This window comes from Carcharodon carcharias, chromosome 13 (assembly GCF_017639515.1).
Source record: "Carcharodon carcharias isolate sCarCar2 chromosome 13, sCarCar2.pri, whole genome shotgun sequence".
NCBI lineage: Eukaryota > Metazoa > Chordata > Chondrichthyes > Lamniformes > Lamnidae > Carcharodon > Carcharodon carcharias.
Window position 1 is genome coordinate 69,567,980 of NC_054479.1, and position 70,135 is coordinate 69,638,114.

Genomic DNA, 70,135 nt, shown 5'->3' on the forward strand with positions numbered 1-70,135 from the left:
GGGGCAGAGAGACAGAGCGAGTTCGCTGGGGCAGACAGACCGAGCAAGTTTGCTGGGGCAGACAGATGGAGCGAGTTCGTTGGGGCTGACAGACAGAGCGATTTCGCTGGTGCAGACAGACAGAGTGAGTGAGCTGGGGCGGAGATAAAGAGCGAGTTCGCTTGGGCAGACAGACATAGCGCGTTCGCTCGGGCAGACAGACAGATCGAGTTCACTCGGGCAGAGGGACTGAGACAGTTTGCTGGTGCAGACAGACAGAGTGAGTTCGCTGGGGCAGACAGACGGAGCGGGTTCGCTGGGGCAGATAGACAGAGCGAGTTCGCTGGGGCAGACAGACATAGCGCGTTTGCTGGGGCAGACAGACAGATCGGGTTCACTCGGGCAGAGGGGCTGAGACAGTTTGCTGGTGCAGACAGACAGAGTGAGTTCGCTGGGGCAGACAGACAGAGTGAGTGAGCTGGGGCAGAGATAAAGAGCGAGTTCGCTGTGGCAGACAGACAGAGCGTGTTCACTGGGGCAGACAGACAGAGCGAGTTCGCTGAGGCAGACAGACAGAGCGATTTCACTGGGTCAGAATGACTGAGCGAGTTCGCTGGGGCAGAGATAAAGAGCAACTTTTTTGGGGCAGACAGACAGAGCGAGTTCGCTGGGCAGACAGACAGAGCAAATTCGCTGGAGCAGACATACAGAGCGTGTTCGCTGCGGCAGACATACAGAGCGTGTTCGCTGGGGCAGACATAGAGAGCGGGATCGCTGGGGCAGACCGACAGAGCAAGTTCGCTTGGGCAGACAGACATCGAGAGATTGCTGGGGCAGACAGACAGAGCGAGGTCGCTTTGGCAGACAGACAGAGCGAGGTCGCAGGGGAAGACAGACAGAGCGAGTTCGCTGGGGCAGACAGATGGAGCGAGTTCGCTGGGACAGACAGACAGAGCGACTTCGCTGGGCAGACAGACAGAGCGACATCGATGCGGCAGACAGACAGAGCAAGTTCGCTGGGGCAGACAGACAGAGCAAATTCGCAGGGGCAGACAGACAGAGCGTGTTCGCTGTGGCAGACAGACAGAGTGAGTATGCTGGGGCAGACGGACAGAGCGAGTTCGCTGGGGCAGAAGGACAGAGCGAGTTGGCTGGGGCAGACAGAAAGAGTCAGTTCGCTGGGGCAGAGAGACAGAGCGAGTTAACTGGGCCAGACAGACGGAGCAAATTCTCTGGGGCAGACAGATGGTGCGATTTCGCTGGGGCAGACAGAGCGAGCGAGTTCTCTGGGGCCACAGACGGAGCGAGTTCTATGGGGCTACAGACGGAGCGAGTTCGCTGGGGTCGACAGACGGAGCGATAACGCTGTGGCAGACAAAAGGTGCTTGTTCATTTGGGCATTCAGACAGAGCGAGTTCGCTGGTGTAGACAGACAGACCGAGTTCGTTGGGGCAGAGATACAGAACGAGTTCGCTGGGGCAGATAGACAGAGCGAGTTCGCTGGGGCAGACAGACCGAGCAAGTTGCTGGGGCAGACAGATGGAGCGTGTTCGTTGGGGCTGACAGACAGAGCGATTTCGCTGGGGCAGGCAGACATAGCGCGTTCGCTCGGGCAGACAGACAGATCGAGTTCACTCGGGCAGAGGGACTGAGACAGTTTGCTGGTGCAGACAGACAGAGTGAGTTCGCTGGGGCAGATAGACAGAGTGAGTTCACTGGGGCAGACAGACAGAGCTTGTTCGCTGGGGCAGACAGGCAGAGAGAGATCGCTGGGGCAGGCAGACAGAGTGAGTTCGCTGGGGCAGACAGACAGAGCGAGTTCACTGGGGCAGACAGACAGAGCAAGTTCTCTGGGTTAGACAGATGGTCCGATTTCGCTGGGGCAGAGAGAGCGAGCGAGTTCTCTGGGGCTACAGACGGAGCAAGTTCTCTGGGGCTACAGACAGAGCGAGTTTGCTGGGTCAGACAGATGGAGCGAGTTCGGTAGGGCAGACAGATGGAGCGATTTCGCTGGGACAGACAGAAGAGGTGAGTTCACTTGGGCAGACAGATGGTGCAATTTCGCTTGTGCACACAGACGGAGCGAGTTCACTGGGGCAGACAGACAGAGCAAGTTCGCTGGGGCAGACAGACGGAGCGAGTTCGTTGGGGCAGACAGACGGAGAGAGTACGCTGGGGCAGACAGATGGAGTGAGTTCACTGGGGCAGACAGACAGAGTGAGTTCGCTCGGGCAGAAAGACAGAGCGAGTTCGCTGGTGCACACAGACAGAGCTTTTCGCTCGCGCAGGCAGACAGAGCGAGTTCGTTGGGGCAGGCAGACAGAGCGAGTTCGTTAGGGCAGGCAGACAGAGCGAGTTCGTTAGGGCAGGCAGACAGAGCGAGTTCGTTGGGGCAGACAGACAGAGCGAGATCAATGGTGCAGACAGACAGAGCGAATTGGCTTGGGCAGATAGACAGAGTGAGTTCACTGGGGCAGACAGACAGAGCTTGTTCGCTGGGGCAGACAGGCAGAGAGAGATCGCTGGGGCAGGCAGACAGAGTGAGTTCGCTGGGGCAGACAGACAGAGCGAGTTCACTGGGGCAGACAGACGGAGCAAGTTCTCTGGGTTAGACAGATGGTCCGATTTCGCTGGGGCAGACAGAGCGAGCGAGTTCTCTGGGGCTACAGACGGAGCAAGTTCTCTGGGGCTACAGACGGAGCGAGTTCGCTGGGGTCGACAGACGGAGCGAAATCGCTGTGGCAGACAGAAGGAGACAGTTCGCCGGGGTGGACAGACGGAGCGAGTTTGCTGGGGCAGACAGACGGAGCGAGTTCGCTGGTGCAGTCAGACGGAGCGAGTTCGCTGGGGGAGACAGACGGAGCGAGTTTGCTGGGGCAGACAGAGGGAGTGAGTGAGCTGGGGCAGATATACAGAGCGAGTTCGTTGGGGCAGAGATACGGAACGAGTTCGCTGGGTCAGATAAACAGAGCGAGTTCGCTGGGGAACACAGACCGAGCAAGTTCGCTGCGGCAGTCGGATGGAGCGAGTTCATTGGGGCTGACAGACAGAGCGATTTTGCTGGTTCAGTCAGACATAGCGCGTTCGTTCGGGCAGACAGACAGATCGAGTTCGCTCGGGCAGAGGGACTGTGCCAGTTTGCTGGTGCAGACAGACAGAGTGAGTTCGCTGGGGCAGACAGACAGAGCGGGTTCGCTGGGGCAGACAGACAGAGCGAATGACCTGGGGCAGAGATAAAGAGTGATTTCGCTGGGGCAGACAGACAGAGCGAATGACCTGGGGCAGAGATAAAGAGTGATTTCGCTGGGGCAGACAGACAGAGCGAGTTCACTGGGTCAGACTGACTGAGCGAGTTCGCTGGGGCAGAGATAAAGAGCGACTTCGTTGGGGCAGACAGACAGAGCGAGTTCGCTGGGGAAGACATACAGAGCGGGTTCGCTGGAGCAGAGAGACAGAGCGATGTCGCTTTGGCAGACAGACAGAGCGAGGTCTTTGGGGCAGACAGACACAGCAAGTTCACAGGGGCAGACAGACAGATCGAGTTCACTGGGGAAGACAGGCAGAGCGAGTTTGCTGGGTCAGACAGATGGAGCGAGTTCGCTGGGGCAGACAGACAGACGGAGCGAGTTCACTTGGGCAGACAGATGGTGCAATTTCGCTGGGGCACACAGACGGAGCGAGTTCGATGGGGCAGACAGAAAGAGCAAGTTCGATGGGGCAGAGAGACGGAGCAAGATCGCTGGTGCAGACAGACAGAGCGAGTTCGAAGTGGCAGACAGACAGAGCGAGTTGGCAGTGGCAGAGTGACAGAGCCAGTTAATTGGGGCAGAGAGACAGAGGCAGTTCGCTGTGGCAGACAAACAGACAAAGTTCGCTGGGGCAGACAGACAGAGCGAGTTCGCTGGGGCAGACAGATGGAGAGAGTTGGCTGGGGCAGACAGACAGAGCGAGTTCACTGGGGCAGACAGACGGAGCAAGTTCTCTGGGTTAGACAGATGGTCCGATTTCGCTGGGGCAGAGAGAGCGAGCGAGTTCTCTGGGGCTACAGATGGAGCAAGTTCTCTGGGGCTACAGACAGAGCGAGTTTGCTGGGTCAGACAGATGGAGCGAGTTCGGTAGGGCAGACAGATGGAGCGATTTCGCTGGGACAGACAGAAGAGGCGAGTTCACTTGGGCAGACAGATGGTGCAATTTCGCTTGTGCACACAGACGGAGCGAGTTCACTGGGGCAGACAGACAGAGCAAGTTCGCTGGGGCAGACAGACGGAGCGAGTTCGTTGGGGCAGACAGACGGAGAGAGTTCGCTGGGGCAGACAGATGGAGTGAGTTCACTGGGGCAGACAGACAGAGTGAGTTCGCTCAGGCAGAAAGACAGAGCGAGTTCGCTGGTGCACACAGACAGAGCTTTTCGCTCGCGCAGGCAGACAGAGCGAGTTCGTTGGGGCAGGCAGACAGAGCGAGTTCGTTAGGGCAGGCAGACAGAGCGAGTTCGTTGGGGCAGACAGACAGAGCGAGATCATGGGTGCAGACAGACAGAGCGAATTCGCTTGGGCAGATAGACAGAGTGAGTTCACTGGGGCAGACAGACAGAGCTTGTTCGCAGGGGCAGACAGGCAGAGAGAGATCGCTGGGGCAGGCAGACAGAGTGAGTTCGCTGGGGCAGACAGACAGAGCGAGTTCACTGGGGCAGACAGACGGAGCAAGTTCTCTGGGTTAGACAGATGGTCCGATTTCGCTGGGGCAGAGAGAGCGAGCGAGTTCTCTGGGGCTACAGACGGAGCAAGTTCTCTGGGGCTACAGACAGAGCGAGTTTGCTGGGTCAGCCAGATGGAGCGAGTTCGGTAGGGCAGACAGATGGAGCGATTTCGCTGGGACAGACAGAAGAGGCGAGTTCACTTGGGCAGACAGATGGTGCAATTTCGCTTGTGCACACAGACGGAGCGAGTTCACTGGGGCAGACAGACAGAGCAAGTTCGCTGGGGCAGACAGACGGAGCGAGTTCGTTGGGGCAGACAGACGGAGAGAGTACGCTGGGGCAGACAGATGGAGTGAGTTCACTGGGGCAGACAGACAGAGTGAGTTCGCTCGGGCAGAAAGACAGAGCGAGTTCGCTGGTGCACACAGACAGAGCTTTACGCTCGCGCAGGCAGACAGAGCGAGTTCGTTGGGGCAGGCAGACAGAGCGAGTTCGTTAGGGCAGGCAGACAGAGCGAGTTCGTTAGGGCAGGCAGACAGAGCGAGTTCGTTGGGGCAGACAGACAGAGCGAGATCAATGGTGCAGACAGACAGAGCGAATTGGCTTGGGCAGATAGACAGAGTGAGTTCACTGGGGCAGACAGACAGAGCTTGTTCGCTGGGGCAGACAGGCAGAGAGAGATCGCTGGGGCAGGCAGACAGAGTGAGTTCGCTGGGGCAGACAGACAGAGCGAGTTCACTGGGGCAGACAGACGGAGCAAGTTCTCTGGGTTAGACAGATGGTCCAATTTCGCTGGGGCAGACAGAGCGAGCGAGTTCTCTGGGGCTACAGACAGAGCAAGTTCTCTGGGGCTACAGACGGAGCGAAATCGCTGTGTAAGACAGAAGGAGACAGTTCGCTGGGGTGGACAGACGGAGCGAGTTTGCTGGGGCAGACAGACGGAGCGAGTTCGCTGGTGCAGTCAGACGGAGCGAGTTCGCTGGGGGAGACAGACGGAGCGAGTTTGCTGGGGCAGACAGAGGGAGTGAGTGAGCTGGGGCAGATATACAGAGCGAGTTCGTTGGGGCAGAGATACGGAACGAGTTCGCTGGGTCAGATAAACAGAGCGAGTTCGCTGGGGAACACAGACCGAGCAAGTTCGCTGCGGCAGTCGGATGGAGCGAGTTCATTGGGGCTGACAGACAGAGCGATTTTGCTGGTTCAGTCAGACATAGCGCGTTCGTTCGGGCAGACAGACAGATCGAGTTCGCTGGGGCAGAGGGACTGTGCCAGTTTGCTGGTGCAGACAGACAGAGTGAGTTCGCTGGGGCAGACAGACAGAGCGGGTTCGCTGGGGCAGACAGACAGAGCGAATGACCTGGGGCAGAGATAAAGAGTGATTTCGCTGGGGCAGACAGACAGAGCGGGTTCGCTGGGGCAGACAGACAGAGCGAATGACCTGGGGCAGAGATAAAGAGTGATTTCGCTGGGGCAGACAGACAGAGCGAATGACCTGGGGCAGAGATAAAGAGTGATTTCGCTGGGGCAGACAGACAGAGCGAGTTCGCTGGGGAAGACATACAGAGCGGGTTCGCTGGAGCAGAGAGACAGAGCGATGTCGCTTTGGCAGACAGACAGAGCGAGGTCTTTGGGGCAGACAGACACAGCAAGTTCACAGGGGCAGACAGACAGATCGAGTTCACTGGGGAAGACAGGCAGAGCGAGTTTGCTGGGTCAGACAGATGGAGCGAGTTCGCTGGGGCAGACAGACAGACGGAGCGAGTTCACTTGGGCAGACAGATGGTGCAATTTCGCTGGGGCACACAGACGGAGCGAGTTCGATGGGGCAGACAGAAAGAGCAAGTTCGATGGGGCAGAGAGACGGAGCAAGATCGCTGGTGCAGACAGACAGAGCGAGTTCGAAGTGGCAGACAGACAGAGCGAGTTGGCAGTGGCAGAGTGACAGAGCCAGTTAATTGGGGCAGAGAGACAGAGGCAGTTCGCTGTGGCAGACAAACAGACAAAGTTCGCTGGGGCAGACAGACAGAGCGAGTTCGCTGGGGCAGACAGACAGAGCGAGTTCACTGGGGCAGACAGACGGAGCAAGTTCTCTGGGTTAGACAGATGGTCCGATTTCGCTGGGGCAGAGAGAGCGAGCGAGTTCTCTGGGGCTACAGATGGAGCAAGTTCTCTGGGGCTACAGACAGAGCGAGTTTGCTGGGTCAGACAGATGGAGCGAGTTCGGTAGGGCAGACAGATGGAGCGATTTCGCTGGGACAGACAGAAGAGGCGAGTTCACTTGGGCAGACAGATGGTGCAATTTCGCTTGTGCACACAGACGGAGCGAGTTCACTGGGGCAGACAGACAGAGCAAGTTCGCTGGGGCAGACAGACGGAGCGAGTTCGTTGGGGCAGACAGACGGAGAGAGTTCGCTGGGGCAGACAGATGGAGTGAGTTCACTGGGGCAGACAGACAGAGTGAGTTCGCTCGGGCAGAAAGACAGAGCGAGTTCGCTGGTGCACACAGACAGAGCTTTTCGCTCGCGCAGGCAGACAGAGCGAGTTCATTGGGGCAGGCAGACAGAGCGAGTTTGTTAGGGCAGGCAGACAGAGCGAGTTCGTTGGGGCAGACAGACAGAGCGAGATCACTGGTGCAGACAGACAGAGCGAATTCGCTTGGGCAGATAGACAGAGTGAGTTCACTGGGGCAGACAGACAGAGCTTGTTCGCTGGGGCAGACAGGCAGAGAGAGATCGCTGGGGCAGGCAGACAGAGTGAGTTCGCTGGGGCAGACAGACAGAGCGAGTTCACTGGGGCAGACAGACGGAGCAAGTTCTCTGGGTTAGACAGATGGTCCGATTTCGCTGGGGCAGAGAGAGCGAGCGAGTTCTCTGGGGCTACAGACGGAGCAAGTTCTCTGGGGCTACAGACAGAGCGAGTTTGCTGGGTCAGACAGATGGAGCGAGTTCGGTAGGGCAGACAGATGGAGCGATTTCGCTGGGACAGACAGAAGAGGCGAGTTCACTTGGGCAGACAGATGGTGCAATTTCGCTTGTGCACACAGACGGAGCGAGTTCACTGGGGCAGACAGACAGAGCAAGTTCGCTGGGGCAGACAGACGGAGCGAGTTTGTTGGGGCAGACAGACAGAGTGAGTTCGCTCGGGCAGAAAGACAGAGCGAGTTCGCTGGTGCACACAGACAGAGCTTTTCGCTCACGCAGGCAGACAGAGCGAGTTCGTTGGGGCAGGCAGACAGAGCGAGTTCGTTAGGGCAGGCAGACAGAGCGAGTTCGTTAGGGCAGGCAGACAGAGCGAGTTCGTTGGGGCAGACAGACAGAGCGAGATCAATGGTGCAGACAGACAGAGCGAATTGGCTTGGGCAGATAGACAGAGTGAGTTCACTGGGGCAGACAGACAGAGCTTGTTCGCTGGGGCAGACAGGCAGAGAGAGATCGCTGGGGCAGGCAGACAGAGTGAGTTCGCTGGGGCAGACAGACAGAGCGAGTTCACTGGGGCAGACAGACGGAGCAAGTTCTCTGGGTTAGACAGATGGTCCGATTTCGCTGGGGCAGACAGAGCGAGCGAGTTCTCTGGGGCTACAGACGGAGCAAGTTCTCTGGGGCTACAGACGGAGCGAGTTCGCTGGGGTCGACAGACGCAGCGAAATCGCTGTGGCAGACAGAAGGAGACAGTTCGCTGGGGTGGACAGACGGAGCGAGTTTGCTGGGGCAGACAGACGGAGCGAGTTCGCTGGTGCAGTCAGACGGAGCGAGTTCGCTGGGGGAGACAGACGGAGCGAGTTTGCTGTGGCAGACAGAGGGAGTGAGTTCGCTGGGGCAGATATACAGAGCGAGTTCGTTGGGGCAGAGATACGGAACGAGTTCGCTGGGTCAGATAAACAGAGCGAGTTCGCTGGGGAACACAGACCGAGCAAGTTCGCTGCGGCAGTCGGATGGAGCGAGTTCATTGGGGCTGACAGACAGAGCGATTTTGCTGGTTCAGTCAGACATAGCGCGTTCGTTCGGGCAGACAGACAGATCGAGTTCGCTCGGGCAGAGGGACTGTGCCAGTTTGCTGGTGCAGACAGACAGAGTGAGTTCGCTGGGGCAGACAGACAGAGCGGGTTCGCTGGGGCAGACAGACAGAACGAATGACCTGGGGCAGAGATAAAGAGTGATTTCGCTGGGGCAGACAGACAGAGCGAGTTCGCTGGGGCAGACAGACAGAGCGAGTTCGCTGAGGCAGACAGACAGAGTGAGTTCACTGGGTCAGACTGACTGAGCGAGTTCGCTGGGGCAGAGATAAAGAGCGACTTCGTTGGGGCAGACAGACAGAGCGAGTTCGCTGGGGAAGACATACAGAGCGGGTTCGCTGGAGCAGAGAGACAGAGCGATGTCGCTTTGGCAGACAGACAGAGCGAGGTCTTTGGGGCAGACAGACACAGCAAGTTCACAGGGGCAGACAGACAGATCGAGTTCACTGGGGAAGACAGGCAGAGCGAGTTTGCTGGGTCAGACAGATGGAGCGAGTTCGCTGGGGCAGACAGACAGACGGAGCGAGTTCACTTGGGCAGACAGATGGTGCAATTTCGCTGGGGCACACAGACGGAGCGAGTTCGATGGGGCAGACAGAAAGAGCAAGTTCGATGGGGCAGAGAGACGGAGCAAGATCGCTGGTGCAGACAGACAGAGCGAGTTCGAAGTGGCAGACAGACAGAGCGAGTTGGCAGTGGCAGAGTGACAGAGCCAGTTAATTGGGGCAGAGAGACAGAGGCAGTTCGCTGTGGCAGACAAACAGACAAAGTTCGCTGGGGCAGACAGACAGAGCGAGTTCGCTGGGACAGACAGATGGAGAGAGTTGGCTGGGGCAGACAGACAGAGCGAGTTCACTGGGGCAGACAGACGGAGCAAGTTCTCTGGGTTAGACAGATGGTCCGATTTCGCTGGGGCAGAGAGAGCGAGCGAGTTCTCTGGGGCTACAGACAGAGCGAGTTTGCTGGGTCAGACAGATGGAGCGAGTTCGGTAGGGCAGACAGATGGAGCGATTTCGTTGGGACAGACAGAAGAGGCGAGTTCACTTGGGCAGACAGATGGTGCAATTTCGCTTGTGCACACAGACGGAGCGAGTTCACTGGGGCAGACAGACAGAGCAAGTTCGCTGGGGCAGACAGACGGAGCGAGTTCGTTGGGGCAGACAGACGGAGAGAGTACGGTGGGGCAGACAGATGGAGTGAGTTCACTGGGGCAGACAGACAGAGTGAGTTCGCTCGGGCAGAAAGACAGAGCGAGTTCGCTGGTGCACACAGACAGAGCTTTTCGCTCGCGCAGGCAGACAGAGCGAGTTCGTTGGGGCAGGCAGACAGAGCGAGTTCGTTAGGGCAGGCAGACAGAGCGAGTTCGTTGGGGCAGACAGACAGAGCGAGATCACGGGTGCAGACAGACAGAGCGAATTCGCTTGGGCAGATAGACAGAGTGAGTTCACTGGGGCAGACAGACAGAGCTTGTTCGCTGGGGCAGACAGGCAGAGAGAGATCGCTGGGGCAGGCAGACAGAGTGAGTTCGCTGGGGCAGACAGACAGAGCGAGTTCACTGGGGCAGACAGACGGAGCAAGTTCTCTAGGTTAGACAGATGGTCCGATTTCGCTGGGGCAGACAGAGCGAGCGAGTTCTCTGGGGCTACAGACGGAGCAAGTTCTCTGGGGCTACAGACGGAGCGAGTTCGCTGGGGTCGACAGACGGAGCGAAATCGCTGTGGCAGACAGAAGGAGACAGTTCGCTGGGGTGGACAGACGGAGCGAGTTTGCTGGGGCAGACAGACGGAGCGAGTTCGCTGGTGCAGTCAGACGGAGCGAGTTCGCTGGGGGAGACAGACGGAGCGAGTTTGCTGGGGCAGACAGAGGGAGTGAGTTCGCTGGGGCAGATATACAGAGCGAGTTCGTTGGGGCAGAGATACGGAACGAGTTCGCTGGGTCAGATAAACAGAGTGAGTTCGCTGGGGAACACAGACCGAGCAAGTTCGCTGCGGCAGTCGGATGGAGCGAGTTCATTGGGGCTGACAGACAGAGCGATTTTGCTGGTTCAGTCAGACATAGCGCGTTCGTTCGGGCAGACAGACAGATCGAGTTCGCTCGGGCAGAGGGACTGTGCCAGTTTGCTGGTGCAGATAGACAGAGTGAGTTCGCTGGGGCAGACAGACAGAGCGGGTTCGCTGGGGCAGACAGACAGAGCGAATGACCTGGGGCAGAGATAAAGAGTGATTTCGCTGGGGCAGACAGACAGAGCGAGTTCGCTGGGGCAGACAGACAGAGCGAGTTCGCTGAGGCAGACAGACAGAGCGAGTTCACTGGGTCAGACTGACTGAGCGAGTTCGCTGGGGCAGAGATAAAGAGCGACTTCGTTGGGGCAGACAGACAGAGCGAGTTCGCTGGGGAAGACATACAGAGCGGGTTCGCTGGAGCAGAGAGACAGAGCGATGTCGCTTTGGCAGACAGACAGAGCGAGGTCTTTGGGGCAGACAGACACAGCAAGTTCACAGGGGCAGACAGACAGATCGAGTTCACTGGGGAAGACAGGCAGAGCGAGTTTGCTGGGTCAGACAGATGGAGCGAGTTCGCTGGGGCAGACAGACAGACGGAGCGAGTTCACTTGGGCAGACAGATGGTGCAATTTCGCTGGGGCACACAGACGGAGCGAGTTCGATGGGGCAGACAGAAAGAGCAAGTTCGATGGGGCAGAGAGACGGAGCAAGATCGCTGGTGCAGACAGACAGAGCGAGTTCGAAGTGGCAGACAGACAGAGCGAGTTGGCAGTGGCAGAGTGACAGAGCCAGTTAATTGGGGCAGAGAGACAGAGGCAGTTCGCTGTGGCAGACAAACAGACAAAGTTCGCTGGGGCAGACAGACAGAGCGAGTTCGCTGGGGCAGACAGATGGAGAGAGTTGGCTGGGGCAGACAGACAGAGCGAGTTCGCTGAGGCAGACAGACAGAGCGAGTTCACTGGGTCAGACTGACTGAGCTTGTTCGCTGGGGCAGAGATAAAGAGCGTCTTCGTTGGGGCAGACAGACAGAGCGAGGTCGCTTCTGCAGACAGACAGAGCCAGGTCGCTGGGGCAGACAGACAGAGCAAGTTTGCAGGGGCAGACAGACACAGCGAGTTCGCTGGGGAAGACAGACAGAGCGAGTTCGCTGGGGAAGAAAGGCAGAGCGAGTTTGCTGGGTCAGACAGATGGAGCGAGTTCGGTAGGGCAGACAGACGGAGCGATTTCGCTGGGACAGACAGAAGAGGCGAGTTCACTTGAGCAGACAGATGGTGCAATTTCGCTTGTGCACACATACAGAGCGAGTTCACTGGGGCAGACAGACAGAGCAAGTTCGCTGGGGCATACAGACGGAGCGAGTTCGTTGGGAAGACAGATGGAGTGAGTTCGCTTGGGCCGACAGACAGAGCGAGTTCACTGGGGCAGAAAGACAGAGCGAGTTCGCTGGTGCACACAGACAGAGCTTTTCGCTCGCGCAGGCAGACAGAGCGAGTTCGTTGGGGCAGGCAGACAGAGCGAGTTCGTTAGGGCAGGCAGACAGAGCGAGATCACTGGTGCAGACAGACAGAGCGAATTCGCTTGGGCAGATAGACAGAGTGAGTTCACTGGGGCAGACAGACAGAGCTTGTTCGCTGGGGCAGACAGAGAGAGAGAGATCGCTGGGGCAGGCAGACAGAGTGAGTTCGCTGGGGCAGACAGACAGAGCGAGTTCACTGGGGCAGACAGATGGAGCAAGTTCTCTGGGTCAGACAGATGGTCCGATTTCGCTGGGGCAGACAGAGCGAGCGATTTCTCTGGGGCTACAGACGGAGCAGGTTCTCTGGGGCTACAGACGGAGCGAGTTCGCTGGGGTCGACAGACGGAGCGAGATCGCTGTGGCAGACAGAAGGAGACAGTTTGCTGGGGGGGACAGACGGAGCGAGTTTGCTGGGGCAGACAGACGGAGCGAGTTCGCTGGTGCAGTCAGACGGAGCGAGTTCGCTGGGGGAGACAGACGGAGCGAGTTTGCTGGGGCAGACAGAGGGAGTGAGTGAGCTGGGGCAGATATACAGAGCGAGTTCTTTGGGGCAGAGATACAGAACGAGTTCGCTGGGTCAGATAAACAGAGCGGGTTCGTTGGGGCACACAGACCGAGCAAGTTCGCTGCGGCAGTCGGATGGAGTGAGTTCATTGGGGCTGACAGACAGAGCGATTTTGCTGGTTCAGTCAGACATAGCGCGTTCGCTCGGGCAGACAGACAGATCGAGTTCGCTCGGGCAGAGGGACTGTGCCAGTTTGCTGGTGAAGACAGACAGAGTGAGTTCGCTGGGGCAGACAGACAGAGCGGGTTCGCTGGGGCAGACAGACAGAGCGAATGACCTGGGGCAGAGATAAAGAGTGAGTTCGCTGGGGCAGACAGACAGAGCGAGTTCGCTGGGTCAGACAGATGGTGCGAGTTCGCTGGGGCAGACAGACGGAGCGAGTTCGCTGGGGCAGACAGACAGAGCAAGTTCACAGGGGCAGACAGACAGATCGAGTTCACTGGGGAATACTGGCAGAGCGAGTTTGCTGGGTCAGACAGACGGAGCAAGTTCGCTGGGGCAGACAGACGGAGCGAGTTCGCTGGGGCAGACAGACAGAGCAAGTTCACAGGGGCAGACAGACAGATCGAGTTCACTGGGGAATACAGGCAGAGCGAGTTTGCTAGGTCAGACAGACGGAGCGAGTTCGCTGGGGCAGACAGACAGACGGAGCGAGTTCACTTGGGCAGACAGATGGTGCAATTTCGCTGGGGCACACAGACGGAGCGAGTTCGATGGGGCAGACAGAAAGAGCAACTTCGCTGGGGCAGAGAGACGGAGCAAGATCGCTGGTGCAGACAGACAGAGCGAGTTCGAAGTGGCAGAAAGACAGAGCGAGTTGGCAGTGGCAGAGTGACAGAGCCAGTTAATTGGGGCAGAGAGACAGAGGCAGTTCGCTGTGGCAGACAAACAGACAAAGTTCGCTGGGGCAGACAGACGGAGAGAGTTCGCTGGGGAAGACAGACGGAGCGAGTTCGCTGGGGAAGACAGACGGAGCGAGTTCGCTGGGGCAGACAGATGGAGAGAGTTGGCTGGGGCAGACAGACAGAGCGAGTTCGCTGAGGCAGACAGACAGAGCGAGTTCACTGGGTCAGACTGACTGAGCGAGTTCGCTGGGGCAGAGATAAAGAGCGTCTTCGTTGGGGCAGACAGACAAAGCGAGTTCGCTGGGGCAGACAGACAAAGCGAGTTCGCTGGGGCAGATAGACAGAGCAAGTTTGCAGTGGCAGACAGACAGAGCGAGTTCGCTGGGGAAGACACGCAGAGCGAGTTTGCTGGGTCAGACAGATGGAGCGAGTTCGGTAGGGCAGACAGACGGAGCGATTTCGCTGGGACAGACAGAAGAGGCGAGTTCACTTGGGCAGACAGATGGTGCAATTTTGCTTGTGCACACATACAGAGTGAGTTCACTGGGGCAGACAGACAGAGCAAGTTCGCTGGGGCAGACAGACGGAGCGAGTTCGTTGGGGCAGACAGACGGAGAGAGTTCGCTGGGGCAGAAAGATGGAGTGAGTTCGCTGGGGCAGAAAGACAGAGCGAGTTCGCTGGTGCACACAGACAGAGCTTTTCACTCGCGCAGGCAGACAGAGCGAGTTCGTTGGGGCAGGCAGACAGAGCGAATTCATTAGGGCAGGCAGACAGAGTGAGTTCGTTGGGGCAGACAGACAGAGCGAGATCACTGGTGCAGACAGACAGAGCGAATTCGTTTGGGCAGATAGACAGAGTGAGTTCACTGGGGCAGACAGACAGAGCTTGTTCGCTGGGGCAGACAGACAGAGAGAGATCGCTGGGGCAGGCAGACAGAGTGAGTTCGCTGGGGCAGACAGACAGAGCGAGTTCACTGGGGCATACAGACGGAGCAAGTTCTCTGGGGCAGACAGATGGTCCGATTTCGCTGGGGCAGACAGAGCGAGCGAGTTCTCTGGGGCTACAGACGGAGCAAGTTCTCTGGGGCTACTGACGGAGCGAGATCGCTGTGGCAGACAGAAGGAGCGAGTTCGCTGGGGGGGACAGAAGGAGCGAGTTTGCTGGGGCAGACAGACGGAGCGAGTTCGCTGGTGCAGTCAGATGGAGCGAGTTCGCTGGGGCAGACAGACGGAGCGAGTTCGCTGGGGGAGACAGACGGAGCGAGTTTGCTGGTGCAGACAGAGGGAGTGAGTGAGCTGGGGCAGATATACAGAGCGAGTTCGTTGGGGCAGAGATACAGAACGAGTTCGCTGGGGCAGATAGACAGAGCGAGTTCGCTGGGGCACACAGACCGAGCAAGTTCGCTGCGGCAGTCGGATGGAGCGAGTTCATTGGGGCTGACAGACAGAGTGATTTTGCTGGTTCAGTCAGACATAGCGCGTTCGCTCGGGCAGACAGACAGATCGAGTTTGCTCGGGCAGAGGGACTGTGCCAGTTTGATGGTGCAGTCAGACAGAGTGAGTTCGCTGGGGCAGACAGACAGAGCGGGTTCGCTGGGGCAGACAGACAGAGCGAATGACCTGGGGCAGAGATAAAGAGCGAGTTCGCTGGGGCAGACAGACAGAGCGAGTTCGCTGGGGCAGACAGACAGAGCGAGTTCGCTGAGGCAGACAGACAGAGCGAGTTCACTGGGTCAGACTGACTGAGCGAGTTCGCTGGGGCAGAGATAAAGAGCAACTTCTTTGGGGCAGACAGACAGAGCGAGTTCGCTGGGGCAGACAGACAGAGCGAATTTGCTGGAGCAGACATACAGAGAGAGTTTGCTGGGGCAGACAGACAGAGCGAATTCGCTGGAGGAGACATACAGAGCGAGTTTGCTGGGGCGGACAGACAGAGCGAATTCGCTGGGGAAGACATACAGAGCGGGTTCGCTGGGGCAGAGAGACAGAGCGATGTCGCTTTGGCAGACAGACAGAGCGAGGTCTTTGGGGCAGACAGACACAGCAAGTTCACAGGGGCAGACAGACCGATCGAGTTCACTGGGGAAGACAGGCAGAGCGAGTTTGCTGGGTCAGACAGATGGTGCGAGTTCGCTGGGGCAGACAGACGGAGCGAGTTCGCTGGGGCAGACAGACAGAGCAAGTTCACAGGGGCAGACAGACAGATCGAGTTCACTGGGGAATACAGGCAGAGCGAGTTTGCTGGGTCAGACAGACGGAGCGAGTTCGCTGGGGCAGACAGACAGACGGAGCGAGTTCACTTGGGCAGACAGATGGTGCAATTTCGCTGGGGCACACAGACGGAGCGAGTTCGATGGGGCAGACAGAAAGAGCAAGTTCGCTGGGGCAGAGAGACGGAGCAAGATCGCTGGTGCAGACAGACAGAGCGAGTTCAAAGTGGCAGAAAGACAGAGCGAGTTGGCAGTGGCAGAGTGACAGAGCCAGTTAATTGGGGCAGAGAGACAGAGGCAGTTCGCTGTGGCAGACAAACAGACAAAGTTCGCTGGGGCAGACAGACAGAGCGAGTTCGCTGGGGCAGACAGACAGAGCGAGTTCACTGGGTCAGACTGACTGAGCGAGTTCGCTGGGGCAGAGATAAAGAGCGACTTCGTTGGGGCAGACAGACAGAGCGAGTTCGTTGGGACAGAGAGAAGAGGCGAGTTCACTTGGGCAGACAGATGGTGCAATTTCGCTTGCGCACACAGACGGAGCGAGTTCACTGGGGCAGACAGACGGAGCGAGTTCATTGGGGCAGACAGACGGAGAGAGTTCGCTGGGGCAGACAGATGGAGTGAGTTCGCTGGGGCAGACAGACAGAGCAAGTTCGCTGGGGCAGAAAGACAGAGCGAGTTCGCTGGTGCACACAGACAGAGCTTTTCACTCGCGCAGGCAGACAGAGCGAGTTCGTTGGGGCAGGCAGACAGAGCGAGTTCGTTAGGGCAGGCAGACAGAGCGAGTTCGTTGGGGCAGACAGACAGAGCGAGAGCACTGGTGCAGACAGACAGAGCGAATTCGCTTGGGCAGATAGACAGAGTGAGTTCACTGGGGCAGACAGACAGAGCTTGTTCGCTGGGGCAGACAGACAGAGAGAGATCGCTGGGGCAGGCAGACAGAGTGAGTTCGCTGGGGCAGACAGACAGAGCGAGTTCACTGGGGCAGACAGACGGAGCAAGTTCCCTGGGGCAGACAGATGGTCCGATCTCGCTGGGGCAGACAGAGCGAGCGAGTTCTCTGGGGCTACAGACGGAGCAAGTTCTCTGGGGCTACAGACGGAGCGAATTCGCTGGGGTCGACAGACGGAGCGAGATCGCTGTGGCAGACAGAAGGAGACAGTTCGCTGGGGTGGACAGATGGAGCGAGTTTGCTGGGGCAGACAGATGGAGCGAGTTCGCTGGTGCAGAAGATTGAGCGAGTTCGCTTGCGCAGAGAATCAGAGTGAGATCGCTGCGGCAGACAGACAGAGCGAGTTCGCTGAGGGAGGCAGACAGAGAGAGTTCGCTGGAGCAGACAGACAGAGAGAGGTCGCTGGGGCAGACAGACAGAGAGAGTTCGCTTGGGTAGACAGACAGAGAGAGTTCGCTGGGGCAGACAGACAGAGAGAGTTCGCTGGGGCAAACAGACAGAGTGAGTTCACTGGTGTAGACAGCCGGAACGAGTTCGCTGGGTCAGACCTATGGAGTGAGTTCGCTGTGGCAGACAGACAGAGCGAGTTCGCTGGAGGAGACAGACGGAGCGGGTTCGCTGGGGCAGACAGACGGAGTGGGTTCACTGGTGCAGATAAACAGAGCGAGTTCGCTAGGGCAGACAGACGGAGCGAGGTCGCTGGGGCAGACAGACGGAGTGAGTTCGCTGGGGCAGACAGACGGAGCGAATTCGCTTGGGCTGACAGACGGAGCGATTTCGCTGGGGCAGACAGACGGTGCGAGTTCACCGGGTCAGACCTATGGAGTGAGTTCGCTGTGGCAGACAGTCAGAGCGAGTTCGCTGGAGGAGACAGATGGAGCGGGTTCGCTGGGGCAGACAGACGGAGTGGGTTCGCTGGTGCAGATCGACAGAGCGAGTTCACTAGGGCAGACAGACGGAGCGAGTTCGCTGAGGCAGAAAGATGGAGTGAGTTCGCTGGGGCAGACAGACGGAGCGAGGTCACTGGGGCAGACAGACGGAGTGAGTTCGCTGGGGCAGACAGACAGAGCAAATTCGCTGGGGCTGACAGACAGAGCGAGTTCGCTTGGGCAGACAGACGGAGCGAGTTTGCTGGGGCAGACAGACGGAGTGAGTTCACTGGGGCAGACTGACAGAGCTAGTTCGCTGGGGCAGACTGACCGAGCTAGTTCACTGGGGCAGACTGACAGAGCGAGTTTGCTGGGGCAGACAGACAGAGTGAGTTCGCGGGGGCAGAGTGACAGAGCAAAATCTGGGGCAGATATACAGAGCGAGTTGGTTGGGGCAGAGATACAGAATGAGTTCGCTGGGGCAGATAGACAGAGCGAGTTCGCTGGGGCAGAAAGATGGAGTGAGTTCGCTGGGGCAGACAGACGGAGCGAGTTCAATGGGGCAGACAGAGGGAGCGAGTTCGCTGGGGCAGACAGACGGGGCGAGTTCGCTGGGGCAGACAGAGGGGGAGAGTGAGCTGGGGCAGAGTGACAGAGCGAGGGAGCTGGGGCAGAGATACAGAGAGTGTACGCTGGGGCAGACAGACGGTGCGAGTTCGGTGGGGCAGAATGACAGAGCGAGTGAGATGGGGCAGAGATACAGAGCGAGTTCGCTGGGGCAGAGATACAGATCGCGTTCGCTGGGGCAGGCAGACAGAGCGAGTTCGCTGGGGCAGACAGACAGAGCAATTTCGCTGGGTCAGAAGATTGAGCGAGTTCGCTTGCGCAGAGAATCAGAGAGAGTTCGCTGGGGCAGACAGACAGAGAGAGGTCGCTGGGGCAGACAGACAGAGAAAGTTCGCTGGGGTAGACAGACAGAGGGAGTTCGCTGGGGCAGACAGACTGAGAGAGTTCGCTGGGGTAGACAGACAGAGAGAGTTCGCTGGGGCAGACAGACTGAGAGAGTTCACTAGGGCAGACAGACAGAGAGAGTTCGCTGGGGCAGACAGACAGAGAGAGTTTGCTGGGGCAGACAGACAGAGCAAGTTGGCCTGGGCAGAGAGAGAGAGCGAGTTTTCTGGGGCAGACAGATGGAGCGAGTTCTCTGGGGCAGACAGACGAAGCGAGTTCGCTGGGGCAGACTCACCGAGCGAATTCGCTGGGGCAGACTGACAGAGTGATTTTACTGGGGCACACAGACATAGCGAGTTCACTCGGACAGACAGACAGATCGATTTCGCTCAGGTAGAGAGACAGAGCCAGTTTGCTGGGGCAGACAGATGGTGTGATTTTGCTGGGGCAGACAGACGGAGCGAGTTTGCTGGGGCAGAAAGACGGAGCGAGTTCGCTGGGGTAGACAGACGGAGCGAGTTCGCTGGGGCAGACAGCCGCAGCGTGTTCGCTGGGGCAGATAGACGGAGCAAGTTCGCTGATGCAGACAGACGGGGCGAGTTCGCTGGGGCAGACAGAGGGAGCGAGTGAGCTGGGGCAGAGTGACAGAGCGAGGGAGCTGGGACAGAGATACAGTGCGAGTTCGCTGGGGCAGAGATACAGAGAGAGTTTGCTGGGGCAGACAGACGGTGCGAGTTCGGTGGGGCAGAGTGACAGAGCGACTGAGCTGGGGCAGAGATACAGAGCAAGTTGGCTGGGGCAGAGATACAGAGCGAGTTCGCTGGGGCAGGCAGACAGAGCGAGTTCGCTGGGGCAGACAGACAGAGCGAGTTCGCTGGGTCAGAAGATTGAGCGAGTTCGCTTGCGCAGAGAATCAGAGTGAGATCGCTGCGGCAGACAGACAGAGCGAGTTCGCTGAGGGAGACAGACAGAGAGAGTTCACTGGGGCAGACAGACAGAGAGAGTTCGCTGGGGCAAACAGACAGAGCGAGTTCGCTGGTGTAGACAGCTGGAGCGAGTTCGCTGGGTCAGACCTATAGAGTGAGTTCGCTGTGGCAGACAGACAGAGCGAGTTCGCTGGAGGAGGCAGACGGAGCGGGTTCGCTGGGGCAGACAGACGGAGTGGGTTCGCTGGTGCAGATAAACAGAGCGAGTTCGCTAGGGCAGACAGACGGAGCAAGTTCGCTGAGGCAGAAAGATGGAGTGAGTTCGCTGGGGCAGACAGACGGAGCGAGGTCGCTGGGGCAGACAGACGGAGCGAGTTCGCTGGGGCAGACAGACGGAGCGAATTCGCTGGGGCTGACAGATGGAGCGAGTTCGCTAGGGCAGACAGACGGAGCGAGTTCACCGGGTCAGACCTATGGAGTGAGTTCGCTGTGGCAGACAGTCAGAGCGAGTTCGCTGGAGGAGACAGATGGAGCGGGTTCGCTGGGGCAGACAGACGGAGCGGGTTCGCTGGTGCAGATAGACAGAGCGAGTTCGCTAGGGCAGACAGACGGAGCGAGTTCGCTGAGGCAGAAAGATGGAGTGAGTTCACTGGGGCAGACAGACGGAGCGAGGTCGCTTGGGCAGACAGATGGGGTGAGTTCGCTGGGGCAGACAGACAGAGCAAATTCGCTGGGGCTGACAGACGGAGCGAGTTCGCTTGGGCAGACAGACGGAGCGAGTTTGCTGGGGCAGACAGACGGAACGAGTTCGCTGCGGAAGACAGACGGAGTGAGTTCACTGGGGCAGACTGACAGAGCTAGTTCGCTGGGGCAGACTGACCGAGCTAGTTCACTGGGGCAGACTGACAGAGCGAGTTTGCTGGGGCAGACAGACAGAGTGAGTTCGCGGGGGCAGAGTGACAGAGCAAAAGCTGGGGCAGATATACAGAGCGAGTTTGTTGGGGAAGAGATAGAGAACGAGTTCGCTGGGGCAGATAGACAGAGCGAGTTCGCTTGGGCAGACAGACAGAGCGAGTCCGCTGGGGCAGACAGATGGAGCGAGCCCGCTGGGGCTGACAGACAGAGCGATTTCGATGGGGCAGACAGACATAGCATGTTCGCTCAGGCAGACAGCCAGATCGAGTTCGCTCGGGCCGAGAGACTGAGACAGTTCGCCGGTGCAGACAGACAGAGTGAGTTCGCTGGGGCAGACAGACAGAGCGTGTTCGCTGGGGCAGAAAGATGGAGTGAGTTCGCTGGGGCAGACAGACGGAGCGAGTTCAATGGGGCAGACAGAGGGAGCGAGTTCGCTGGGGCAGACAGACGGGGCGAGTTCGCTGGGGCAGAATGACAGAGCGAGGGAGCTGGGGCAGAGATACAGAGAGAGTACGCTGGGGCAGACAGACGGTGCGAGTTGGGTGGGGCAGAATGACAGAGCGAGTGAGATGGGGCAGAGATACAGAGCGAGTTCGCTGGGGCAGAGATACAGATCGCGTTCGGTGGGGCAGGCAGACAGAGCGAGTTCGCTGGGGCAGACAGACAGAGCAAGTTCGCTGGGTCAGAAGATTGAGCGAGTTCGCTTGCACAGACAATCAGAGAGAGTTCGCTGGGGCAGACAGACAGAGAGAGGTCGCTGGGGCAGACAGACAGAGAAAGTTCGCTGGGGTAGACAGACAGAGGGAGTTCGCTGGGGCAGACAGACTGAGAGAGTTCGCTGGGGTAGACAGACAGAGAGAGTTCGCTGGGGCAGACAGACTGAGAGAGTTCACTAGGGCAGACAGACAGAGAGAGTTCGCTGGGGCAGACAGACAGAGAGAGTTTGCTGGGGCAGACAGACAGAGCAAGTTGGCCTGGGCAGAGAGAGAGAGCGAGTTTGCTGGGGCAGACAGATGGAGCGAGTTCGCTGGGGTAAACAGCCGGAGCGAGTTCGCTGGGTCAGACAGACAGAGCGAATTCGGTGGAGCAGACAGACAGAGCAAGTTCGCTGGGGGAGACAGACAGAGCGAGTTTGCTGGGACAGACAGACGGAGTGAGTTCACTGGGGCAGACAAACAGACGGAGCGAGTTCACTTGGGCAGACAGATCGTGCGTTTTTGCTGGGGCACACAGACGGAGCGAGATCGCTGGGGCAGACAGACTGAGCGAGATCGCTGGGGCAGACAGACGGAGCGAGTTCGCTGTGGCAGACAGAGGGAGCGATTAAGCTGGGGCAGACAGACGGAGCGAGTTCGCTGGGGCAAACAAATGGAGCGAGTTGGCTGGGGCAGACAGACGGAGCGAGATCGCTGGGGCAGAAATTTGGAGCGAGATTGCTGGGGCAGACAGACAGAGCGAGTTCGCAGCAGCAGACAGACAGAGCGAGTTTGCTGCAGCACAGTGACAGAGAAAGTTCGCTGGGGCAGAGAGACAGAGCCAGTTCGCTGGGGAAGACAAAGAGACAAAGTTCGCTGGGGCAGACAGAAAGAGCAAATTCGCTGGGGCAGACAGACAGAGCAAGTTCGCTGGGGCAGACAGACAGAGCAATTATGCTGGGGCACACAGACGGAGCGAGATCGCTGGGGCAGACAGACAGAGCGAGATCGCTGGGGCAGACAGACGGAGCGAGTTCGCTGTGGCAGACAAAGGGAGGTATTAAGCTGGGGCAGACAGACAGAGCGACGTCGCTGAGGCAGACAGACAAACCAACTTCACTGGGGCAGACAGACAGCGAGTTCCCTGGGGCAGACTGACAGAGCGAGTTCGTTGGGGCAGACAGAGAGAGTGAGTTCGCTGGGGCAGACAAACAGAGCGACTTCGCTGGGGCAGACAGACAAAGTGACTTCGCTGGGGCAGACAGACAGAGCGACATCGATGGGGCAGACAGACAGAGTGAGTCCGCTGGGGCAGACAGACAGAGAGAGTTCGCTGCGGCAGACGGACAAAGAGAGTATGCTGGGGCAGACGGACAGAGCGAGTTCGCTGGGGCAGAAGGAAAGAGCGAGTTCGCTGGGGCAGAAGGAAAGAGCGAGTTCGCGGGGGCAGACAGACAGAGCGAGTTATCTGGGGCAGAAAGATAGAGCGAGTTCGCTGGTGGAGACAGACAGAGCTTGTTTGTTGGGGCAGACAGACAGAGAGAGTTCGCTGGGGCAGACAGACAGAGCGAGTTCGCTGGGGCAGACAGACGGAGCAAGTTCCCTGGGTCTACAGACGGAGCGAGAACGTTGGGGCAGACAGACGGAGAGAGTTCGCTTGGGCAGACAGAATGAGCGAGTTCGCTGTGTCAGACAGACTGAGCGAGTACGCTGGTGCAGACAGACGGAGCGAGTTCGCTGGGGCAGACAGACGGAGCGAGTTGGCAGCGGCAGAGTGACAGAGCCAGTTCGTTGGGGCAGAGAGAGAGAGGCAGTTCGCTGGGGCAGACAGACGGAGCGAGTTTTCTGGGGCAGAAGGAAAGAGCGAGTGCGCTGGTGCGGACTGAAAGAGTGAGTTCGCGGGATCAGACAGACAGAGCGAGTTCGCTGGGACAGAAAGATAGAGCGAGTTTGCTGGTGGAGACAGACAGAGCTTGTTCGCTGGGGCAAGCAGACAGAGCGAGTTCGTTGGGGCAGACAGACAGAGCGAGTTCGTTGGCGCAGACAGACAGAGCTTGTTCGCTGGGGCAGTCAGACAGAGAGAGATCGCTGGGGCAGACAGATTTAGCGAGTTCGCTGGGGCAGACAGACCGAGCAAGTTTGCTTGGGATACCGACGGAGCGAGATCGTTGGGGCAGACAGACGGAGAGAGTTCGCTTGGGCAGACAGACTGAGCGAGTTCGCTGGGTCAGACAGACGGAGCGAGTACGCTGGTGCAGACAGACGGAGCGAGTTCGCTGGGGCAAGACAGACAGAGCGAGTTCGAAGTGCCAGACAGTCAGAGCGAGTTGGCAGCGGCAGAGTGACAGAGCCAGTTCGTTGGGGCAGAGAGAGAGAGGCAGTTCGCTGTGGCAGACAAACAGACAAAGTTGGCTGGGGCAGACAGACAGAGAGAGTTCGCTGGGGCAGACAGACAGAGCGAGTTCGCTGGGGCAGACCGAGGGAGCGATTAAGCTGGGGCAGACAGACGGAGCGAGTTTGATGGGGCAAACACATGGAGCGAGTTGGCTGGGGCAGACAGACGGAGCGAGAGCGCTGGGGCAGAAAGATGGAGCGAGATCGCTGGGGCAGACAGACAGAGCGAGTTCGCAGTGGCAGACAGACAGAGCGAGTTTGCTGCAGCACAGTGACAGAGCAAGTTCGCTGGGGCAGAGAGACAGAGCGAGTTCGCTGGTGCAGACAGACGGAACGAGGTCGCTGGGGCAGACAGACGGAGCGAGTTCGCAGGGGCAGAAAGACGCAGCGAGTGCACTGGGGCAGACAGACGGAGCGAGTTCGCTGGGGCAGACTGATGCAGCGAGTTCGCTGGGGCAGACAGACTGAACGAGTTCGCTGGGGCCGACAGACAGAGCGAGTTCGCTGGGGCAGAGAAAGAGAGCAAGGTCGCTCGGGCAGGCAGACAGAGCGAGTTCGTTTGGGCAGGCAGACAGAGCGAGTTCGCTCGGGCAGACAGACAGAGAAAGTTCGCTGGGGCAGACAGACAGAGCGACATCGATGGGGCAGACAGACAGAGCGTGTTCGCTGCGGCAGACGGACAGAGTGAGTATGCTGGGGCAGACGGACAGAGCGAGTTCGCTGGGGCAGAAGGAAAGAACGCGTTCGCTGGGGCAGACAGAAAGAGTGAGTTCGCTGGGGCAGACATACGGAGCAAGTTCCCTGGGGCTACAGACGGAGCGAGATCGTTGGGGCAGACAGACGGAGAGAGTTCGCTTGGGTAGACAGAATGAGCGAGTTCGCTGTGTCAGACAGACTGAGCGAGTACGCTGGTGCAGACAGACGGAGCGAGTTCGCTGGGGCAGACAGACGGAGCGAGTTGGCAGCGGCAGAGTGACAGAGCCAGTTCGCTGGGGCAGACAGACGGAGCGAGTTTGCTGGGGCAGAAGGAAAGAGCGAGTGCGCTGGTGCGGACTGAAAGAGTGAGTTCACGGGATCAGACAGACAGAGCGAGTTCGCTGGGGGAGAAAGATAGAGCGAGTTTGCTGGTGGAGACAGACAGAGCTTATTCGCTGGGGCAAGCAGACAGAGCGAGTTCGTTGGGGCAGACAGACAGAGCGAGTTCGTTGGCGCAGACAGACAGAGCTTGTTCGCTGGGGCAGTCAGACAGAGAGAGATCGCTGGGGCAGACAGATGGAGCGAGTTCGCTGGGGCAGACAGACCGAGCAAGTTTGCTTGGGATACAGACGGAGCGAAATCGTTGGGGCAGACAGACGGAGAGAGTTCGCTTGGGCAGACAGACTGAGCGAGTTCGCTGGGTCAGACAGACTGAGCGAGTACGCTGGTGCAGACAGACGGAGCGAGTTCGCTGGGGCAAGACAGACAGAGCGAGTTCGAAGTGCAGACAGTCAGAGCGAGTTGGCAGCGGCAGAGTGACAGAGCCAGTTCGTTGGGGCAGAGAGAGAGAGGCAGTTCGCTGTGGCAGACAAACAGACAGAGTTGGCTGGGGCAGACAGACAGAGCGAGTTCGCTGGGGCAGACAGACGGAGCGAGTTCGCTGGGGCAGAGCGAAGGAGCGATTAAGCTGGGGCAGACAGACGGAGCGAGTTTGCTGGGGCAAACACATGGAGCGAGTTGGCTGGGGCAGATAGACGGAGCGAGAGCGCTGGGGCAGAAAGATGGAGCGAGATCGCTGGGGCAGACAGACAGAGCGAGTTCGCAGTGGCAGACAGACAGAGCGAGTTTGCTGCAGCACAGTGACAGAGCAAGTTCGCTGGGGCAGTCAGACAGAGCGAGTTCGCTGGTGCAGACAGACGGAACGAGGTCGCTGGGGCAGACAGACAGAGCGAGTTCGAGGGGCAGAAAGACGCAGCGAGTGCACTGGGGCAGACAGACGGAGCGAGTTCGCTGGGGCAGACTGATGCAGCGAGTTCGCTGGGGCAGACAGACTGAACGAGTTCGCTGGGGCCGACAGACAGAACGAGTTCGCTGGGGCAGAGAAAGAGAGCAAGTTCGCTCGGGCAGGCAGGCAGAGCGAGTTCGTTTGGGCAGGCAGACAGAGCGAGTTCTCTCGGGCAGACAGACAGAGAAAGTACGCTGGGGCAGACAGACAGAGCGACATCGATGGGGCAGACAGACAGAGCGAGTCCGCTGGGGCAGACAGACAGAGCGAATTAGCACGGGCAGACAGACAGAGCGTGTTCGCCGCGGCAGACGGACAGAGTGAGTATGCTGGGGCAGACGGACAGAGCGAGTTCGCTGGGGCAGAAGGAAAGAACGCGTTCGCTGGGGCAGACAGAAAGAGTGAGTTCGCGGGGGCAGACAGACAGAGCGAGTTCGCTGGAGCAGAAAGATAGAGCGAGTTGGCTGGTGGAGACAGACAGAGCTTGTTCGCTGGGGCAGGCGGACAGAGCGAGTTCGTTGGGGCAGGCAGACAGAGCGAGGTCGTTGGGGCAGACAGACAGAGCGAGTTCGCTGGAGCAGACAGACAGAGCTTCTTCGCTGGGGCAGACAGACAGAGAGAGATCGCTGGGGCAGACAGACAGAGCGAGTTCACTGGGGCAGACAGACAGAGCGAGTTCACTGGGGCAGACAGACGGAGCGAGTTCTCTGGGGCAGACAGATGGTTCAATTTCGCTGGGGCAGACAGACGGAGCGAGTTCGCTGGGGCAGACAGACGGAGCAAGTTCGCTGGAGCAGACAGATGGAGCGAGATCGTTGGGGCAGACAGACAGAGCGAGTTCGAAGTGGCAGACAGACAGAGCGAGTTGGCAGCAGCAGAGTGACAGAGCCAGTTCGTTGGGGCAGAGAGAGAGAGGCAGTTCACTGTGGCAGACAAACAGACAAAGTTGGCTGGGGCAGACAGACAGAGCGAGTTCGCTGGGGCAGACAGACGGAGCGAGTTCGCTGGGTCAAACACATGGAGCGAGTTGGCTGGGGCAGACAGACGGAGCGAGATCGCTGGGGCAGACAGACAGAGCGAGTTCGCAGTGGCAGACAGACAGAGCGAGTTAGCTGCAGCACAGTGACAGAGCAAGTTCGCTGGGGCAGAGAGACAGAGCCAGTTCACTGGGGCAGACAAAGAGACAAATTTCGCTGGGGCAGACAAAAAGAGCGAATTCGCTGGGATGACAGACGGAGCAAGGTCGCTGGGGCAGACAGACAGCACGAGTTCACAGGGGCCGAAAGACGGAGCGAGTTCGCTGGGGCAGACAGACGGAGCGGGTTCTCTGGGGCAGACAGATGGAGCGAGTTCGCTGGGGCAGACAGACGGAGCGAGTTCGCTGGGGCAGACAGACAGAGCAAGTTCGCTCGGGCAGGCAGACAGAGCGAGTTCGTTGCGGCAGGCAGACAGAGCGAGTTCGTTGGGGCAGGCAGACAGAGCGAGTTCGGTGGGGCAGACAGACAGAGCGAGTTCGCTGGCGCAGACAGACAGAGCTTGTTCGCTGGGGCAGACAGACAGAGAGAGATCGCTGGGGCAGACAGACAGAGCGAGTTCGCTGGGGCAGACAGACAGAGCGAGTTCACTGGGGCAGACAGACGGAGCGAGTTCTCTGGGGCAGACAGATGGTTCAATTTCGCTGGGGCAGACAGACGGAGCGAGTTCGCTGGGGCAGACAGATGGAGCAAGTACGCTGGAGCAGACAGACGGAGCGAGATCGCTGGGGCAGACAGACAGAGCGAGTTCGAAGTGGCAGACAGACAGAGCGAGTTTGCAGCGGCAGAGTGAGAGAGCCACTTCGTTGGGGCAGAGAAATAGAGGCAATTCGCTGTGGCAGACAAACAGACAAAGTTGGCTGGGGCAGACAGACGGAGCGAGTTCGCTGGGGCAGACAGAGGGAGCGATTAAGCTGGGGCAGACAGACGGAGCGAGTTCTCTCGGGCAGACACATGGAGCGAGTTGGCTGGGGCAGACAGACGGAGCGAGATCGCTGGGGCAGAATGATGGAGCGAGATCGCTGGGGCAGACAGACAGAGCGAGTTCGCAGTGGCAGACAGACAGAGCGAGTTTGCTGCAGCACAGTGACAGAGCAAGTTCACTGGGGCAGAGAGACAGAGCCAGTTCACTGGGGCAGACAAAGAGACAAATTTCGCTGGGGCAGACAGAAAGAGCGAATTCACTGGGATGACAGACGGAGCAATGTCGCTGGGGCAGACAGACGGCACGAGTTCACAGGGGCCGAAAGACGGAGCGAGTTCGCTGGGGCAGACAGACGGAGCGAGTTCGCTGGGGCAGACAGACGGAGCGGGTTCTCTGGGGCAGACAGATGGAGCGAGTTCGCTGGGGCAGACAGACGGAGCGAGTTCGCTGGGGCAGACAGACAGAGCAAGTTCGCTCGGGCAGGCAGACAGAGCGAGTTCGTTGCGGCAGGCAGACAGAGCGAGTTCGTTGGGGCAGGCAGACAGAGCAAGTTCGTTGGGGCAGACAGACAGAGCGAGTTCGCTGGCGCAGACAGACAGAGCTTGTTCGCTGGGGCAGACAGACAGAGAGAGATCGCTGGGGCAGACAGACAGAGCGAGTTCGCTGGAGCAGACAGACAGAGCGAGTTCACTGGGGCAGACAGACGGAGCGAGTTCTCTGGGGCAGACAGATGGTTCAATTTCGCTGGGGCAGACAGACGGAGCGAGTTCGCTGGGGCAGACAGATGGAGCAAGTACGCTGGAGCAGACAGACGGAGCGAGATCGCTGGGGCAGACAGACAGAGCGAGTTCGAAGTGGCAGACAGACAGAGCGAGTTTGCAGCGGCAGAGTGAGAGAGCCACTTCGTTGGGGCAGAGAAACAGAGGCAATTCGCTGTGGCAGACAAACAGACAAAGTTGGCTGGGGCAGACAGACGGAGCGAGTTCGCTGGGGCAGACAGAGGGAGCGATTAAGCTGGGGCAGACAGACGGAGCGAGTTTGCTGGGGCAAACACATGGAGCGAGTTGGCTGGGGCAGACAGACGGAGCGAGATCGCTGGGGCAGAATGATGGAGCGAGATCGCTGGGGCAGACAGACAGAGCGAGTTCGCAGTGGCAGACAGACAGAGCGAGTTTGCTGCAGCACAGTGACAGAGCAAGTTCACTGGGGCAGAGAGACAGAGCCAGTTCACTGGGGCAGACAAAGAGACAAATTTCGCTGGGGCAGACAGAAAGAGCGAATTCGCTGGGATGACAGACGGAGCAATGTCGCTGGGGCAGACAGACGGCACGAGTTCACAGGGGCCGAAAGACGGAGCGAGTTCGCTGGGGCAGACAGACGGAGCGGGTTCGCTGGGGCAGACAGATGGAGCGAGTTCGCTGGGGCAGACAGACGGAGCGAGTTCGTTGGGGCAGACAGACAGAGCTAGTTCGCTCGGGCAGGCAGACAGAGCGAGTTCGTTGCGGCAGTCAGACAGAGCGAGTTCGTTGGGGCAGACAGACAGAGCGAGTTCACTGGGGCAGACAGACAGAGCGAGTTCACTGGGACAGACAGACGGAGCGAGTTCTCTGGGGCAGACAGATGGTGTGATTTCACTGGGGCAGACAGACGGAGCAAGTTCGATGGGGTAGAGAGACTTTTCGAGTTCGCTGGGTCAGACGGAGGGAGCGAGTTCGCTGGGGCAGACAGATGGAGTGATTTCGCTGGGGCAGACAGATGGAGCGCATTGGCTGGGGCAGACAGACGGAGCGAGTAGGCTGGGGCAGACAGACGGAGCGAGATCGTTGGCGCAGACAGACAGAGCCAGTTCACAACGGCAGACAGACAGTGCGAGTTCGCAGCGGCAGAGTGACAGATCCAGTTTGCTGGGGCAGTGAGACAGAGCCTGTTCGCAGGAGCAGAGAGACAGAGCCAGTTTGCAGGGGCAGACAAACAGACAAAGTTCGCTGGGGCAGACAGACAGAGCGAGTTCGCTGGGGCAGACAGATGGGGCGAGATCTTTGCGGCAGACAGATGGAGCGAGTTCGCTAGGGCAGACAGACAGAGTTAGTTCGTTGGGGCAGACAGACAGAACTTGTTCGCTGGGGCAGACAGACGGAGTGACATCACTGGGGCAGACAGACAGAGCGAGTTTGCAGCGGCAGACAGACAGAGCGAGTTCACAGCGGCAGAGTGACAGAGCCAGTTTGCTGGGGCAGAGAGACAGAGCAGAGCCAATTCGCTGGGGCAGACAAACAGAGAAAGTTCGCTGGGTCAGACAGACAGAGCGAGTTTGCAGTGACAGACAGACAGAGCGAGTTGGCAGTGGCAGAGTGACAGAATCAGTTCATTGGGGCAGAGAAAAAGAGCCACGTCTCTGAGGCAGAGACAGAGCCACTTCGCTGGGGCAGACAAACAGAGCGAGTTCCGTGGGGCAGACAGACAGAGCCAGGTCACTGGGGCAGAGAGACAGAGACAGTTCGCAGGGGCAGACAAACAGAAAAAGTTCGCTGGGGCAGAAAGACAGAACAACATCGCTGGGGCAGACAGAGAGAGCGACTTCGCTGGGGCAGACAGACAGAGCGAGTTCGCTGGGGCAGACAGACAGAGCGAGTTCGCTGGGGCAGACAGACAGAGCGAGGTTGCTGGGGCAGAGAGACAGAGTGAGTTCGCTGGGGCAGACAGACGGAGCGAGTTCACTGGGGAAGACTGTTGAAGCGAGTTCGCTGGGGCAGACAGACGGAGGGGGTTCGCTGGGGCAGACAGATGGAGCGAGTTCGCTGGGGCAGACAGATGGAGCGAGTTTGCTGGGGAACACAGATGGAACGAGTTCGCTGGGGCAGACAGACAGAGTGAGTTCGCTGGGGCAGACAGACAGAGCGGGTTTGCTGTGGCAGACTGACAGAGCATGTTCGCTGTGGCAGACAGAGGGAGCGAGTTCGCCGGCGCAGACAGACGGAGTGAGTTTGCTGGGACATACAGACAGACAGAGCAAATTCACTGGGGCAGACAGACAGAGCGAGTTTTCTGGGGCAGACAGACAGAGCGAGTTTGCTGGGGTGGACAGACAGAGCGAGTTCCCTGGGGCAAACAGTCAGAGTGAGTTCCGGGGGTAGACAGACAGATTGAGTTCGCTGAGGCAGACAGACAGAGCAGGGTTGCTGCGGCAGACAGATAGAGTGAGTTCGCTGGGGCAGACAGACAGAGCGAGTTCGCTGGGGAGACAGATAGATCGAGTTCGTTGGGGAGACAGACAGATCGGGTTCGCTGGGGCAGACAGAGAGAGCGAGTTCGCTGGGGCAGACAGACAGAGCGAGTTTGCTGGGGCAGACAGACAGAGCGAGTTCGCAGGGGCAGAGTGACAGAGTCATTTCGCTGGGGCAGAGAAACAGAGCGAGTTCGCTGGGGCAGACAGACAAAGAGAGTTTGAAGGGGCAGAGTGACAGTACAGGTCCGCTGGGCAGACTGACAAAGCGAGTGAGCTGGGGCAGAGATACAGAGCAAGTTCGCACGGGGCAGACAGAGAGAGCGAGTTGGCTGGGGCAGACAGACAGAGCGAGTTTGCTGGGGCAGAGAGACAGAGTGAGTTTGCTGGGGCAGACAGACGGAGCGAGTTGGCTGGGGAAGACATTTGAAGTGAGTTCGCTGGGGCAGTCAGATGGAGCGAGTTCGCTGGGGCAGACAGACGGAGCTAGTTCAGTGGGGCAGACAGACGGAGCGAGTTCGCTGGGGCAGACAGATGGAGCGAGTTCGCTGGGGCAGACAGACGGAGCGAGATCGCTGATGCAGACAGACGGAGAGAGTTCGCTGATGCAGACAGACTCGGCGAGTTCGCTGGGGCAGAGAAACAGCGTGCGTTCGCTGCGGCAGAGAGACAGAGCGAGTTCGCAGTGGCAAACAGAGAGAGGGAGTTCACTGGGGAAGACAGACAGAGAGAGTTCGTTGGGGCAGACAGACAGAGAGAGTTTGCTGGGGCAGACAGACAGAGCGAGTTCTTTGGGGCAGACAGACAGAACGAGGTCGCTGGGGCAGACAGATGGAGCGATTTCGCTGGGGCAGACAGATGAAGCGAGCTCTTTGTGGCAGACAGATGGAGCGAGTTCGCTGGGGCAGACATACGGAGCGAATTCACTAGGGCAGACAGACAGTGCGAGTTCTCGGGGCAGAGAGAAAGAGCGATTTCGCTGGCGCAGAGAGGCAGAGCCACTTCTCTGGGGCAGAGAGACAGAGCCAGTTCGCTGGGGCAGAGGGACAGAGCGAATTCCCTGGGGCATAGAGACACAGCGAGTTCCCTGGGGCAGAGAGACAGAGCGTGTTCGCTGGGGCAGACGGACAGAGCGAGTTCGCTGGGGCAGACAGACAGAGCGAGTTCGCTGGGGCAAACACATGGAGCGAGTTGGCTGGGGCAGACAGACGGAGCGAGTTTGCTGGGGCAAACACATGGAGCGAGTTGGCTGGGGCAGACAGACGGAGCGAGATCGCTGGGGCAGAATGATGGAGCGAGATCGCTGGGGCAGACAGACAGAGCGAGTTCGCAGTGGCAGACAGACAGAGCGAGTTTGCTGCAGCACAGTGACAGAGCAAGTTCACTGGGGCAGAGAGACAGAGCCAGTTCACTGGGGCAGACAAAGAGACAAATTTCGCTGGGGCAGACAGAAAGAGCGAATTCGCTGGGATGACAGACGGAGCAATGTCGCTGGGGCAGACAGACGGCACGAGTTCACAGGGGCCGAAAGACGGAGCGAGTTCGCTGGGGCAGACAGACGGAGCGGGTTCGCTGGGGCAGACAGATGGAGCGAGTTCGCTGGGGCAGACAGACGGAGCGAGTTCGTTGGGGCAGACAGACAGAGCAAGTTCGCTCGGGCAGGCAGACAGAGCGAGTTCGTTGCGGCAGGCAGACAGAGCGAGTTCGTTGGGGCAGACAGACAGAGCGAGTTCACTGGGGCAGACAGACAGAGCGAGTTCACTGGGACAGACAGACGGAGCGAGTTCTCTGGGGCAGACAGATGGTGTGATTTCACTGGGGCAGACAGACGGAGCAAGTTCGATGGGGTAGAGAGACTTTTCGAGTTCGCTGGGTCAGACGGAGGGAGCGAGTTCGCTGGGGCAGACAGATGGAGTGATTTCGCTGGGGCAGACAGATGGAGCGCATTGGCTGGGGCAGACAGACGGAGCGAGTAGGCTGGGGCAGACAGACGGAGCGAGATCGTTGGCGCAGACAGACAGAGCCAGTTCACAACGGCAGACAGACAGTGCGAGTTCGCAGCGGCAGAGTGACAGATCCAGTTTGCTGGGGCAGTGAGACAGAGCCTGTTCGCAGGAGCAGAGAGACAGAGCCAGTTTGCAGGGGCAGACAAACAGACAAAGTTCGCTGGGGCAGACAGACAGAGCGAGTTCGCTGGGGCAGACAGATGGGGCGAGATCTTTGCGGCAGACAGATGGAGCGAGTTCGCTAGGGCAGACAGACAGAGTTAGTTCGTTGGGGCAGACAGACAGAACTTGTTCGCTGGGGCAGACAGACGGAGTGACATCACTGGGGCAGACAGACAGAGCGAGTTTGCAGCGGCAGACAGACAGAGCGAGTTCACAGCGGCAGAGTGACAGAGCCAGTTTGCTGGGGCAGAGAGACAGAGCAGAGCCAATTCGCTGGGGCAGACAAACAGAGAAAGTTCGCTGGGTCAGACAGACAGAGCGAGTTTGCAGTGACAGACAGACAGAGCGAGTTGGCAGTGGCAGAGTGACAGAATCAGTTCATTGGGGCAGAGAAAAAGAGCCACGTCTCTGAGGCAGAGACAGAGCCACTTCGCTGGGGCAGACAAACAGAGCGAGTTCCGTGGGGCAGACAGACAGAGCCAGGTCACTGGGGCAGAGAGACAGAGACAGTTCGCAGGGGCAGACAAACAGAAAAAGTTCGCTGGGGCAGAAAGACAGAACAACATCGCTGGGGCAGACAGAGAGAGCGACTTCGCTGGGGCAGACAGACAGAGCGAGTTCGCTGGGGCAGACAGACAGAGCGAGTTCGCTGGGGCAGACAGACAGAGCGAGGTTGCTGGGGCAGAGAGACAGAGTGAGTTCGCTGGGGCAGACAGACGGAGCGAGTTCACTGGGGAAGACTGTTGAAGCGAGTTCGCTGGGGCAGACAGACGGAGGGGGTTCGCTGGGGCAGACAGATGGAGCGAGTTCGCTGGGGCAGACAGATGGAGCGAGTTTGCTGGGGAACACAGATGGAACGAGTTCGCTGGGGCAGACAGACAGAGTGAGTTCGCTGGGGCAGACAGACAGAGCGGGTTTGCTGTGGCAGACTGACAGAGCATGTTCGCTGTGGCAGACAGAGGGAGCGAGTTCGCCGGCGCAGACAGACGGAGTGAGTTTGCTGGGACATACAGACAGACAGAGCAAATTCACTGGGGCAGACAGACAGAGCGAGTTTTCTGGGGCAGACAGACAGAGCGAGTTTGCTGGGGTGGACAGACAGAGCGAGTTCCCTGGGGCAAACAGTCAGAGTGAGTTCCGGGGGTAGACAGACAGATTGAGTTCGCTGAGGCAGACAGACAGAGCAGGGTTGCTGCGGCAGACAGATAGAGTGAGTTCGCTGGGGCAGACAGACAGAGCGAGTTCGCTGGGGAGACAGATAGATCGAGTTCGTTGGGGAGACAGACAGATCGGGTTCGCTGGGGCAGACAGAGAGAGCGAGTTCGCTGGGGCAGACAGACAGAGCGAGTTTGCTGGGGCAGACAGACAGAGCGAGTTCGCAGGGGCAGAGTGACAGAGTCATTTCGCTGGGGCAGAGAAACAGAGCGAGTTCGCTGGGGCAGACAGACAAAGAGAGTTTGAAGGGGCAGAGTGACAGTACAGGTCCGCTGGGCAGACTGACAAAGCGAGTGAGCTGGGGCAGAGATACAGAGCAAGTTCGCACGGGGCAGACAGAGAGAGCGAGTTGGCTGGGGCAGACAGACAGAGCGAGTTTGCTGGGGCAGAGAGACAGAGTGAGTTTGCTGGGGCAGACAGACGGAGCGAGTTGGCTGGGGAAGACATTTGAAGTGAGTTCGCTGGGGCAGTCAGATGGAGCGAGTTCGCTGGGGCAGACAGACGGAGCTAGTTCAGTGGGGCAGACAGACGGAGCGAGTTCGCTGGGGCAGACAGATGGAGCGAGTTCGCTGGGGCAGACAGACGGAGCGAGATCGCTGATGCAGACAGACGGAGAGAGTTCGCTGATGCAGACAGACTCGGCGAGTTCGCTGGGGCAGAGAAACAGCGTGCGTTCGCTGCGGCAGAGAGACAGAGCGAGTTCGCAGTGGCAAACAGAGAGAGGGAGTTCACTGGGGAAGACAGACAGAGAGAGTTCGTTGGGGCAGACAGACAGAGAGAGTTTGCTGGGGCAGACAGACAGAGCGAGTTCTGTGGGGCAGACAGACAGAACGAGGTCGCTGGGGCAGACAGATGGAGCGATTTCGCTGGGGCAGACAGATGAAGCGAGCTCTTTGTGGCAGACAGATGGAGCGAGTTCGCTGGGGCAGACATACGGAGCGAATTCACTAGGGCAGACAGACAGTGCGAGTTCTCGGGGCAGAGAGAAAGAGCGATTTCGCTGGCGCAGAGAGGCAGAGCCACTTCTCTGGGGCAGAGAGACAGAGCCAGTTCGCTGGGGCAGAGGGACAGAGCGAATTCCCTGGGGCATAGAGACACAGCGAGTTCCCTGGGGCAGAGAGACAGAGCGTGTTCGCTGGGGCAGACGGACAGAGCGAGTTCGCTGGGGCAGACAGACAGAGCGAGTTCGCTGGGGCAGACAGACAGAGCGAGTTCGCTGGGGCAGACAGACAGAGCGAGTTCGCTGGGGCAGACAGACGGAGTGAGTTCGCTGGGACATACAGACAGACAGAGCGAATTCACTGGGGCAGACAGACAGAGCCAGTTTTCTGGGGCAGAGAGACAGAGCGAGTTTGCTGGAGTGGACAGACAGAGCGAGATCCCTGGGGCAAACAGTCAGAGTGTGTTCCGGGGGTAGACAGACAAATTGAGTTCGCTGAGGCAGACAGACAGAGCAGGATCGCTGCGGCAGACAGATAGAGTGAGTTCGCTGGGGCAGACAGACAGAGCGAGTTCGCTGGGGAGACAGATAGATCGAGTTCGTTGGGGAGACAGACAGATCGGGTTCGCTGGGGCAGACAGAGAGAGCGAGTTCGCTGGGGCAGACAGACAGAGCGAGTTTGCTGGGGCAGACAGACAGAGCGAGTTCGCAGGGGCAGAGTGACAGAGTCATTTCGCTGGGGCAGAGAAACAGAGCGAGTTCGCTGGGGCAGACAGACAAAGAGAGTTTGAAGGGGCAGAGTGACAGTACGGGTCCGCTGGGCAGACTGACAAAGCGAGTGAGCTGGGGCAGAGATACAGAGCAAATTCGCACGGGGCAGACAGAGAGAGCGAGTTGGCTGGGGCAGACAGACAGACCGAGGTTGCTGGGGCAGAGAGACAGAGTGAGTTCGCTGGAGCAGACAGATGGAGCGAGTTCGCCTGGGCAGACAGACGGAGCGAGTTTGCTCGGGAAGACAGATGGAACGAGTTCGCTGGGGCAGACAGACGGAGCTAGTTCAGTGGGAAAGACAGACGGTGGGAGTTCGCTGGGGCAGACAGACGGAGCGAGATCGCTGATGCAGACAGACGGAGAGAGTTCGCTGATGCAGACAGACGGAGCGAGTTCGCTGGGGCAGTGATGGAGCGATTTCGCTGGGGCAGACAGACGGAGCGAGTTCGCTGGGGCAGACATGTGGAGCGAGTTTGCTGGGGCAGACAGATGGAGCGAGTTCGCTGAGGAAGACAGACGGATTGAGTTCGCTGGGGCAGAAAGACGGAGCGAGTTCGCTGGGGCAGACAGACGGAGTGAGTTTGCTGCGGCAGACAGACTGAGTGAGTTCGCTGGGTCAGACAGACTCAGCGAGTTCTCTGGGGCAGAGAAACAGCGTGCGTTCGCTGCGGCAGAGAGACAGAGCATGTTCGCATGGGCAAACAGACAGAGAGAGTACACTGGGGAAGACAGACAGAGAGAGTTCGTTGGGGCAGACAGACAGAGAGATTTTGCTGGGGCAGACAGACAGAGTGAGTTCGCCTGGGCAGACAGACAGAGCGAGTTCGCTGGGGCAGACAGACAGAGCGAGTTCGTTGTGGCAGACAGACAGAAAGAGTTTGCTGGGGCAGACAGATGGCGCGATTTCGCTGGGGCAGACAGATGGAGCGAGCTCTTTGCGTCAGACAGATGGTTTGAGTTTGCTGGGGCAGACATACGGAGCGAGTTTAGTGGGGCAGACAGACAGAGTGAGTTCTCTGGGGCAGAGAGAAAGAGCGATTTCGATGGGGCAGAGAGGCAGAGCCACTTCGCTGGGGCAGAGAGACAGAGCCACTTCGCTTGGGGAGAGAGACAGAGACACTTTGCAGGGGCAGAGAGACAGAGCCAGTTCGCTGGGGCAGACAGACAGAGCGAGTTCCCTGGCGCAGAGAGACAGAGCGAGTTCCCTGGGGCAGAGAGACAGAGCGAGTTCGCTGGGGCAGACAGACAGAGCGAGTTCGCTGGGGCAGACAGACAGAGCGAGTTCGCTGGGGCAGACAGACAGAGCGAGTTCGCAGGGGCAGACAGACAGAGCATGTTCACTGGGGCAGACAGAGGGAGCGAGTTCGCCGGGGCAGACAGACGGAGTGAGTTCGCTGGACATACAGACAGACAGAGCGAATTCGCTGGGGCAGACAGACAGAGCGAGTTTTCTGGGGCAGACAGACAGAGCGAGTTTGCTGGGGTGGACAGACAGAGCGAGTTCCCTGGGGCAAACAGTCAGAGTGAGTTCGCGGGGGCAGACAGACAGATAGTGTTCGCTGAGGCAGACAGACAGAGCAGGATCGCTGCGGCAGACAGATAGAGTGAGTTCGCTGGGGCAGACAGACAGAGCGAGTTCGCTGGGGAGACAGATAGATCGAGTTCGTTGGGTAGACAGATCGAGTTCGCTGGGGCAGACAGAGAGAGCGAGTTCGCTGGGGCAAACAGACAGAGTGCGTTTGCTGGGGCAGACAGACAGAGCGAGTTCGCAGGGGCAGAGTGACAGAGCCATTTCGCTGGGGCAGAGAAACAGAGCGAGTTCGCTGGGGCAGACAGACAAAGAGCGTTCGCAGGGGCAGAGTGACAGTACGGGTCCGCTGGGCAGACTGACAAAGCGAGTGAGCTGGGGCAGAGATACAGAGCAAGTTCGCTGGATCAGCGATAAAGAGCGAGTTCGCTGGGCAGACAGACAGAGCGATTTCGCTGGGGCAGACAGACAGAGCGAGTTCGCTGGGTCAGACAGACTGAGCGAGTTCGCTGGGGCAGAGAAACAGAGCGAGTTCGCTGGTGCAGACAGACTGAGCGAGGTGGCTGGGGCAGATAGACGGAGCGAGTTCACAGGGGCAAACAGATGGAGCGTGTTCACTAGGGCAGAAAGACAAAGTGAGTTCGATGGGGCAGAGAGACTGATCGAGTTCGCTGGGTCAGACAGAGGGAGCGAGTTCGCTGGGACAGACAGATGGAGCGATTTCGCTGGGGCAGACAGATGTAGCGAGTTGGCTGGGGCAGACAGACAGAGCGAGTTTGCTGCAGCACAGTGACAGAGCAAGTTCGCTGGGGCAGTCAGACAGAGCGAGTTCGCTGGTGCAGACAGACGGAACGAGGTCGCTGGGGCAGACAGACGGAGCGAGTTCGCAGGGGCAGAAAGACGCAGCGAGTGCACTGGGGCAGACAGACGGAGCGAGTTCGCTGGGGCAGACTGATGCAGCGAGTTCGCTGGGGCAGACAGACTGAACGAGTTCGCTGGGGCCGACAGACAGAGCGAGTTCGCTGGGGCAGAGAAAGAGAGCAAGGTCGCTCGGGCAGGCAGACAGAGTGAGTTCGTTTGGGCAGGCAGACAGAGCGAGTTCGCTCGGGCAGACAGACAGAGAAAGTTCGCTGGGGCAGACAGACAGAGCGACATGGATGGGGCAGACAGACAGAGCGTGTTCGCTGCGGCAGACGGACAGAGTGAGTATGCTGGGGCAGACGGACAGAGCGAGTTCGCTGGGGCAGAAGGAAAGAACGCGTTCGCTGGGGCAGACAGAAAGAGTGAGTTCGCGGGGGCAGACAGACAGAGCGAGTTCGCTGGAGCAGAAAGATAGAGCGAGTTGGCTGGTGGAGACAGACAGAGCTTGTTCGCTGGGGCAGGCAGACAGAGCGAGTTCGTTGGGGCAGGCAGACAGAGCGAGGTCGTTGGGGCAGGCAGACAGAGCGAGGTCGTTGGGGCAGACAGACAGAGCGAGTTCGCTGGCGCAGACAGACAGAGCTTCTTCGCTGGGGCAGACAGACAGAGAGAGATCGCTGGGGCAGACAGACAGAGCGAGTTCACTGGGGCAGACAGACAGAGCGAGTTCACTGGGGCAGACAGACAGAGCGAGTTCTCTGGGGCAGACAGATGGTTCAATTTCGCTGGGGCAGACAGACGGAGCGAGTTCGCTGGGGCAGACAGACGGAGCAAGTTCGCTGGAGCAGACAGATGGAGCGAGATCGTTGGGGCACACAGACGGAGAGAGTTCGCTGGGGCAGACAGACTGAGCGAGATCGCTGGGGCAGACAGACGGAGCGAGTTCGCTGTGGCAGTCAGATGGAGCGATTAAGCTGGGGCAGACAGACGGAGCGAGTTCGCTGGGGCAGACAAATGGAGCGAGTTGGCTGGGGCAGACAGACGGAGCGAGATCGCTGGGGCAGAAAGTTGGAGCGAGATTGCTGGGGCAGACAGACAGAGCGAGTTCGCAGCAGCAGACAGACAGAGCGAGTTTGCTGCAGCACAGTGACAGAGAAAGTTCGCTGGGGCAGAGAGACAGAGCCAGTTCGCTGGGGAAGACAAAGAGACAAAGTTCGCTGGGGCAGACTGAAAGAGCAAATTCGCTGGGGCAGACAGACAGAGCAAGTTCGCTAGGGCAGACAGACAGAGCAATTATGCTGGGGCACACAGACGGAGCGAGATCGCTGGGGCAGACAGACAAACCGACTTCACTGGGGCAGACAGACAGCGAGTTCGCTGGGGCAGACTGACAGAGCGAGTTCGTTGGGGCAGACAGAGAGAGTGAGTTCGCTGGGGCAGACAAACAGAGCGACTTCGCTGGGGCAGACAGACAGAGTGACTTCGCTGGGGCAGACAGACAGAGCGACATCGATGGGGCAGACAGACAGAGTGAGTCCGCTGGGGCAGACAGACAGAGCGAATTCGCAGGGGCAGACAGACAGAGCGTGTTCGCTGCGGCAGACGGACAAAGAGAGTATGCTGGGGCAGACGGACAGAGCGAGTTCGCTGGGGCAGAAGGAAAGAGCGAGTTCGCTGGGGCAGAAGGAAAGAGCGAGTTCGCGGGGGCAGACAGACAGAGCGAGTTATCTGGGGCAGAAAGATAGAGCGAGTTCGCTGGTGGAGACAGACAGAGCTTGTTCGCTGGGGCAGGCAGACAGAGCGAGTTCGTTGGGGCAGGCAGAGAGAGCGAGTTCATTGGGGCAGACAGACAGAGCGAGTTCGCTGGCGCAGACTGACAGAGCTTGTTTGTTGGGGCAGACAGACAGAGAGAGTTCGCTGGGGCAGACAGACAGAGCGAATTCGCAGGGGCAGACAGACAGAGCGTGTTCGCTGCGGCAGACGGACAAAGAGAGTATGCTGGGGCAGACGGACAGAGCGAGTTCGCTGGGGCAGAAGGAAAGAGCGAGTTCGCTGGGGCAGAAGGAAAGAGCGAGTTCGCGGGGGCAGACAGACAGAGCGAGTTATCTGGGGCAGAAAGATAGAGCGAGTTCGCTGGTGGAGACAGACAGAGCTTGTTCGCTGGGGCAGGCAGACAGAGCGAGTTCGTTGGGGCAGGCAGACAGAGCGAGTTCATTGGGGCAGACAGACAGAGCGAGTTCGCTGGCGCAGACTGACAGAGCTTGTTTGTTGGGGCAGACAGACAGAGAGAGTTCGCTGGGGCAGACAGACAGAGCGAGTTCGCTGGGGCAGACATACGGAGCAAGTTCCCTGGGGCTACAGACGGAGCGAGATCGTTGGGGCAGACAGACGGAGAGAGTTCGCTTGGGTAGACAGAATGAGCGAGTTCGCTGTGTCAGACAGACTGAGCGAGTACGCTGGTGCAGACAGACGGAGCGAGTTCGCTGGGGCAGACAGACGGAGCGAGTTGGCAGCGGCAGAGTGACAGAGCCAGTTCGTTGGGGCAGAGAGAGAGAGGCAGTTCGCTGGGGCAGACAGACGGAGCGAGTTTGCTGGGGCAGAAGGAAAGAGCGAGTGCGCTGGTGCGGACTGAAAGAGTGAGTTCGCGCGATCAGACAGACAGAGCGAGTTCGCTGGGGCAGAAAGATAGAGCGAGTTTGCTGGTGGAGACAGACAGAGCTTATTCGCTGGGGCAAGCAGACAGAGCGAGTTCGTTGGGGCAGACAGACAGAGCGAGTTCGTTGGCGCAGACAGACAGAGCTTGTTCGCTGGGGCAGTCAGACAGAGAGAGATCGCTGGGGCAGACAGATGGAGCGAGTTCGCTGGGGCAGACAGACCGAGCAAGTTTGCTTGGGATACAGACGGAGCGAGATCGTTGGGGCAGACAGACGGAGAGAGTTCGCTTGGGCAGACAGACTGAGCGAGTTCGCTGGGTCAGACAGACTGAGCGAGTACGCTGGTGCAGACAGACGGAGCGAGTTCGCTGGGGCAAGACAGACAGAGCGAGTTCGAAGTGCCAGACAGTCAGAGCGAGTTGGCAGCGGCAGAGTGACAGAGCCAGTTCGTTGGGGCAGAGAGAGAGAGGCAGTTCGCTGTGGCAGACAAACAGACAAAGTTGGCTGGGGCAGACAGACAGAGCGAGTTAGCAGTGGCAGAGTGACAGAATCAGAACATTGGGGCAGAGAAAAAGAGCCACGTCTCTGAGGCAGAGACAGAGCCACTTCGCTGGGGCAGACAGACAGAGCGAGCTCCCTGGGGCAGACAGACAGAGCCAGGTCACTGGGGCAGAGAGACAGAGCCAGTTCGCTGGTGCAGACAAACAGAAAAAGTTCACTGGGGCAGAAAGACAGAGCAACTTTGCTGGGGCAGACAGAGAGAGCGATTTCACTGGGGCAGACAGACAGAGCGAGTTCGCTGGGGCAGACAGACAAAGTGAGTTCGCTGGGGCAGACAGACGGAGCGAGTTCGCTGGGGAAGACAGTTGAAGCGAGTTCGCTGGGGCAGACAGACGGAGCGGCTTCGCTGGGGCAGACAGATGGAGCGAGTTCGGTGGGGCAGACAGACGGAGCGAGTTTGCTGGGGAAGACAGATGGAACGAGTTCGCTGGGGCAGACAGACGGAGCTAGTTCGCTGGGGCAGACAGACGGAGTGAGTTTGCTGCGGCAGACAGACTGAGCAAGTTCGCTGGGTCAGACAGACTCAGCGAGTTCGCTGGGGCCGACAGACAGAACGAGTTCGCTGGGGCAGAGAAAGAGAGCAAGTTCGCTCGGGCAGGCAGGCAGAGCGAGTTCGTTTGGGCAGGCAGACAGAGCGAGTTCTCTCGGGCAGACAGACAGAGAAAGTTCGCTGGGGCAGACAGACAGAGCGACATCGATGGGGCAGACAGACAGAGCGAGTCCGCTGGGGCAGACAGACAGAGCGAATTAGCACGGGCAGACAGACAGAGCGTGTTCGCCGCGGCAGACGGACAGAGTGAGTATGCTGGGGCAGACGGACAGAGCGAGTTCGCTGGGGCAGAAGGAAAGAACGCGTTCGCTGGGGCAGACAGAAAGAGTGAGTTCGCGGGGGCAGACAGACAGAGCGAGTTCGCTGGAGCAGAAAGATAGAGCGAGTTGGCTGGTGGAGACAGACAGAGCTTGTTCGCTGGGGCAGGCGGACAGAGCGAGTTCGTTGGGGCAGGCAGACAGAGCGAGGTCGTTGGGGCAGACAGACAGAGCGAGTTCGCTGGAGCAGACAGACAGAGCTTCTTCGCTGGGGCAGACAGACAGAGAGAGATCGCTGGGGCAGACAGACAGAGCGAGTTCACTGGGGCAGACAGACAGAGCGAGTTCACTGGGGCAGACAGACGGAGCGAGTTCTCTGGGGCAGACAGATGGTTCAATTTCGCTGGGGCAGACAGACGGAGCGAGTTCGCTGGGGCAGACAGACGGAGCAAGTTCGCTGGAGCAGACAGATGGAGCGAGATCGTTGGGGCAGACAGACAGAGCGAGTTCGAAGTGGCAGACAGACAGAGCGAGTTGGCAGCAGCAGAGTGACAGAGCCAGTTCGTTGGGGCAGAGAGAGAGAGGCAGTTCACTGTGGCAGACAAACAGACAAAGTTGGCTGGGGCAGACAGACAGAGCGAGTTCGCTGGGGCAGACAGACGGAGCGAGTTCGCTGGGTCAAACACATGGAGCGAGTTGGCTGGGGCAGACAGACGGAGCGAGATCGCTGGGGCAGACAGACAGAGCGAGTTCGCAGTGGCAGACAGACAGAGCGAGTTAGCTGCAGCACAGTGACAGAGCAAGTTCGCTGGGGCAGAGAGACAGAGCCAGTTCACTGGGGCAGACAAAGAGACAAATTTCGCTGGGGCAGACAAAAAGAGCGAATTCGCTGGGATGACAGACGGAGCAAGGTCGCTGGGGCAGACAGACAGCACGAGTTCACAGGGGCCGAAAGACGGAGCGAGTTCGCTGGGGCAGACAGACGGAGCGGGTTCTCTGGGGCAGACAGATGGAGCGAGTTCGCTGGGGCAGACAGACGGAGCGAGTTCGCTGGGGCAGACAGACAGAGCAAGTTCGCTCGGGCAGGCAGACAGAGCGAGTTCGTTGCGGCAGGCAGACAGAGCGAGTTCGTTGGGGCAGGCAGACAGAGCGAGTTCGTTGGGGCAGACAGACAGAGCGAGTTCGCTGGCGCAGACAGACAGAGCGAGTTCGCTGGGGCAGACAGACAGAGCGAGTTCACTGGGGCAGACAGACGGAGCGAGTTCTCTGGGGCAGACAGATGGTTCAATTTCGCTGGGGCAGACAGACGGAGCGAGTTCGCTGGGGCAGACAGATGGAGCAAGTACGCTGGAGCAGACAGACGGAGCGAGATCGCTGGGGCAGACAGACAGAGCGAGTTCGAAGTGGCAGACAGACAGAGCGAGTTTGCAGCGGCAGAGTGAGAGAGCCACTTCGTTGGGGCAGAGAAACAGAGGCAATTCGCTGTGGCAGACAAACAGACAAAGTTGGCTGGGGCAGACAGACGGAGCGAGTTCGCTGGGGCAGACAGAGGGAGCGATTAAGCTGGGGCAGACAGACGGAGCGAGTTCTCTCGGGCAGACACATGGAGCGAGTTGGCTGGGGCAGACAGACGGAGCGAGATCGCTGGGGCAGAATGATGGAGCGAGATCGCTGGGGCAGACAGACAGAGCGAGTTCGCAGTGGCAGACAGACAGAGCGAGTTTGCTGCAGCACAGTGACAGAGCAAGTTCACTGGGGCAGAGAGACAGAGCCAGTTCACTGGGGCAGACAAAGAGACAAATTTCGCTGGGGCAGACAGAAAGAGCGAATTCACTGGGATGACAGACGGAGCAATGTCGCTGGGGCAGACAGACGGCACGAGTTCACAGGGGCCGAAAGACGGAGCGAGTTCGCTGGGGCAGACAGACGGAGCGAGTTCGCTGGGGCAGACAGACGGAGCGGGTTCTCTGGGGCAGACAGATGGAGCGAGTTCGCTGGGGCAGACAGACGGAGCGAGTTCGTTGGGGCAGACAGACAGAGCAAGTTCGCTCGGGCAGGCAGACAGAGCGAGTTCGTTGCGGCAGGCAGACAGAGCGAGTTCGTTGGGGCAGGCAGACAGAGCGAGTTCGTTGGGGCAGACAGACAGAACGAGTTCGCTGGCGCAGACAGACAGAGCTTGTTCGCTGGGGCAGACAGACAGAGAGAGATCGCTGGGGCAGACAGACAGAGCGAGTTCGCTGGGGCAGACAGACAGAGCGAGTTCACTGGGGCAGACAGACGGAGCGAGTTCTCTGGGGCAGACAGATGGTTCAATTTCGCTGGGGCAGACAGACGGAGCGAGTTCGCTGGGGCAGACAGATGGAGCAAGTACGCTGGAGCAGACAGACGGAGCGAGATCGCTGGGGCAGACAGACAGAGCGAGTTCGAAGTGGCAGACAGACAGAGCGAGTTTGCAGCGGCAGAGTGAGAGAGCCACTTCGTTGGGGCAGAGAAACAGAGGCAATTCGCTGTGGCAGACAAACAGATAAAGTTGGCTGGGGCAGACAGACGGAGCGAGTTCGCTGGGGCAGACAGAGGGAGCGATTAAGCTGGGGCAGACAGACGGAGCGAGTTCTCTCGGGCAGACACATGGAGCGAGTTGGCTGGGGCAGACAGACGGAGCGAGATCGCTGGGGCAGAATGATGGAGCGAGATCGCTGGGGCAGACAGACAGAGCGAGTTCGCAGTGGCAGACAGACAGAGCGAGTTTGCTGCAGCACAGTGACAGAGCAAGTTCACTGGGGCAGAGAGACAGAGCCAGTTCACTGGGGCAGACAAAGAGACAAATTTCGCTGGGGCAGACAGAAAGAGCGAATTCGCTGGGATGACAGACGGAGCAATGTCGCTGGGGCAGACAGACGGCACGAGTTCACAGGGGCCGAAAGACGGAGCGAGTTCGCTGGGGCAGACAGACGGAGCGGGTTCGCTGGGTCAGACAGATGGAGCGAGTTCGCTGGGGCAGACAGACGGAGCGAGTTCGTTGGGGCAGACAGACAGAGCAAGTTCGCTCGGGCAGGCAGACAGAGCGAGTTCGTTGCGGCAGGCAGACTGAGCGAGTTCACTGGGGCAGACAGACGGAGCGAGTTCTCTGGGGCAGACAGATGGTGTGATTTCACTGGGGCAGACAGACGGAGCAAGTTCGATGGGGTAGAGAGACTTTTCGAGTTCGCTGGGTCAGACGGAGGGAGCGAGTTCGCTGGGGCAGACAGATGGAGTGATTTCGCTGGGGCAGACAGATGGAGCGAATTGGCTGGGGCAGACAGACGGAGCGAGTAGGCTGGGGCAGACAGACGGAGCGAGATCGTTGGCGCAGACAGACAGAGACAGTTCGCAGCGGCAGACAGACAGTGCGAGTTCGCAGCGGCAGAGTGACAGATCCAGTTTGCTGGGGCAGTGAGACAGAGCCTGTTCGCAGGAGCAGAGAGACAGAGCCAGTTTGCAGGGGCAGACAAACAGACAAAGTTCGCTGGGGCAGACAGACAGAGCGAGTTCGCTGGGGCAGACAGATGGGGCGAGATCTTTGCGGCAGACAGATGGAGCGAGTTCGCTAGGGCAGACAGACAGAGTTAGTTCGTTGGGGCAGACAGACAGAACTTGTTCGCTGGGGCAGACAGACGGAGTGACATCACTGGGGCAGACAGACAGAGCGAGTTTGCAGCGGCAGACAGACAGAGCGAGTTCACAGCGGCAGAGTGACAGAGCCAGTTTGCTGGGGCAGAGAGACAGAGCAGAGCCAATTCGCTGGGGCAGACAAACAGAGAAAGTTCGCTGGGTCAGACAGACAGAGCGAGTTTGCAGTGACAGACAGACAGAGCGAGTTGGCAGTGGCAGAGTGACAGAATCAGTTCATTGGGGCAGAGAAAAAGAGCCACGTCTCTGAGGCAGAGACAGAGCCACTTCGCTGGGGCAGACAAACAGAGCGAGTTCCGTGGGGCAGACAGACAGAGCCAGGTCACTGGGGCAGAGAGACAGAGACAGTTCGCAGGGGCAGACAAACAGAAAAAGTTCGCTGGGGCAGAAAGACAGAACAACATCGCTGGGGCAGACAGAGAGAGCGACTTCGCTGGGGCAGACAGACAGAGCGAGTTCGCTGGGGCAGACAGACAGAGCGAGTTCGCTGGGGCAGACAGACAGAGCGAGGTTGCTGGGGCAGAGAGACAGAGTGAGTTCGCTGGGGCAGACAGACGGAGCGAGTTCACTGGGGAAGACTGTTGAAGCGAGTTCGCTGGGGCAGACAGACGGAGGGGGTTCGCTGGGGCAGACAGATGGAGCGAGTTCGCTGGGGCAGACAGATGGAGCGAGTTTGCTGGGGAACACAGATGGAACGGGTTCGCTGGGGCAGACAGACAGAGTGAGTTCGCTGGGGCAGACAGACAGAGCGGGTTTGCTGTGGCAGACTGACAGAGCATGTTCGCTGTGGCAGACAGAGGGAGCGAGTTCGCCGGCGCAGACAGACGGAGTGAGTTTGCTGGGACATACAGACAGACAGAGCAAATTCACTGGGGCAGACAGACAGAGCGAGTTTTCTGGGGCAGACAGACAGAGCGAGTTTGCTGGGGTGGACAGACAGAGCGAGTTCCCTGGGGCAAACAGTCAGAGTGAGTTCCGGGGGTAGACAGACAGATTGAGTTCGCTGAGGCAGACAGACAGAGCAGGGTTGCTGCGGCAGACAGATAGAGTGAGTTCGCTGGGGCAGACAGACAGAGCGAGTTCACTGGGGCAGACAGACGGAGCGAGTTCTCTGGGGCAGACAGATGGTTCAATTTCGCTGGGGCAGACAGACGGAGCGAGTTCGCTGGGGCAGACAGATGGAGCAAGTACGCTGGAGCAGACAGACGGAGCGAGATCGCTGGGGCAGACAGACAGAGCGAGTTCGAAGTGGCAGACAGACAGAGCGAGTTTGCAGCGGCAGAGTGAGAGAGCCACTTCGTTGGGGCAGAGAAACAGAGGCAATTCGCTGTGGCAGACAAACAGATAAAGTTGGCTGGGGCAGACAGACGGAGCGAGTTCGCTGGGGCAGACAGAGGGAGCGATTAAGCTGGGGCAGACAGACGGAGCGAGTTCTCTCGGGCAGACACATGGAGCGAGTTCGCTGGGGCAGACAGACGGAGCGAGTTCGCTGGGGCAGAATGATGGAGCGAGATCGCTGGGGCAGACAGACAGAGCGAGTTCGCAGTGGCAGACAGACAGAGCGAGTTTGCTGCAGCACAGTGACAGAGCAAGTTCACTGGGGCAGAGAGACAGAGCCAGTTCACTGGGGCAGACAAAGAGACAAATTTCGCTGGGGCAGACAGAAAGAGCGAATTCGCTGGGATGACAGACGGAGCAATGTCGCTGGGGCAGACAGACGGCACGAGTTCACAGGGGCCGAAAGACGGAGCGAGTTCGCTGGGGCAGACAGACGGAGCGGGTTCGCTGGGTCAGACAGATGGAGCGAGTTCGCTGGGGCAGACAGACGGAGCGAGTTCGTTGGGGCAGACAGACAGAGCAAGTTCGCTCGGGCAGGCAGACAGAGCGAGTTCGTTGCGGCAGGCAGACTGAGCGAGTTCACTGGGGCAGACAGACGGAGCGAGTTCTCTGGGGCAGACAGATGGTGTGATTTCACTGGGGCAGACAGACGGAGCAAGTTCGATGGGGTAGAGAGACTTTTCGAGTTCGCTGGGTCAGACGGAGGGAGCGAGTTCGCTGGGGCAGACAGATGGAGTGATTTCGCTGGGGCAGACAGATGGAGCGAATTGGCTGGGGCAGACAGACGGAGCGAGTAGGCTGGGGCAGACAGACGGAGCGAGATCGTTGGCGCAGACAGACAGAGACAGTTCGCAGCGGCAGACAGACAGTGCGAGTTCGCAGCGGCAGAGTGACAGATCCAGTTTGCTGGGGCAGTGAGACAGAGCCTGTTCGCAGGAGCAGAGAGACAGAGCCAGTTTGCAGGGGCAGACAAACAGACAAAGTTCGCTGGGGCAGACAGACAGAGCGAGTTCGCTGGGGCAGACAGATGGGGCGAGATCTTTGCGGCAGACAGATGGAGCGAGTTCGCTAGGGCAGACAGACAGAGTTAGTTCGTTGGGGCAGACAGACAGAACTTGTTCGCTGGGGCAGACAGACGGAGTGACATCACTGGGGCAGACAGACAGAGCGAGTTTGCAGCGGCAGACAGACAGAGCGAGTTCACAGCGGCAGAGTGACAGAGCCAGTTTGCTGGGGCAGAGAGACAGAGCAGAGCCAATTCGCTGGGGCAGACAAACAGAGAAAGTTCGCTGGGTCAGACAGACAGAGCGAGTTTGCAGTGACAGACAGACAGAGCGAGTTGGCAGTGGCAGAGTGACAGAATCAGTTCATTGGGGCAGAGAAAAAGAGCCACGTCTCTGAGGCAGAGACAGAGCCACTTCGCTGGGGCAGACAAACAGAGCGAGTTCCGTGGGGCAGACAGACAGAGCCAGGTCACTGGGGCAGAGAGACAGAGACAGTTCGCAGGGGCAGACAAACAGAAAAAGTTCGCTGGGGCAGAAAGACAGAACAACATCGCTGGGGCAGACAGAGAGAGCGACTTCGCTGGGGCAGACAGACAGAGCGAGTTCGCTGGGGCAGACAGACAGAGCGAGTTCGCTGGGGCAGACAGACAGAGCGAGGTTGCTGGGGCAGAGAGACAGAGTGAGTTCGCTGGGGCAGACAGACGGAGCGAGTTCACTGGGGAAGACTGTTGAAGCGAGTTCGCTGGGGCAGACAGACGGAGGGGGTTCGCTGGGGCAGACAGATGGAGCGAGTTCGCTGGGGCAGACAGATGGAGCGAGTTTGCTGGGGAACACAGATGGAACGGGTTCGCTGGGGCAGACAGACAGAGTGAGTTCGCTGGGGCAGACAGACAGAGCGGGTTTGCTGTGGCAGACTGACAGAGCATGTTCGCTGTGGCAGACAGAGGGAGCGAGTTCGCCGGCGCAGACAGACGGAGTGAGTTTGCTGGGACATACAGACAGACAGAGCAAATTCACTGGGGCAGACAGACAGAGCGAGTTTTCTGGGGCAGACAGACAGAGCGAGTTTGCTGGGGTGGACAGACAGAGCGAGTTCCCTGGGGCAAACAGTCAGAGTGAGTTCCGGGGGTAGACAGACAGATTGAGTTCGCTGAGGCAGACAGACAGAGCAGGGTTGCTGCGGCAGACAGATAGAGTGAGTTCGCTGGGGCAGACAGACAGAGCGAGTTCGCTGGGGAGACAGATAGATCGAGTTCGTTGGGGAGACAGACAGATCGGGTTCGCTGGGGCAGACAGAGAGAGCGAGTTCGCTGGGGCAGACAGACAGAGCGAGTTCGCAGGGGCAGAGTGACAGAGTCATTTCGCTGGGGCAGAGAAACAGAGCGAGTTCGCTGGGGCAGACAGACAAAGAGAGTTTGAAGGGGCAGAGTGACAGTACAGGTCCGCTGGGCAGACTGACAAAGCGAGTGAGCTGGGGCAGAGATACAGAGCAAGTTCGCACGGGGCAGACAGAGAGAGCGAGTTGGCTGGGGCAGACAGACAGAGCGAGTTTGCTGGGGCAGAGAGACAGAGTGAGTTTGCTGGGGCAGACAGATGGAGCGAGTTCGCTGAGGAAGACAGACGGATTGAGTTCGCTGGGGCAGAAAGACGGAGCAAGTTCGCTGGGGCAGACAGACGGAGTGAGTTTGCTGCGGCAGACAGACTGAGTGAGTTCGCTGGGTCAGACAGACTCAGCGAGTTCTCTGGGGCAGAGAAACAGCGTGCGTTCGCTGCGGCAGAGAGACAGAGCATGTTCGCATGGGCAAACAGACAGAGAGAGTACACTGGGGAAGACAGACAGAGAGAGTTCGTTGGGGCAGACAGACAGAGAGAGTTTGCTGGGGCAGACAGACAGAGTGAGTTCGCCTGGGCAGACAGACAGAGCGAGTTCGCTGGGGCAGACAGACAGAGCGAGTTCGTTGGGGCAGACAGACAGAAAGAGTTTGCTGGGGCAGACAGATGGCACGATTTCGCTGGGGCAGACAGATGGAGCGAGCTCTTTGCGTCAGACAGATGGTTTGAGTTTGCTGGGGCAGACATACGGAGCGAGTTTAGTGGGGCAGACAGACAGAGTGAGTTCTCTGGGGCAGAGAGAAAGAGCGATTTCGATGGGGCAGAGAGGCAGAGCCACTTCGCTGGGGCAGAGAGACAGAGCCACTTCGCTTGGGGAGAGAGACAGAGACACTTCGCAGGGGCAGAGAGACAGAGCCAGTTCGCTGGGGCAGACAGACAGAGCGAGTTCCCTGGCGCAGAGAGACAGAGCGAGTTCCCTGGGGCAGAGAGACAGAGCGAGTTCGCTGGGGCAGACAGACAGAGCGAGTTCGCTGGGGCAGACAGACAGAGCGAGTTCGCTGGGGCAGACAGACAGAGCGAGTTCGCTGGGGCAGACAGACAGAGCGAGTTCGCAGGGGCAGACAGACAGAGCATGTTCGCTGGGGCAGACAGAGGGAGCGAGTTCGCCGGGGCAGACAGACGGAGTGAGTTCGCTGGACATACAGACAGACAGAGCGAATTCGCTGGGGCAGACAGACAGAGCGAGTTTTCTGGGGCAGACAGACAGAGCGAGTTTGCTGGGGTGGACAGACAGAGCGAGTTCCCTGGGGCAAACAGTCAGAGTGAGTTCGCGGGGGCAGACAGACAGATAGTGTTCGCTGAGGCAGACAGACAGAGCAGGATCGCTGCGGCAGACAGATAGAGTGAGTTCGCTGGGGCAGACAGACAGAGCGAGTTCGCTGGGGAGACAGATAGATCGAGTTCGTTGGGTAGACAGATCGAGTTCGCTGGGGCAGACAGAGAGAGCGAGTTCGCTGGGGCAAACAGACAGAGTGCGTTTGCTGGGGCAGACAGACAGAGCGAGTTCGCAGGGGCAGAGTGACAGAGCCATTTCGCTGGGGCAGAGAAACAGAGCGAGTTCGCTGGGGCAGACAGACAAAGAGCGTTCGCAGGGGCAGAGTGACAGTACGGGTCCGCTGGGCAGACTGACAAAGCGAGTGAGCTGGGGCAGAGATACAGAGCAAGTTCGCTGGATCAGCGATAAAGAGCGAGTTCGCTGGGCAGACAGACAGAGCGATTTCGCTGGGGCAGACAGACAGAGCGAGTTCGCTGGGTCAGACAGACTGAGCGAGTTTGCTGGGGCAGAGAAACAGAGCGAGTTCGCTGGTGCAGACAGACTGAGCGAGGTGGCTGGGGCAGATAGACGGAGCGAGTTCACAGGGGCAAACAGATGGAGCGTGTTCACTAGGGCAGAAAGACAAAGTGAGTTCGATGGGGCAGAGAGACTGATCGAGTTCGCTGGGTCAGACAGAGGGAGCGAGTTCGCTGGGACAGACAGATGGAGCGATTTCGCTGGGGCAGACAGATGTAGCGAGTTGGCTGGGGCAGACAGACAGAGCGAGTTTGCTGCAGCACAGTGACAGAGCAAGTTCGCTGGGGCAGTCAGACAGAGCGAGTTCGCTGGTGCAGACAGACGGAACGAGGTCGCTGGGGCAGACAGACGGAGCGAGTTCGCAGGGGCAGAAAGACGCAGCGAGTGCACTGGGGCAGACAGACGGAGCGAGTTCGCTGGGGCAGACTGATGCAGCGAGTTCGCTGGGGCAGACAGACTGAACGAGTTCGCTGGGGCCGACAGACAGAGCGAGTTCGCTGGGGCAGAGAAAGAGAGCAAGGTCGCTCGGGCAGGCAGACAGAGGGAGTTCGTTTGGGCAGGCAGACAGAGCGAGTTCGCTCGGGCAGACAGACAGAGAAAGTTCGCTGGGGCAGACAGACAGAGCGACATGGATGTGTAGACAGACAGAGCGTGTTCGCTGCGGCAGACGAAAAGAGTGAGTATGCTGGGGCAGACGGACAGAGCGAGTTCGCTGGGGCAGAAGGAAAGAACGCGTTCGCTGGGGCAGACAGAAAGAGTGAGTTCGCGGGGGCAGACAGACAGAGCGAGTTCGCTGGAGCAGAAAGATAGAGCGAGTTGGCTGGTGGAGACAGACAGAGCTTGTTCGCTGGGGCAGGCAGACAGAGCGAGTTCGTTGGGGCAGGCAGACAGAGCGAGGTCGTTGGGGCAGACAGACAGAGCGAGTTCGCTGGCGCAGACAGACAGAGCTTCTTCGCTGGGGCAGACAGACAGAGAGAGATCGCTGGGGCAGACAGACAGAGCGAGATCGCTGGGGCAGACAGACAGAGCGAGTTCACTGGGGCAGACAGACGGAGCAAGTTCTCTGGGGCAGACAGATGGTTCAATTTCGCTGGGGCAGACAGACGGAGCGAGTTCGCTGGGGCAGACAGACGGAGCAAGTTCGCTGGAGCAGACAGATGGAGCGAGATCGTTGGGGCACACAGACGGAGAGAGTTCGCTGGGGCAGACAGACTGAGCGAGATCGCTGGGGCAGACAGACGGAGCGAGTTCGCTGTGGCAGACAGATGGAGCGATTAAGCTGGGGCAGACAGACGGAGCGAGTTCGCTGGGGCAGACAAATGGAGCGAGTTGGCTGGGGCAGACAGACGGAGCGAGATCGCTGGGGCAGAAAGTTGGAGCGAGATTGCTGGGGCAGACAGACAGAGCGAGTTCGCAGCAGCAGACAGACAGAGCGAGTTTGCTGCAGCACAGTGACAGAGAAAGTTCGCTGGGGCAGAGAGACAGAGCCAGTTCGCTGGGGAAGACAAAGAGACAAAGTTCGCTGGGGCAGACTGAAAGAGCAAATTCGCTGGGGCAGACAGACAGAGCAAGTTCGCTAGGGCAGACAGACAGAGCAATTATGCTGGGGCACACAGACGGAGCGAGATCGCTGGGGCAGACAGACAGAGCGAGATCGCTGGGGCAGACAGACAAACCGACTTCACTGGGGCAGACAGACAGCGAGTTCGCTGGGGCAGACTGACAGAGCGAGTTCGTTGGGGCAGACAGACAGAGTGACTTCGCTGGGGCAGACAGACAGAGCGACATCGATGGGGCAGACAGACAGAGTGAGTCCGCTGGGGCAGACAGACAGAGCGAATTCGCAGGGGCAGAAGGAAAGAGCGAGTTCGCTGGGGCAGAAGGAAAGAGCGAGTTCGCGGGGGCAGACAGACAGAGCGAGTTATCTGGGGCAGAAAGATAGAGCGAGTTCGCTGGTGGAGACAGACAGAGCTTGTTCGCTGGGGCAGGCAGACAGAGCGAGTTCGTTGGGGCAGGCAGAGAGAGCGAGTTCATTGGGGCAGACAGACAGAGCGAGTTCGCTGGCGCAGACTGACAGAGCTTGTTTGTTGGGGCAGACAGACAGAGAGAGTTCGCTGGGGCAGACAGACAGAGCGAATTCGCAGGGGCAGACAGACAGAGCGTGTTCGCTGCGGCAGATGGACAAAGAGAGTATGCTGGGGCAGACGGACAGAGCGAGTTCGCTGGGGCAGAAGGAAAGAGCGAGTTCGCTGGGGCAGAAGGAAAGAGCGAGTTCGCGGGGGCAGACAGACAGAGCGAGTTATCTGGGGCAGAAAGATAGAGCGAGTTCGCTGGTGGAGACAGACAGAGCTTGTTCGCTGGGGCAGGCAGACAGAGCGAGTTCGTTGGGGCAGGCAGACAGAGCGAGTTCATTGGGGCAGACAGACAGAGCAAGTTCGCTGGCGCAGACTGACAGAGCTTGTTTGTTGGGGCAGACAGACAGAGCGAGTTCGCTGGGGCAGACATACGGAGCAAGTTCCCTGGGGCTACAGACGGAGCGAGATCGTTGGGGCAGACAGACAGAGAGAGTTCGCTTGGGTAGACAGAATGAGCGAGTTCGCTGTGTCAGACAGACTGAGCGAGTACGCTGGTGCAGACAGACGGAGCGAGTTCGCTGGGGCAGACAGACGGAGCGAGTTGGCAGCGGCAGAGTGACAGAGCCAGTTCGTTGGGGCAGAGAGAGAGAGGCAGTTCGCTGGGGCAGACAGATGGAGCGAGTTTGCTGGGGCAGAAGGAAAGAGCGAGTGCGCTGGTGCGGACTGAAAGAGTGAGTTCGCGGGATCAGACAGACAGAGCGAGTTCGCTGGGGCAGAAAGATAGAGCGAGTTTGCTGGTGGAGACAGACAGAGCTTATTCGCTGGGGCAAGCAGACAGAGCTAGTTCAGTGGGTCAGACAGACGGAGAGAGTTCGCTTGGGCAGACAGACTGAGCGAGTTCGCTGGGTCAGACAGACTGAGCGAGTACGCTGGTGCAGACAGACGGAGCGAGTTCGCTGGGGCAAGACAGACAGAGCGAGTTCGAAGTGCCAGACAGTCAGAGCGAGTTGGCAGCGGCAGAGTGACAGAGCCAGTTCGTTGGGGCAGAGAGAGAGAGGCAGTTCGCTGTGGCAGACAAACAGACAAAGTTGGCTGGGGCAGACAGACAGAGCGAGTTAGCAGTGGCAGAGTGACAGAATCAGTTCATTGGGGCAGAGAAAAAGAGCCACGTCTCTGAGGCAGAGACAGAGCCACTTCGCTGGGGCAGACAGACAGAGCGAGCTCCCTGGGGCAGACAGACAGAGCCAGGTCACTGGGGCAGAGAGACAGAGCCAGTTCGCTGGTGCAGACAAACAGAAAAAGTTCACTGGGGCAGAAAGACAGAGCAACTTTGCTGGGGCAGACAGAGAGAGCGATTTCACTGGGGCAGACAGACAGAGCGAGTTCGCTGGGGCAGACAGACAAAGTGAGTTCGCTGGGGCAGACAGACGGAGCGAGTTCGCTGGGGAAGACAGTTGAAGCGAGTTCGCTGGGGCAGACAGACGGAGCGGCTTCGCTGGGGCAGACAGATGGAGCGAGTTCGGTGGGGCAGACAGACGGAGCGAGTTTGCTGGGGAAGACAGATGGAACGAGTACGCTGGGGCAGACAGACGGAGCTAGTTCGTTGGGGCAGACAGACGGAGTGAGTTTGCTGCGGCAGACAGACTGAGCAAGTTCGCTGGGTCAGACAGACTCAGCGAGTTCGCTGGGGCAGAGAAACAGCGTGCGTTCGCTGCGGCAGAGAGACAGAGCGAGTTCGCAGGGGCAGACAGACAGAACGAGTTCGCTGGGGCAGACAGACGGAGTGAGATCGCTGGGGCAGACAGACAGAGCGAGTTTGCAGCGGCAGACAGACAGAGCGAGTTCACAGCGGCAGAGTGACAGAGTCAGTTCGCTGGGGCAGAGAGAGAGAGCAGAGCCAGTTCGCTGGGGCAGCCAAACAGAGAAAGTTCGCTGGGTCAGACAGACAGAGCGAGTTTGCAGTGGCAGACAGACAGAGCCAGTTAGCAGTGGCAGAGTGACAGAATCAGTTCATTGGGGCAGAGAAAAAGAGCCACGTCTCTGAGGCAGAGACAGAGCCAGGTCACTGGGGCAGAGAGACAGAGCCAGTTCGCTGGTGCAGACAAACAGAAAAAGTTCAATGGGGCAGAAAGACAGAGCGACTTTGCTGGGGCAGACAGAGAGAGCGACTTCACTGGTGCAGACAGACAAAGCGAGTTCGCTGGGGCAGACAGACAGAGCGAGTTCGCTGGGGCAGACAGACAGAGCGAGTTCGCTGGGGCAGACAGACAGAGCGAGGTTGCTGGGGCAGAGAGACAGAGTGAGTTCGCTGGGGCAGACAGACGGAGCGAGTTCGCTGGGGAAGACAGTTGAAGCGAGTTCGCTGGGGCAGACAGACGGAGCGGGTTCGCTGGGGCAGACAGATGGAGCGATTTCGGTGGGGCAGACAGACGGAGCGAGTTTGCTGGGGAAGACAGATGGAAAGAGTTCGCTGGGGCAGACATACGGAGCGAGTTTGCTGGGGCAGACAGACGGAGTGAGTTTGCTGCGGCAGACAGACTGAGCAATTCGCTGGGTCAGACAGACTCAGCGAGTTCGGTGGGGCAGAGAAACAGCGTGCGTTCGCTGCGGCAGAGAGACAGAGCGAGTTCGCAGTGGCAAACAGAGAGAGAGAGTTCACTGGGGAAGACAGACAGAGAGAGTTCGTTGGGGCAGACAGACAGAGAGAGTTTGCTGGGGCAGACAGACAGAGCGAGTTCTTTGGGGCAGACAGACAGAACGAGTTCGCTGGGGCAGACAGATGGAGCGATTTCGCTGGGGCAGACAGATGAAGCGAGCTATTTGTGGCAGACAGATGGAGCGAGTTCGCTGGGGCAGACATACGGAGAGAGTTCACTGGGGCAGACAGACAGTGCGAGTTCTCTGCGGCATAGAGACAGAGCGATTTTGCTGGCGCAGAGAGGCAGAGCCACATCTCTGGGGCAGAGAGACAGAGCCAGTTCGCTGGGGCAGAGAGACAGAGCGAATACCCTGGGGCAGAGAGACAGAGCGTGTTCCCTGGGGCAGAGAGACAGAGCGTGTTCGCTGGGGCAGACAGACAGAGCGAGTTCGCTGGGGCAGACAGACAGAGCGAGTTCGCTGGGGCAGACAGACAGAGAGAGTTTGCTGTGGCAGACTGACAGAGCATGTTCGCTGTGGCAGACAGAGGGAGCGAGTTCGCCGGCGCAGACAGACTGAGTGAGTTCGCTGGACATACAGACAGACAGAGCAAATTCACTGGGGCAGACAGACAGAGCGAGTTTTCTGGGGCAGACAGACAGAGCGAGTTTGCTGGGGTGGACAGACAGAGCGAGTTCCCTGGGGCAAACAGTCAGAGTGAGTTCCGGGGGTAGACAGACAGATTGAGTTCGCTGAGGCAGACAGACAGAGCAGGGTCGCTGCGGCAGACAGATAGAGTGAGTTCGCGGGGGCAGACAGACAGAGCGAGTTCGCTGGGGAGACAGATAGATCGAGTTCATTGGGGAGGCAGACAGATCGGGTTCGCTGGGGCAGACAGAGAGAGCGAGTTCGCTGGGGCAGAGAGACAGAGCGAGTTCGCTGGGGCAGACAGATGGAGCGAGTTCGGTGGGGCAGACAGACGGAGCGAGTTTGCTGGGGAAGACAGATGGAACGAGTTCGCTGGGGCAGACAGACGGAGCTAGTTCAGTGGGGCAGACAGACGGAGCGAGTTCGCTGGGGCAGACAGATGGAGCGAGTTCGCTGGGGCAGACAGACGGAGCGAGATCGCTGATGCAGACAGACGGAGAGAGTTCGCTGATGCAGACAGACGGAGCGAGTTGGCTGGGGAAGACATTTGAAGTGAGTTCGCTGGGGCAGACAGTTGGAGCGAGTTCGCTGTGGCAGACAGACGGAGCGAGTTTGCTCGGGAAGACAGATGGAACGAGTTCGCTGGGGCAGACAGACGGAGCTAGTTCAGTGGGTCAGACAGACGGAGCGAGATCGCTGGGGCAGACAGATGGAGCGAGTTCGCTGGGGCAGACAGACGGAGCGAGATCGCTGATGCAGAAATACGGAGAGAGTTCGCTGATGCAGACAGATGGAGCGAGTTCGCTGGGGCAGTGATGGAGCGATTTCGCTGGGGCAGACAGACGGAGCGAGTTCGCTGGGGCAGACATGTGGAGCGAGTTTGCTGGGGCAGACAGATGGAGCGAGCTCGCTGAGGAAGACAGACGGATTGAGTTTGCTGCGGCAGAGAGACAGAGCGAGTTCGCAGGGGCAAACAGACAGAGAGAGTTCACTGGGGAAGACAGACAGAGAGAGTTCATTGGGGCAGACAGACAGAGAGAGTTTGCTGGGGCTGACAGACAGAGTGAGTTCGCCTGGGCAGACAGACAGAGCGAGTTCTTTGTGGCAGACAGATGGAGCGAGTTCGCTGGGGCAGACAGACAGAGCGAGTTCGTTGGGGCAGACAGACAGAACGAGTTCGCTGGGGCAGACAGATGGAGCGATTTCGCTGGTACAGCCAGATGGAGCGAGCTCTTTGCGTCAGACAGATGGAGTGAGTTCGCTGGGGCAGGCATACAGAGTGAGTTCAGTGGGGCAGACAGACAGAGTGAGTTCTCTGGGGCAGAGAGACAGAGCGATTTCGCTGGGGCAGAGAGGCAGAAGCACTTCGCTGGGGCAGAGAGACAGAGCCACTTCGCTGGGGCAGAGAGAAAGAGACACTTCGCAGGGGCAGAGATACAGAACCAGTTCGCTGGGGCAGAGAGACAGAGCGAGTTCCCTGGCGCAGAGAGACAGAGCGAGTTCGCTGGGGCAGACAGACAGAGCGAGTTCGCTGGGGCAGACAGACAGAGCGAGTTCGCTGGGGCAGACAGAGAGAGCGAGTTGCTGGGGCAGACAGACAGAGCGAGTTTGCTGGGGCAGAATGACAGAGCATGTTCGCTGGGGCAGACAGAGGGAGCGAGTTTGCCGGGGCAGACAAACGGAGTGAGCTCGCTGGACATACAGACAGACAGAGTGAATTCGCTGGGGCAGACAGACAGAGCCAGTTTTCTGGGGCAGACAGACAGAGCGAGTTTACTGGGGTGGACAGACAGAGCGAGTTCCCTGGGGCAAACAGTCAGAGTGAGTTCGCGGGGGCAGACAGACAGATAGTGTTCGCTGAGGCAGACAGACAGAGCAGGATCGCTGCGGCAGACAGATAGAGTGAGTTCGCTGGGGCAGACAGACAGAGCGAGTTCGCAGGGGCAGAGTGACAGAGCCATTTCGCTGGGGCAGAGAAACAGGGCGAGTTCGCTGGGGCAGAATGACAAAGAGCGTTCGCAGGGGCAGAGTGACAGTACGGGTCCGCTGGGCAGACTGACAAAGCGAGTGAGCTGGGGCAGAGATACAGAGCAAGTTCGCTGTGTCAGCGATAAAGAGCGAGTTCACTGGGCAGACAGACAGAGCGATTTCGCTGGGGCAGACAGACTGAGCGAGTACGCTAGGTCAGACAGACGGAGCGAGTTTGCTGGGGCAGAGAAACAGAGTGAGTTCGCTGGGTCAGACAGACTGAGCGAGTTCGCTGGGGCAGAGAAACAGAGCGAGTTCACTGGTGCAGGCAGACTGAGCGAGGTGGCTGGGGCAGATAGACGGAGCGAGTTCACAGGGGCAAACAGATGGAGCGTGTTCGCTAGGGCAGAAAGACAAAGTGAGTTCGATGGGGCAGAGAGACTGATCGAGTTCGCTGGGTCAGACAGATGGAGCGAGTTCGCTCGGGCAGACAGACAGAGCGAATTCGCAGGGGCAGAAGGAAAGAGCGAGTTCGCTGGGGCAGAAGGAAAGAGCGAGTTCGCGGGGGCAGACAGACAGAGCGAGTTATCTGGGGCAGAAAGATAGAGCGAGTTCGCTGGTGGAGACAGACAGAGCTTGTTCGCTGGGGCAGGCAGACAGAGCGAGTTCGTTGGGGCAGGCAGAGAGAGCGAGTTCATTGGGGCAGACAGACAGAGCGAGTTCGCTGGCGCAGACTGACAGAGCTTGTTTGTTGGGGCAGACAGACAGAGAGAGTTCGCTGGGGCAGACAGACAGAGCGAATTCGCAGGGGCAGACAGACAGAGCGTGTTCGCTGCGGCAGATGGACAAAGAGAGTATGCTGGGGCAGACGGACAGAGCGAGTTCGCTGGGGCAGAAGGAAAGAGCGAGTTCGCTGGGGCAGAAGGAAAGAGCGAGTTCGCGGGGGCAGACAGACAGAGCGAGTTATCTGGGGCAGAAAGATAGAGCGAGTTCGCTGGTGGAGACAGACAGAGCTTGTTCGCTGGGGCAGGCAGACAGAGCGAGTTCGTTGGGGCAGGCAGACAGAGCGAGTTCATTGGGGCAGACAGACAGAGCGAGTTCGCTGGCGCAGACTGACAGAGCTTGTTTGTTGGGGCAGACAGACAGAGCGAGTTCGCTGGGGCAGACATACGGAGCAAGTTCCCTGGGGCTACAGACGGAGCGAGATCGTTGGGGCAGACAGACAGAGAGAGTTCGCTTGGGTAGACAGAATGAGCGAGTTCGCTGTGTCAGACAGACTGAGCGAGTACGCTGGTGCAGACAGACGGAGCGAGTTCGCTGGGGCAGACAGACGGAGCGAGTTGGCAGCGGCAGAGTGACAGAGCCAGTTCGTTGGGGCAGAGAGAGAGAGGCAGTTCGCTGGGGCAGACAGACGGAGCGAGTTTGCTGGGGCAGAAGGAAAGAGCGAGTGCGCTGGTGCGGACTGAAAGAGTGAGTTCGCGGGATCAGACAGACAGAGCGAGTTCGCTGGGGCAGAAAGATAGAGCGAGTTTGCTGGTGGAGACAGACAGAGCTTATTCGCTGGGGCAAGCAGACAGAGCTAGTTCAGTGGGTCAGACAGACGGAGAGAGTTCGCTTGGGCAGACAGACTGAGCGAGTTCGCTGGGTCAGACAGACTGAGCGAGTACGCTGGTGCAGACAGACGGAGCGAGTTCGCTGGGGCAAGACAGACAGAGCGAGTTCGAAGTGCCAGACAGTCAGAGCGAGTTGGCAGCGGCAGAGTGACAGAGCCAGTTCGTTGGGGCAGAGAGAGAGAGGCAGTTCGCTGTGGCAGACAAACAGACAAAGTTGGCTGGGGCAGACAGACAGAGCGAGTTAGCAGTGGCAGAGTGACAGAAACAGTTCATTGGGGCAGAGAAAAAGAGCCACGTCTCTGAGGCAGAGACAGAGCCACTTCGCTGGGGCAGACAGACAGAGCGAGCTCCCTGGGGCAGACAGACAGAGCCAGGTCACTGGGGCAGAGAGACAGAGCCAGTTCGCTGGTGCAGACAAACAGAAAAAGTTCACTGGGGCAGAAAGACAGAGCAACTTTGCTGGGGCAGACAGAGAGAGCGATTTCACTGGGGCAGACAGACAGAGCGAGTTCGCTGGGGCAGACAGACAAAGTGAGTTCGCTGGGGCAGACAGACGGAGCGAGTTCGCTGGGGAAGACAGTTGAAGCGAGTTCGCTGGGGCAGACAGACGGAGCGGGTTCGCTGGGGCAGACAGATGGAGCGAGTTCGGTGGGGCAGACAGACGGAGCGAGTTTGCTGGGGAAGACAGATGGAACGAGTACGCTGGGGCAGACAGACGGAGCTAGTTCGCTGGGGCAGACAGACGGAGTGAGTTTGCTGCGGCAGACAGACTGAGCAAGTTCGCTGGGTCAGACAGACTCAGCGAGTTCGCTGGGGCAGAGAAACAGCGTGCGTTCGCTGCGGCAGAGAGACAGAGCGAGTTCGCAGGGGCAGACAGACAGAACGAGTTCGCTGGGGCAGACAGACGGAGTGAGATCGCTGGGGCAGACAGACAGAGCGAGTTTGCAGCGGCAGACAGACAGAGCGAGTTCACAGCGGCAGAGTGACAGAGTCAGTTCGCTGGGGCAGAGAGAGAGAGCAGAGCCAGTTCGCTGGGGCAGCCAAACAGAGAAAGTTCGCTGGGTCAGACAGACAGAGCGAGTTTGCAGTGGCAGACAGACAGAGCCAGTTAGCAGTGGCAGAGTGACAGAATCAGTTCATTGGGGCAGAGAAAAAGAGCCACGTCTCTGAGGCAGAGACAGAGCCAGGTCACTGGGGCAGAGAGACAGAGCCAGTTCGCTGGTGCAGACAAACAGAAAAAGTTCAATGGGGCAGAAAGACAGAGCGACTTTGCTGGGGCAGACAGAGAGAGCGACTTCACTGGTGCAGACAGACAAAGCGAGTTTGCTGGGGCAGACAGACAGAGCGAGTTCGCTGGGGTAGACAGACAGAGCGAGTTCGCTGGGGCAGACAGACAGAGCGAGGTTGCTGGGGCAGAGAGACAGAGTGAGTTCGCTGGGGCAGACAGACGGAGCGAGTTCGCTGGGGAAGACAGTTGAAGCGAGTTCGCTGGGGCAGACAGACGGAGCGGGTTCGCTGGGGCAGACAGATGGAGCGATTTCGGTGGGGCAGACAGACGGAGCGAGTTTGCTGGGGAAGACAGATGGAAAGAGTTCGCTGGGGCAGACATACGGAGCGAGTTTGCTGGGGCAGACAGACGGAGTGAGTTTGCTGCGGCAGACAGACTGAGCAATTCGCTGGGTCAGACAGACTCAGCGAGTTCGCTGGGGCAGAGAAACAGCGTGCGTTCGCTGCGGCAGAGAGACAGAGCGAGTTCGCAGTGGCAAACAGAGAGAGAGAGTTCACTGGGGAAGACAGACAGAGAGAGTTCGTTGGGGCAGACAGACAGAGAGAGTTTGCTGGGGCAGACAGACAGAGCGAGTTCTTTGGGGCAGACAGACAGAACGAGTTCGCTGGGGCAGACAGATGGAGCGATTTCGCTGGGGCAGACAGATGAAGCGAGCTATTTGTGGCAGACAGATGGAGCGAGTTCGCTGGGGCAGACATACGGAGAGAGTTCACTGGGGCAGACAGACAGTGCGAGTTCTCTGCGGCATAGAGACAGAGCGATTTTGCTGGCGCAGAGAGGCAGAGCCACATCTCTGGGGCAGAGAGACAGAGCCAGTTCGCTGGGGCAGAGAGACAGAGCGAATACCCTGGGGCAGAGAGACAGAGCGTGTTCCCTGGGGCAGAGAGACAGAGCGTGTTCGCTGGGGCAGACAGACAGAGCGAGTTCGCTGGGGCAGACAGACAGAACGAGTTCGCTGGGGCAGACAGACAGAGAGAGTTTGCTGTGGCAGACTGACAGAGCATGTTCGCTGTGGCAGACAGAGGGAGCGAGTTCGCCGGCGCAGACAGACTGAGTGAGTTCGCTGGACATACAGACAGACAGAGCAAATTCACTGGGGCAGACAGACAGAGCGAGTTTTCTGGGGCAGACAGACAGAGCGAGTTTGCTGGGGTGGACAGACAGAGCGAGTTCCCTGGGGCAAACAGTCAGAGTGAGTTCCGGGGGTAGACAGACAGATTGAGTTCGCTGAGGCAGACAGACAGAGCAGGGTCGCTGCGGCAGACAGATAGAGTGAGTTCGCGGGGGCAGACAGACAGAGCGAGTTCGCTGGGGAGACAGATAGATCGAGTTCATTGGGGAGGCAGACAGATCGGGTTCGCTGGGGCAGACAGAGAGAGCGAGTTCGCTGGGGCAGAGAGACAGAGCGAGTTCGCTGGGGCAGACAGATGGAGCGAGTTCGGTGGGGCAGACAGACGGAGCGAGTTTGCTGGGGAAGACAGATGGAACGAGTTCGCTGGGGCAGACAGACGGAGCTAGTTCAGTGGGGCAGACAGACGGAGCGAGTTCGCTGGGGCAGACAGATGGAGCGAGTTCGCTGGGGCAGACAGACGGAGCGAGATCGCTGATGCAGACAGACGGAGAGAGTTCGCTGATGCAGACAGACGGAGCGAGTTGGCTGGGGAAGACATTTGAAGTGAGTTCGCTGGGGCAGACAGTTGGAGCGAGTTCGCTGTGGCAGACAGACGGAGCGAGTTTGCTCGGGAAGACAGATGGAACGAGTTCGCTGGGGCAGACAGACGGAGCTAGTTCAGTGGGTCAGACAGACGGAGCGAGATCGCTGGGGCAGACAGATGGAGCGAGTTCGCTGGGGCAGACAGACGGAGCGAGATCGCTGATGCAGAAATACGGAGAGAGTTCGCTGATGCAGACAGATGGAGCGAGTTCGCTGGGGCAGTGATGGAGCGATTTCGCTGGGGCAGACAGACGGAGCGAGTTCGCTGGGGCAGACATGTGGAGCGAGTTTGCTGGGGCAGACAGATGGAGCGAGCTCGCTGAGGAAGACAGACGGATTGAGTTTGCTGCGGCAGAGAGACAGAGCGAGTTCGCAGGGGCAAACAGACAGAGAGAGTTCACTGGGGAAGACAGACAGAGAGAGTTCCTTGGGGCAGACAGACAGAGAGAGTTTGCTGGGGCTGACAGACAGAGTGAGTTCGCCTGGGCAGACAGACAGAGCGAGTTCTTTGTGGCAGACAGATGGAGCGAGTTCGCTGGGGCAGACAGACAGAGCGAGTTCGTTGGGGCAGACAGACAGAACGAGTTCGCTGGGGCAGACAGATGGAGCGATTTCGCTGGTACAGCCAGATGGAGCGAGCTCTTTGCGTCAGACAGATGGAGTGAGTTCGCTGGGGCAGGCATACAGAGTGAGTTCAGTGGGGCAGACAGACAGAGTGAGTTCTCTGGGGCAGAGAGACAGAGCGATTTCGCTGGGGCAGAGAGGCAGAAGCACTTCGCTGGGGCAGAGAGACAGAGCCACTTCGCTGGGGCAGAGAGAAAGAGACACTTCGCAGGGGCAGAGATACAGAACCAGTTCGCTGGGGCAGAGAGACAGAGCGAGTTCCCTGGCGCAGAGAGACAGAGCGAGTTCGCTGGGGCAGACAGACAGAGCGAGTTCGCTGGGGCAGACAGACAGAGCGAGTTCGCTGGGGCAGACAGAGAGAGCGAGTTGCTGGGGCAGACAGACAGAGCGAGTTTGCTGGGGCAGAATGACAGAGCATGTTCGCTGGGGCAGACAGAGGGAGCGAGTTTGCCGGGGCAGACAAACGGAGTGAGCTCGCTGGACATACAGACAGACAGAGTGAATTCGCTGGGGCAGACAGACAGAGCCAGTTTTCTGGGGCAGACAGACAGAGCGAGTTTACTGGGGTGGACAGACAGAGCGAGTTCCCTGGGGCAAACAGTCAGAGTGAGTTCGCGGGGGCAGACAGACAGATAGTGTTCGCTGAGGCAGACAGACAGAGCAGGATCGCTGCGGCAGACAGATAGAGTGAGTTCGCTGGGGCAGACAGACAGAGCGAGTTCGCAGGGGCAGAGTGACAGAGCCATTTCGCTGGGGCAGAGAAACAGGGCGAGTTCGCTGGGGCAGAATGACAAAGAGCGTTCGCAGGGGCAGAGTGACAGTACGGGTCCGCTGGGCAGACTGACAAAGCGAGTGAGCTGGGGCAGAGATACAGAGCAAGTTCGCTGTGTCAGCGATAAAGAGCGAGTTCACTGGGCAGACAGACAGAGCGATTTCACTGGGGCAGACAGACTGAGCGAGTACGCTAGGTCAGACAGACGGAGTGAGTTTGCTGGGGCAGAGAAACAGAGTGAGTTCGCTGGGTCAGACAGACTGAGCGAGTTCGCTGGGGCAGAGAAACAGAGCGAGTTCACTGGTGCAGGCAGACTGAGCGAGGTGGCTGGGGCAGATAGACGGAGCGAGTTCACAGGGGCAAACAGATGGAGCGTGTTCGCTAGGGCAGAAAGACAAAGTGAGTTCGATGGGGCAGAGAGACTGATCGAGTTCGCTGGGTCAGACAGATGGAGCGAGTTCGCTCGGGCAGACAGACAGATCGAGTTCGCTCGGGCAGACAGACCGAGCCAGTTTGCTGGGGCAGACTGACAGAGCAGGTTCACCTGGGCAGAGTGACAGAGCTGTTTTCCTTGGGCAGAGTGACAGAGCGAGTGAGCTGTGGCAGAGATGCAGAGCGAGTTCGCTGGGGCAGAGATACAGAGCGAATTCGCTGCGGCAGACAGACACAGCGAGTTTGCTAGGGCAGACAGACTGAGCGAGTTCGCTGGGTCAGACAGACTGAGCGAGTTCGCTGGGGCAGAGAGACAGCGTGCATTCGCTGGGGCAGAGAGACAGAGCGAGTTAGCAGGGGCAAACAGACAGAGAGAGTTCACTGGGGAACACAGGCAGAGAGAGTTTGTTGGGGCAGACAGACAGAGAGAGTTTGCTGGGGCAGACAGACAGAGTGAGTTCGCCTGGGCAGACAGACAGAGCGAGTTCGCTGGGGCAGACAGACAGAGCGAGTTCGTTGGGGCAGACAGACAGAATGAGTTCGCTGGTTCAGACAGACGGCGCGAGTTCGCTGGGGCAGACAGACGGAGCGAGTTCTTTGTGGCAGACAGATGGAGCGAGTTCGCTGGGGCAGACAGATGGAGCGAGTTCGTTGGGGCAGACAGACAGAACGAGTTCGCTGGGTCAGACAGATGGAGCGATTTCGCTGGGGCAGACAGATGGAGCAAGCTCTTTGCGGCAGACAGATGGAGAGAGTTCGCTGGGGTAGACATATGGAGCGAGTTCACTGGGGCAGACAGACAGAGCGAGTTCTCTGGGGCAGAGAGACAGAGCGATTTCGCTGGGGCAGAGAGGCAGAGCCACTTCGCTGGGGCAGAGAGACAGAGCCACTTCGCTGGGGGAGAGAGACAGAGCCACTTCGCAGGGACAGAGAGGCAGAGCCAGTTCGCTGGGGCAGAGAGACAGAGCGAGTTCCCTGGGGCAGAGAGACAGAGCGATTTCCCTGGGGCAGAGAGACAGAGTGAGTTCGTTGGGGCAGACAGACAGAACGAGTTCTCTGGGGCAGAGAGACGGAGTGAGATCGCTGGGATATACAGACAGACAGAGCGAATTCGCTGGGGCAGACAGACAGAGCGAGTTCGCCGGGGCAGACAGACGGAGTGAGTTCACTGGGATATACAGACAGACAGAGCGAATTCGCTGGTGCAGACAGACAGAGCGAGTTTTCTGGGGCAGACAGACAGAGCGAGTTTGCTGGGGTGGACAGACAGAGCGAGTTCCCTGGGGCAAACAGTCAGAGTGAGTTCCGGGGGTAGACAGACAGATTGAGTTCGCTGAGGCAGACAGACAGAGCAGGGTCGCTGCGGCAGACAGATAGAGTGAGTTCGCGGGGGCAGACAGACAGAGCGAGTTCGCTGGGGAGACAGATAGATCGAGTTCATTGGGGAGGCAGACAGATCGGGTTCGCTGGGGCAGACAGAGAGAGCGAGTTCGCTGGGGCAGAGAGACAGAGCGAGTTCGCTGGGGCAGACAGATGGAGCGAGTTCGGTGGGGCAGACAGACGGAGCGAGTTTGCTGGGGAAGACAGATGGAACGAGTTCGCTGGGGCAGACAGACGGAGCTAGTTCAGTGGGGCAGACAGACGGAGCGAGTTCGCTGGGGCAGACAGATGGAGCGAGTTCGCTGGGGCAGACAGACGGAGCGAGATCGCTGATGCAGACAGACGGAGAGAGTTCGCTGATGCAGACAGACGGAGCGAGTTGGCTGGGGAAGACATTTGAAGTGAGTTCGCTGGGGCAGACAGTTGGAGCGAGTTCGCTGTGGCAGACAGACGGAGCGAGTTTGCTCGGGAAGACAGATGGAACGAGTTCGCTGGGGCAGACAGACGGAGCTAGTTCAGTGGGTCAGACAGACGGAGCGAGATCGCTGGGGCAGACAGATGGAGCGAGTTCGCTGGGGCAGACAGACGGAGCGAGATCGCTGATGCAGAAATACGGAGAGAGTTCGCTGATGCAGACAGATGGAGCGAGTTCGCTGGGGCAGTGATGGAGCGATTTCGCTGGGGCAGACAGACGGAGCGAGTTCGCTGGGGCAGACATGTGGAGCGAGTTTGCTGGGGCAGACAGATGGAGCGAGCTCGCTGAGGAAGACAGACGGATTGAGTTTGCTGCGGCAGAGAGACAGAGCGAGTTCGCAGGGGCAAACAGACAGAGAGAGTTCACTGGGGAAGACAGACAGAGAGAGTTCATTGGGGCAGACAGACAGAGAGAGTTTGCTGGGGCTGACAGACAGAGTGAGTTCGCCTGGGCAGACAGACAGAGCGAGTTCTTTGTGGCAGACAGATGGAGCGAGTTCGCTGGGGCAGACAGACAGAGCGAGTTCGTTGGGGCAGACAGACAGAACGAGTTCGCTGGGGCAGACAGATGGAGCGATTTCGCTGGTACAGCCAGATGGAGCGAGCTCTTTGCGTCAGACAGATGGAGTGAGTTCGCTGGGGCAGGCATACAGAGTGAGTTCAGTGGGGCAGACAGACAGAGTGAGTTCTCTGGGGCAGAGAGACAGAGCGATTTCGCTGGGGCAGAGAGGCAGAAGCACTTCGCTGGGGCAGAGAGACAGAGCCACTTCGCTGGGGCAGAGAGAAAGAGACACTTCGCAGGGGCAGAGATACAGAACCAGTTCGCTGGGGCAGAGAGACAGAGCGAGTTCCCTGGCGCAGAGAGACAGAGCGAGTTCGCTGGGGCAGACAGACAGAGCGAGTTCGCTGGGGCAGACAGACAGAGCGAGTTCGCTGGGGCAGACAGAGAGAGCGAGTTGCTGGGGCAGACAGACAGAGCGAGTTTGCTGGGGCAGAATGACAGAGCATGTTCGCTGGGGCAGACAGAGGGAGCGAGTTTGCCGGGGCAGACAAACGGAGTGAGCTCGCTGGACATACAGACAGACAGAGTGAATTCGCTGGGGCAGACAGACAGAGCCAGTTTTCTGGGGCAGACAGACAGAGCGAGTTTACTGGGGTGGACAGACAGAGCGAGTTCCCTGGGGCAAACAGTCAGAGTGAGTTCGCGGGGGCAGACAGACAGATAGTGTTCGCTGAGGCAGACAGACAGAGCAGGATCGCTGCGGCAGACAGATAGAGTGAGTTCGCTGGGGCAGACAGACAGAGCGAGTTCACAGGGGCAGAGTGACAGAGCCATTTCGCTGGGGCAGAGAAACAGGGCGAGTTCGCTGGGGCAGAATGACAAAGAGCGTTCGCAGGGGCAGAGTGACAGTACGGGTCCGCTGGGCAGACTGACAAAGCGAGTGAGCTGGGGCAGAGATACAGAGCAAGTTCGCTGTGTCAGCGATAAAGAGCGAGTTCACTGGGCAGACAGACAGAGCGATTTCACTGGGGCAGACAGACTGAGCGAGTACGCTAGGTCAGACAGACGGAGCGAGTTTGCTGGGGCAGAGAAACAGAGTGAGTTCGCTGGGTCAGACAGACTGAGCGAGTTCGCTGGGGCAGAGAAACAGAGCGAGTTCACTGGTGCAGGCAGACTGAGCGAGGTGGCTGGGGCAGATAGACGGAGCGAGTTCACAGGGGCAAACAGATGGAGCGTGTTCGCTAGGGCAGAAAGACAAAGTGAGTTCGATGGGGCAGAGAGACTGATCGAGTTCGCTGGGTCAGACAGATGGAGCGAGTTCGCTCGGGCAGACAGACAGATCGAGTTCGCTCGGGCAGACCGACCGAGCCAGTTTGCTGGGGCAGACTGACAGAGCAGGTTCACCTGGGCAGAGTGACAGAGCTGTTTTCCTTGGGCAGAGTGACAGAGCGAGTGAGCTGTGGCAGAGATGCAGAGCGAGTTCGCTGGGGCAGAGATACAGAGCGAATTCGCTGCGGCAGACAGACACAGCGAGTTTGCTAGGGCAGACAGACTGAGCGAGTTCGCTGGGTCAGACAGACTGAGCGAGTTCGCTGGGGCAGAGAGACAGCGGGCATTCGCTGGGGCAGAGAGACAGAGCGAGTTAGCAGGGGCAAACAGACAGAGAGAGTTCACTGGGGAACACAGGCAGAGAGAGTTTGTTGGGGCAGACAGACAGAGAGAGTTTGCTGGGGCAGACAGACAGAGTGAGTTCGCCTGGGCAGACAGACAGAGCGAGTTCGCTGGGGCAGACAGACAGAGCGAGTTCGTTGGGGCAGACAGACAGAATGAGTTCGCTGGTTCAGACAGACGGCGCGAGTTCGCTGGGGCAGACAGACGGAGCGAGTTCTTTGTGGCAGACAGATGGAGCGAGTTCGCTGGGGCAGACAGATGGAGCGAGTTCGTTGGGGCAGACAGACAGAACGAGTTCGCTGGGTCAGACAGATGGAGCGATTTCGCTGGGGCAGACAGATGGAGCAAGCTCTTTGCGGCAGACAGATGGAGAGAGTTCGCTGGGGTAGACATATGGAGCGAGTTCACTGGGGCAGACAGACAGAGCGAGTTCTCTGGGGCAGAGAGACAGAGCGATTTCGCTGGGGCAGAGAGGCAGAGCCACTTCGCTGGGGCAGAGAGACAGAGCCACTTCGCTGGGGGAGAGAGACAGAGCCACTTCGCAGGGACAGAGAGGCAGAGCCAGTTCGCTGGGGCAGAGAGACAGAGCGAGTTCCCTGGGGCAGAGAGACAGAGCGATTTCCCTGGGGCAGAGAGACAGAGTGAGTTCGTTGGGGCAGACAGACAGAACGAGTTCTCTGGGGCAGAGAGACGGAGTGAGATCGCTGGGATATACAGACAGACAGAGCGAATTCGCTGGGGCAGACAGACAGAGCGAGTTCGCCGGGGCAGACAGACGGAGTGAGTTCACTGGGATATACAGACAGACAGAGCGAATTCGCTGGTGCAGACAGACAGAGCGAGTTTTCTGGGGCAGACAGACAGAGCGAGTTTGCTGGGGTGGACAGACAGAGCGAGTTCCCTGGGGCAAACAGTCAGAGTGAGTTCGCGGGGGCAGACAGACAGATCG